This window comes from Garra rufa, chromosome 3 (assembly GCF_049309525.1).
Source record: "Garra rufa chromosome 3, GarRuf1.0, whole genome shotgun sequence".
In the NCBI taxonomy this organism is placed as follows: Eukaryota; Metazoa; Chordata; class Actinopteri; order Cypriniformes; family Cyprinidae; genus Garra; species Garra rufa.
The window spans coordinates 21,406,702-21,478,790 of record NC_133363.1 but is presented as its reverse complement, the minus strand read 5'-3'; the positions used below and the strand labels follow the sequence as shown (position 1 = coordinate 21,478,790).

Genomic DNA, 72,089 nt, shown 5'->3' with positions numbered 1-72,089 from the left:
TTTAATTGATATATAATTTACTTTGTTCATCTTCGGAACATAAATAACATTTTTTATGAAATCCAAGAGCTCTCTCGCCCTCTCTGAGAAAGGGTACTACCACATTCAAAGCCCAGAAAAGTACCAAGAACATAAACAAAATAGTCCATGTGACATCAGTGGTTCAACCGTAATTTTATGAAGCTACAAGAATTAAAAACAAAACTAATTAAAAACAAAACTAAAATAATGACTTTATTCAACAATTCTTCTGGCGATTTTGTAGAGTAGCCTATCACAGTGCATGCGCATGCTTTCCTCTAAACGTAAACAAAGTGTTGGGCACATGTGTTCAACGTCAGCAGCATGTATTGTTTACATCCGAGGAAAGTGCGCTCATGCATCATGATACTCTCCAAAATAGTATTAGGCTGACGAAGGCAATGTGAAATAAAGTTGTTATTTTAGTTATCTTTGTGCATAAAAAGTATTCCCGTGGCTTCATAAAATTGCTTCACCACTGATGTCACATGGGCTGTACATGACTGACAGTCCCCACTTTACAGAATTCCACAATTATGTGAAGTGGAGAATACTGTATGCCCCAATGATTAATATTGCTTTGTCACACGTTTATATTTTAGCCATAACAAAAAACATACCAGATATTGTGCAGTGGAGAGTTGTACTGTTGTGCGTAATGCTGTAATATGAACAGAAAAATAAAACATCAGGCATAACTTGTTCAAATCTGTTGACCCCATAATCTACAATTACTGTCAAGTTTCCCAATTACCTTTATTAAAATGTCACTCAGTTCTCTAATTACAATAAAAGATTTCACATTTTCTTGAACATGCATAGTGCACCTTTAAATGTAATACAACCAAATAATGCAACAAACCTCAAGAATTGCTCAGGAGATAAAGCTCAATGATCAATCTAAAGAAAGAAAGAAAGAAAGAAAGAAAGAAAGAAAGAAAGAAAGAAAAAATGAATAAATGAATGTTTGATAGCCCACAACAGGGACAGTGAATGACAACTACAACTTTAAGTATACCTCTTCAATATCTTAAAATAGACATGCTAAATATAAATATTCTGTCTTTTTCCAAATATATGTTTATGGCACATTATATATATATATATATACACTTTTAGGCAACTATGTAATTAATAAACATAAAAACATTTATCAGGACACACACACACACACAAAAAAAAAAAAAACATTAGATCAGAGATGTAACACCACATCTACACAACATAGTGGAAACCACAGCAATAATTACAAACATTCAAGGCAACTAAAACAAATTACACACTGGAGGCCAAAACTTTAAAATATTTAATTAAAAAAAAAATAACTCACTCACCAAAGCTGCATTTATTTGATAACAGTAAAAACAGTAATATTGTAAATTTAAATGTTATTATAATTTTAAACCTAATTTATTTCGGTGATGGCAAACTAATTTAGCATTTGCCACTGGCCATTATTAAATTTGTCAGTATATTGTTATTATCAATGTTGAAAACAGTTGTGCTGCTTCATATTTTTCATATTTAGGAAACTGCGAATCATATTTATTAACTTTGGGTTATTGAAGCCTTTATTCAGCAGACATGAATTGAATTTTGTATTCAAATAATACTGAAAAAATGCATCAGTTTATCACAAAAGTATAATTTTACACACAATATTAAGCAGTAGCCACAAGTATTTTCAACACTGATGATAATATTTGTTTCTTTGTAATAATTACATTAAATGATTTATTTCTGATTTAATTTATATATAAATTATGTTGAAAAAGAAAACAATATCGCTGTTTTGACTGTATTTCTCATCAAATAAATGCAGTGTATGAATAACAACATACAAAATACAAATTCAGCTTGCTCTTCCTATGCATTCGGTGTGCATGAACAGATCGAATTTAAGCTCTAAACTATTGACACACTGATTACTGCAAATAAATAAACTGTTAGCACAAATCGTCCAACGATTCACAAAACTTTCACACTTCATCTTGCTCATAACCACGAAAATGTAGCATTATAAAGTATCGTAATAATATTCCATTTATAATCTATGAAAATAAATATATATTTCGTGCTCATTCACGCTCTAAGCTTCAGCCGCCCGGACCCTTGACCGAGAGGAAATGGGTAAGCCTCACGGACTAACGTTACGTGTGTGAGTCTGAGACACGTGTGTTAACGTACGCGAGCGCCAAGGCAAAATACAGTGGAACCCATTATAATCACTGATGCTGTCTACACTGGATGCGGCGAGACAAGAAAAACCCCAGACAGTGAACTGCTATGTATTTAGTGCTCACACAAAGTTAAATGATTTGCATCGGTCGCTTTGCCGGGTCCAGTGTATAGACTTTAACTGTTGCGGTGCGGCTTGACAGCTCTCGCGTTCGGAGTAAACACGGTCAGACACGGCAATCAACGTGCAGTTTCAGATCTTTGTCTATTCTTGCCTGGTGGATGAGTGAAAAGCCACTATATAGACGTTTATGGAACAGCAGAAAATGTTTGCATTAATCGCGCCCAACACGCAGCATTAATCAGGCTTCACGGATTTCAACAGCCAACTCAAACCAAAGCATTTCTGAAAACGGTTAATATTATGAATTAATACTGCCCTGTAAGTACATTTAATGAGGACAAATATAAATAATATATATATATAATATAAATATACACTACCGATTTCCAGCGGCGTAATGGTTCATCTCTGCTAAAATATCTAAACACAGCACTCTTGCTCAGGCAATATTGCTCTAATACTCAGAATTAGCTAATATGCACATACACTTCAAACAACAATAGTCTACACCACTTGGGCAGCATGTTTGATTACTTAAAATGCGTTTTTCATGCAGAAGCTGGAAAAATAAACCATCGCTACTCACCTCTGGAGAATTCTGGAACATCAGCCGTTCATCTCGCTTCTATGGCTGTATTACTCAGCCAATCAGCACCGCGAAGTTCAGCTGAACAGCCAATAGACACGCAGCCTTACTTTTATGTCCATATATGGAAGAGAGAACCCATGGTGACAGTTGATTTTTTTTTTTAAATCATTAAATTATGTAAATTAAAGGTTCCAGTACTAAAACATTTAAACATAGTTAAATTAAAATATTTCTCTCTATGTTTTTAAGATCACCAAGTGTCATATAATGGCATTCTTTAACAATGAGATCTTTAAAAAGAATACTTTTATATTGTCATATCCATTAAAATATAGAGAGAAGATGTTATAAATTTATTATGGTATTTTTATTTTTTTATGTTTTATACTTTAAATAATAAATATTAAAATATTAAATTTCCACATCTAATGGACACAAAACCAAGGAACTTTAAAATGTGTTTGGATATACCTTTCTTATGCAGTAGTCAGCATTTGAAGTGGTTCAATTAAAGTTTATCAAAGTTGAACTAAAACAAAAACTAGGGTATCTTTGATGAAAGATTTTTATCCACTTCAGATGTTGACTACTATATACCTATGTAATGATACAGATATGTAAATTGCAGTGCCTTGCAAAAGTATTCATACCCCTTCATTTTTTTTCACATTTTGTTTTGTTGCAGCATTGTTAAACTTCTTAAAATGAATGCTTTCCACATCAATTTACATCTCATACACCATAATGACAGCACAAAACAGCATTATGCATTTCAGCTTAGCAAATTTATTAGAAATAAAAAAACTGAAAATATCCCTTTGCATAAGTATTCATACCCTTTTCTGGGACACTCAAAATTCAGCTCAGGAGCATTCATATTGCTTCTAGATGTTACTACACTTCGAGTGAAGTTTAACTGTGGCAAATTCATTTGAATGAGTCTGATTTAAAAAGGCACACACCTCTCCGAAAAAGTCTAACAGCTGCAAATGCATATCAGAGCAAAAACCTAGATAACTGCCTGTAGAGCTCAGTGACAGACTTGCGTTAAGGCAATGATCTAGGGAAGAGTTCAGAAACAAATCTGCTGCATTGAAGGTTCACAGAAGCATTATCCATAATGGAAGACGACTGGAACAACTAGGACAGGACTTTAGAAAATGTCTGCCAGCCCCCATCCAAGCTCACAGAGATGGAGAGTTGAAAAGGTGAGGCAAAGAATGGCAGATAATTGCCAAATGCAGATGTGCAAAGCTTGTCACATCATACCCACAAAGACTTGAGGCTGTAAAGTTGCTTCAACTATGGACTGAGTTAAGGGTATGAATACTTATGCAATCTACTTATTTCAGTGTTTTATTTTTAATAAATTTGTAAATGTTGCAAATCTGGTTTTTGCTTTGTTATTATTATGGTGTATGGAGTGTAAATTGATGTGGGGAAAAACTAATTTAAAGCAGTTTAACAATGCTGCAACAAAACAAAATGTACTTTTGCAAGGCACTGTATATATAACTATACACATCATTAAGAATGACAGTTTTGTAGATTTCTTTAACATATTACAGGTATGTGCCAAAAAATTAGAATATTATGGGAAAGTCCATTTATTTATATGTTTTCCTGTAGCTCAGTGGTTAGAGCACGGCAGTAACAATGCCAGAGTCATGAGTTTGATTCCATTTTTTTTTAAATAATGAAAATTGTATGTTACATTTCAAGCCTTTATTTGTTTCAATGTTGATGATTATGGATTAAAGACAGAAAAAACAAAAACAAATCCAGTATTTCACAATAATTATTGAACTAAATGGACTTTCCCTCGATATTCAAATTTTTTGTCACATACCTGTATACACTAACACACAAGGTTTTTTAAATATATAATTTCCCTTGTCCAATAAATGAACCCCATCATGTTTTTGCCACAATCAATACTGCTAAAGTTGAGGGTGGTTGCTTGAATGTTACAACCCAGGCTCGGTGTAATCTCGGTATTTGCTACATTGTTGCTAGGGTAATCTGGGTGGTTCTAAGGCAGTTGTTCGGGTGCTCTATACTGGAGCTAAAAGACTGTTACCAGGGAGTTGCTAGGCAGTTGTTAGGGTATTCTGGGTGGTTGCTAGGATTTTGTGAGTGGTTGCTATGGTGTTGCAAAGCTATTGCTAGGCAGTTTGCTAGAGTATTCCGAGTGGCTCTTAGATGGTTGCTAAGGTGTTCTGAGTGGTTACTATAGCCGCTTATCCACTATCGGGCCGAACCGTTCTTAGAACGGTCGGGTACAGTTCCAGTTGTGTTTCCACCTGAGCCTGGTACGGCACGGAACGATTACAAACCGTTCTCGGCCCGAAATTCTCGGCACGGTTAGACAACCGTGCTGAACCTGGCTGGTAAAATGCGTGTGCATGACGTCGCCATGCTGTTGCCTGGCTACCAGTTTCTCTATGGCTCTGTCTATGGCTAAGCAGATGCGCAATAAGCAGATACGGTAAATATAAATATAAATGGCTGAGACACTTTGGTCTGTGGATGAAACATTTGCTCTAATATTGATATTTGGACAGAAAGAAAAATTCAACAACAGCTGGAGGGTGCAAAGAGAAACAAAAAGTTTTTAAGATTATAGCGCAGTGTCTTGCAGAGAAGGGCATTAAGAAAAGTTCAAAACAGTGCCGGGAAAAAATAAAAAACTCAAACATACATATCGCGTCCAAAAGGACAATAACAGTAGAATCGGGGCTGTCTACTCTTGCGTTACCAAGGCAACGATTTGACGCATTTGTATTTACATTCCAAAGAGTTCCGTTATCTGCACCACAGTGGAAAATCAAACCGTATCTGTGCTGACTGGCCCGGATTGGCACGGAACAGAACGGTTAAGCATTGAGAAAGGTTCGGCCCGATAGTGGAAAAGTGGCTTATGTCTCTGTTAGGTGGTTCTAGGGTGTTTTAAGTGGTTGCTAAATGGTTGTTAGGGTGTTTTGAGTAGTTAGTATGGTGCTGCTAGGTGTTTGGTAGGCAGTTGCTAGGGTACCCAGGGTGGTTGTTAGGGTGTTGCTATGTAGTTTCTAGGGTATTAAGAGTGGTTGCTAGGCTACCCAGGGTGATTGCTATGTTGTTGCTAGGGTACTCGAAATGGTTGCTAGCGCCGTTGCTAGGGTACTTGGAGTGGTTGCTAGGGTAATCCTAGTGGTTGCAAGGATAAATGGGTGGTTGCTAGGGCCGTTGCTAGGGTACCCAGGGCGGTTGCTAGGGTAACCAGGGTGGTTGCTAGGGTGTTGCTATGTGGTTGCTATGGTAACCCGGGTGGTTGCTAGGGCGTTGCTATGTGGTTGCTAGGGTACTCGGGTTGGTTGCTACAGCCGTTGCTAGGGTACTTGGGGTGGTAGCTAGGGTGTTGCTATGCGGTTGCTAGGGTAATTGGAATGGTTGCTATGGTAACTGGGTGGTTGCTATGCGGTTGATAGGGAACCTGGGGTGGTTGCTAGGGCTGTTGCTAGGGTGCACAGGGTGGTTGCTAGGGTGTTGCTATGTGGTTGCTAGGGTACTCGGGGTTGTTGTTAGGGTGTTGCTATGTGGTTGCTAGGGTACACAGGCTGGTTGCTTGGGTGTTGTTATGTGGTTGCTAGGGTACCCGGGGTGGTTGCTAGGGTGTTGCTATGTGGTTGCTAGGGCACTCTGGGTGGTTGCTAGGGTACTTGGGGTGGTTGCTAGGGTGTTGTTATGCTGTTGCTATGGTAATAGGTGTGGTTGCTATGGTAACTGGGTGGTTGCTAGGGTGTTGCTAGGCACTTGCTAGTTGTCACAGATCGTTACTATGGAGTGTTATAGAGTTCTTAGCCTGATTTAGCCCTTAGCTAATCACTATTAGCATGTAGCTATTCACAGCTAGCATGAATAGTATGTTGGAAGTTGTATATGCTAGCATGAGCCAAAATAAGCAAGTCCCATGTCTCTACGATATTCTGATGCAAAGATATAGGCCTTGTTAAACGGTTGCTAGGGTACTCTATTTAGTTGCTAAGGAGTGGCCAATGATGATACTCCAATGTCACCTTTCCAGTATGAATGATATAAACAAACCCCCATGCCTCTATGACATTCAGATCTAAAGATACGCCTGTGTGGGTTTTGGTTGCTACGGTGCTTGATAATGGTTGCTAGGGCGTGGATAGGAAGTGTCATTGGTGATTCATGATTGGCCCGAATCAAACGAGCCCACCCTCAAGTCTCTATGACACTGTGGTCCAAAGATATCCATATGGGTCATTATAATAGCAGTCTATGGGATCAGTTGCTAGGGTGCTGTAAATGGTTGTTAGGGCGTGGCTTGACTGCTTCACAGTGATCCGGAGAGTCTGATTGGTTGTCTGAGTAAAATGAGCCCGCCCCCATGTCTCTATGACACTGTGATGCAGAGTTATGTTCAATGCAAAATCCCTATGTAAATTACCATAGAAGGGAAAACGCATGTGTTTCATGGGACGTTCCTCACTATTGAAAGTCAATGGGGCAAATTTCGAGGGCTCTAACACCCCTGGGGTACAACTTATACCCCATTGAGAGGTGTGTTCTCGCACAGCTTGATAGCCTCTCCAAATGTGGCGAATCGCGTGTTTCTGTGAAATTCTCGCTCTGCGCTACGTCCCGTCAAAGTTTGCCGCAATGCATTGTCAATACGATTTTTAGGGCCGCTTTTGCCCCCCGTGTGATGTCATCGTACCCCCGATCGCTTATAAAAGTCATAGCACACCGAGTCTATATAGGACGCACGATTTGACGCCCGTTTCGAGGGTCTGTGACAAAAACTGCGGGACGAGTTACGAGACAAAATTTGTACGGAATCTATAAAAAGAAGAAGAATAATAATAAGTATGTGAGATAGTAATAGTGATGCTTTGCCTATGGCAAGCACCACTAACTAGATATGTACATTTCCTGAAGAAAATGTGAGTGGTGCTTGCGGTGGCAAAACTCGGCCCTCGGTTGCTAGGGTGTTGATATGCAGTTGCTATGGCTCCCATGATGGTTGCTATGGCCGTTGCTAGGGTACCCGAGGTGGTTGCTAGGGTTTTGCTATGCGGTTGCTAGGGCACACGGGGTGGTTGCTAGGGTGTTGCTATGCGGTTTCTAAGGTACCTGGGGTGGTTGTTATGGCCGTTGCTAGGGTACTCGGGGTGGTTGCTAAGGTACCCGGGGTGGTTGCTAGGGTGTTGCTATGTGGTTGCTAGGGTACCTGGGGTGGTTGCTAGGGCCGTTGCTAGGGTACCCAGGGTGGTTGCTATGGTGTTGCTATGCGGTTGCTAGGGTATCCGGGGTGGTTGCTAGGGCCGTTGCTAGGGTACCCGGGGTGGTTGCTAGGGTGTTGCTATGCAGTTGCTATGGTGCCCGGGATGGTTGCTAGGGCCGTTGCTATGGTACCCGGGGTGGTTGCTAGGGTGTTGCTATGCGGTTTCTAGGGTACCCGGGGTGGTTGCTAGGGCCGTTGCTAGGGTACCCAGGGTGGTTGCTAAGGTGTTGGTATGCGGTTGCTATGGTACTCGGGTGGTTACTAGGGCAGTTGCTATGCGGTTGCTAGGGTACTTGGGTGGTTGCTAGGGCCGTTGCTAAGGTAACCGGGCTAGTTGCTATGGCGTTGGTATGCAGTTGCTACTTGTCAAAGATCATTACTATGGAGTGTTATAGAGGTCTTTGCCTGATTAACCCTTAGCTAATTGCTATTAGCATGAAGCTATTGAGTGCTAGCATGTGTAGCATGTTGAGAGTTTGCTAGCATGAGTCAAAAGTAGCAACTCCCATGTCTATGCGACATTTTGATACAAAAATATAGGTCTTGCTAATTGGTTGCTAGGGTACTCTGTTTGGTTGCTAGGGAGTGGCCAATGACGACACTGTAAAGTGTAGTTGCCAGCATGAGTGATATAAACCAACCCCCATGTCTCTATGACATTCAGGTCAGAAGATATGCCTGTGTGGCTTTAGGTTGCTAGGGTACTCTGTTTGGTTGCTAGGGAGTGGCCAATAACGACAATGTAAAGTGTAGTTGCCAATATGAGTGATTTAAACCAACCCCCATGTCTCTGTGACATTCAGGTGTGAAGATATGCCTGTGTGGCTTTGGGTTGCTAGGGTACTCTGTTTGGTTGCTAGGGAGTGGCCAATGATGACACTGTAAAGTGTAGTTGCCAGTATGAGTGATATAAACCAACCCCCATGTCTCTGTGACATTCAGGTCTGAAGATATGCCTGTGTGGCTTTGGGTTGCTAGGGTACTCTGTTTGGTTGCTAGGGAGTGGCCAGTAACAACAATGTAAAGTGTAGTTGCCAGTATGAGTGATTTAAACCAACCCCCATGTCTCTGTGACATTCAGGTGTGAAGATATGCCTGTGTGGCTTTGGGTTGCTAGGGTACTCTGTTTGGTTGCTAGGGAGTGGCCAATGACGACACTGTAAAGTGTAGTTGCCAGTATGAGTGATATAAACCAACCCCCATGTCTCTGTGACCTTCAGGTCTGAAGATATGCCTGTGTGGCTTTGGGTTGCTAGGGTACTCTGTTTGGTTGCTAGGGAGTGGCCAATGACGACACTGTAAAGTGTAGTTGCCAGTATGAGTGATATAAACCAACCCCCATGTCTCTGTGACATTCAGGTCTGAAGATATGCCTGTGTGGCTTTGGGTTGCTAGGGTACTCTGTTTGGTTGCTAGGGGGTGTCAATGTTGATTGGTGATTGGGCGTTTGCTGCCCCGACTCAAAGGAGTCCGCCCCCATGTCTCTATGACACTCTGATCCAGAGATATGCATCTGGGCCCTTATAATGGAAGTCTATGGGATCAGTTGCTAGGGTGCCCTAAATGGTTGCTAGGGCGTGGCTTGACACCTTCATGATGATCCGGAGAGTCTGATTGGCCATCTGAGTAAAATAAGGCCGCCTCCATGTCTCTAGGCCAATGTGATGCTGAGTTATACCCAATACAAAATCCCTATGTAAATTACCATGGGTTTTCATGGGACGTCCCTTACCATAGAAAGTCAATGGGGCAAATTTGTAGAGCTCTTGCACCCCAGGGGTACAACTTTTACCCCATTGCGAGAAGTCTTCTCGCACAGCTTGATAGCCTCTCCAGATGTGGCGAATCACGTGTTTCTACGAAATTCTTGCTTGGCGCTACGTCCCGTCAAAATTCGTCCCAATGCGTTGTCTATGGGATTTTGGGACCGAATTATTACCCCAGGTGACATCATCGTACCCCTGATCGCTTATAAAAGTCGGGGATTTACATTCCCGTATTGTCCACACAATTTGACGCCCATTTCGAGGGTCTACGAGAAAAATTGCGGGACGAGGGACGCGCCAAAATTTGAACGAAAGAGGGGCATTTGCGCCCCAGGGGTACAACTTACACCCCATTGCGAGATGTGTTCTCGCACAGCTTGACAGCCTCTCCAGTTGTGGTGAATCATGTGTTTCTACGAAATTCTGGGTCTGCGCTACGTCCCGTTAAAGTTGGCCGTAATGCATTGTCGTTGTAAATTTTGGGGTGGTTTTTTGCCCCGTGTGACATCATCGTACCCCCGATCCCTTATAAAAGTCATAGCACACCGAGTCTATATAGGACGCACGATTTGACGCCTGTTTCGAGGGTCTACGACAAAAACTGCGGGACTAGTTACGCGCCGAAATGTGTACGGAATCTAGTATAATAATAAAAATAATAATAATAAGTATGTGAGATAATAATAGTGATGCTTTGCCTATGGCAAGCACCACTAATAAGTATGTCGAATAGTAATAGTGATGCTTTGCCTATGGCAAGCACCACTAATAAGTTTAAATAGAATATCAGTAAGTTGGCTCTCTCAAGCCAACTTAATAATAATAAGTTTAAATAGAATATCAGTAAGTTGGCTCTCTCAAGCCAACTTAATAATAATAATAATAATAAGAATAAGTTTAAATAGAATATCAGTAAGTTGGCTCTCTCAAGCCAACTTAATAACTAGATAAAAAAGTTTGTCGAGACAAACTTTAAGTTGGCTTGAGAAAGCTTTGCCTTAAAGTTTAAAGAAGTTTTGAAAGCTTTAAGCAGTTTGATTAGTTTTTAAAGTTTAAAGATAGAAAAAGTTTGAAAAGATTTAAGTTTGAAGGTTTTCAGTCTGAAATAGTTTTAAGTTTAAAGTAGTTTTAAAGCTTAAACGGATAGACAGATTTATAGATAGATAGATTTATAGACAGATAGATTTATAGACAGATTAATAGACAGATTTATAGATAGATAGATTTATAGACAGATTTATAGATAGATTTATAGATAGATAGATTTATAGACAGATAGATTTATAGACAGATTAATAGACAGATTTATAGATAGATTAATAGATATATAGATTTATAGACAGATAGATTTATAGACAGATTTATAGACAGATTTATAGATAGATAGATTAATAGATATAGATTTATAGATAGACAGATTTATAGATAGATAGATTAATAGATATAGATTTATAGATAGACAGATTAATAGATAGATAGATTAATAGATATAGATTCATAGATAGACAGATTAATAGATAGACAGATTTATAGATAGATAGATTAATAGATAGATTTATAGATAGACAGATTAATAGATGGATAGATTTATAGATAGACAAGCATGACTAACAAGTTACTAGCATGATCCTAGCACGACTAGCAAGTCACTAGCATGATTTTAGCATGACTAGCAAGTCGCTAGCATGACTAGCAAGTCGCTAGCATGATTTTAGCATGACTAGCAAGTTGCTAGCATGATTTTAGCATGATTAGCAAGTCGGTAGCATGATTTTAGCATGACAAGCAAATCGCTAGCATGATTTTAGGATGATACTAGCATGACTAACAAGTTACTAGCATGATCCTAGCATGACTAGCAAGTCACTAGCATGATTTTAGCATTGACTAGCAAGTCGCTAGCATGATTTTAGCATGATTAGCAAGTCGGTAGCATGATTTTAGCATGACAAGCAAATCGCTAGCATGATTTTAACATGATTAGCAAGTCGCTAGCATGATTTTAGCATGACTAGCAAGTCACTAGCATGATTTTAACAAATCGCTAGCATGATTTTAGCATGACAAGCAAGTCGCTAGCATGATTTTAGCATGATTAGCAAGTCACTAGCATGATTTTAGCATTACTAGAAAGTCGCTAGCATGATTTTAGCATGACGCTATCATGATTTTAGCATGAAAAGCAAGTCGCTAGCATGATTTTAGCATGATTAGCAAAGTCACTAGCATGATTTTAGCATGACTAGCAAGTCGCTAGCATGATTTTAGCCTGACTAGCAAAGTCGCTAGCAGGATTTTATCATTACTAGCAAGTCACTAGCATGATTTTAGCATTACTAGCAAGTCGCTAACATGATTTTAGCAAGACTAGCAAGTCGCTAGCATGATTTTAACATGATTAGCAAGTCACTACCATGATTTTAGCATGACTAGCAAGTCACTAGCATGATTTTAGCATGACTAGCAAGACGCTAGCACGAATTAAGCATGATTAGCAAGTTGCTAGCATGATTTTAGCATGACTAGCAAGTCGCTAGCAAGATTTTAGCAAGTCGCTAGCATGATTTTAGCATGACTAGCAAGTCGCTAACATGAATTTAGCATGACTAGCAAGTCGCTAACATGAATTTAGCATGACTAGCAAGTCACTAGCATGATTTTAGCATGATTAGCATATTGTTAGCATGATTAAGATGGAGAGATAGAAAGATAGATAGATTAATAGATGGATAGATTTATAGATAGATAGATTTATAGATAGACAGATTTATAGATAGATTAATAGATAGACAGATTAATAGATAGACAGATTTATAGATGGATAGATTTATAGATAGATAGATTAATAGATAGATTTATAGATAGATAGATTAATGGATAGACAGATTAATAGATAGATAGATTAATAGATAGACAGATTTATAGATAGACAGATTTATAGATGGATAGATAGATAGATTTATAGATAGACAGATTGATAGATAGACAGATTAATAGATAGATAGATTTATAGATAGATTAATAGATAGACAGATTAATAGATAGATAGATAGATAGATAGATAGATAGATAGATAGATAGATAGATAGATAGATAGATAGATAGATAGATAGACAGATTAATAGATAGATAGATAGATAGATAGATAGATAGATAGATAGATAGATAGATAGATAGATAGATAGATAGATAGATAGATAGATAGATAGATAGATAGATGAGTTTAAATGAGTTTGATCGGATTAGAAATAGTAGATAGAAGGGAAGCCTGATTTGAGTCTCAAAGGATTCTGGCAGTTTAAATTTGAATTTTGACAGTTGGAGTTTGAACATTCCGTCAATGTAAGTCAATGAGATTTTATTCCCAGTTTTAATCGGGATTTTTAGGAAAACCGTAAATCCGATTAGTTAGAAAAGATATAGCAACTCGAGTTAGACCAGTATGAAGATCTGGGCTGAGTTTGGAGTTTGTAGAGTTAAAGCTCTAGGAGGAGTAGCAGTCAGAAAATTTTTGTCTCAGAAGAAGAATAATAATAATAATAATAACTAGATAAAAAAGTTCGTCGAGACAAACTTTAAGTTGGCTTGAGAAAGCTTTGCCTTAAAGTTTAAAGAAGTTTTGAAAGCTTTAAAAAGTAGTAAAAGTTTAAAAAGTTTAAAAAGTTTTAAGTTTGATGGGTTTCAGTCTGAAATAGTTTAAAGTTTTTAGCAGTTTTAAAGATTGAAGATAGATAGATAGATAGATAGATAGATAGATAGATAGATAGATAGATAGATAGATAGATAGATAGATAGATAGATAGATAGATAGATAGAAAAGTTTTAAGTTTGATGGTTTTCAGTCTGAAATAGTTTGAAGTTTAAAGTAATTTTAAAAGCTTCAAGTTAGATGCTAAGGTTCTTAGAGTGGTTGCTTAGGTGTTGCTAGGCGGTTGCAAGGGTGCTAAGGGTGGTTGCTAAGGTGTTGCTAGGGTACCTGGGGTGGTTGCTAAGGTGTTGCTATGCGGTTGCTAAGGTACCCATGGTGGTTGCTAAGGTGTTACTATGCGGTTGCTAAGGTACCCGAGGTGGTTGCTAAGGTGTTGCTATGTGGTTGCTATGGTACCCGGGGTGGTTGCTAAGGTGTTACTATGCGGTTGCTAAGGTACCCGAGGTGGTTGCTAGGGTGTTGCTATGTGGTTGCTAAGGTACCCGGGGTGGTTGCTAAGGTGTTGCTATGTGGTTGCTAAGGTACCCGGGGTGGTTGCTAAGGTGTTGCTAAGGTACCCGGGGTGGTTGCTAGGGTGTTGCTATGTGGTTGCTAAGGTACACTGGGTGGTTGCTATGTGGTTGCTATGGTACCCGGGGTGGTTGCTAAGGTGTTGCTATGAGGTTGCTATGGTGCCTGGGGTGGTTGCTAGGGTGTTGCTATGCGGTTGCTAAGGTACTCGGGGTGGTTGCTACGGTGTTGCTATGCGGTTGCTATGGTGCCTGTGGTGGTTGCTAGGGTGTTGCTATGTGGTTACTAGGATACCCAGGGTGTTTACTAGCATGTTTCTAGCATGTTGCTAGCATGATTTTAGCATGACTAGCAAGTCGTTAGCACAATTTTAGCATGACTAGCAAGTCGCTAGCACGATTTTAGCATGATTAGCAAGTCGCTAGCATGATTTTAGCATGACTAGCAAGTCGCTAGCATGATTTTAGCATGAATAGCAAAGACGCTAGCATGATTTTAACATGATTAGCAAGTCGCCAGCATGATTTTAGCATGACTAGCAAGTCACTAGCATGATTCTAGCATGACTAGCAAGTCACTAGCATGATTCTAGCATGACTACTAGCATGTCACTAGCATGATTTTAGCATGACTAGCAAGTCACTAGCACGATTCTAGCATGACTAGCAAGTCACTAGCATGATTTTAGCATGACTAGCATGTCACTAGCATGATTTTAGCATGACTAGCATGTCACTAGTAAGATTCTAGCATGACTAGCAAGTCACTAGCACGATTCTAGCATGACTAGCAAGTCACTAGCATGATTACTAGCATGACTAGCAGGTCACTAGCATGATTTTAACATATATAGCAAGTCGCTAGCATGATTTTAGCATGACTAGCAAGTCGTTAGCATGATTTTAGGATGATACTAGCATTACTAGCAAGTTACTAGCATGATCCTAACACGACTAGCAAGTCACCAGCATGATTCGAGCATGACTAGCAAGTTACTAGCATGATTTTAGCATGACTAGCAAGTCGCTAGCATGATTTTAGCATGACTAGCAAGTCGCTAGCATGATTTTAGCATGACTAGTAGGTCGCCAGCATGATGTTAGCATGACTAGCAAGTCGCTAGCATGATTTTAACATGACTACCAAGTCGCTAGCATGATTTTAACATTACTAGCAAGTCGCTAGCATTATTTTAGCAAGCCGCTAGCATGATTTTAACATGACTAGCAAGTCGCTAGCATGATTTTAACATGACTAGTAAGTCGCTAGCTTGATTTTAGCATGATTAACAAGTCGCTAGTATGATTTTAGCATTACTAGCAAGTCGCTAGCTTGATTTTAGCATGATTAACAAGTCGCTAGTATGATTTTAGCATTACTAGCAAGTCACTAGCACGATTCTAGCATGACTAGCAAGTCACTAGCATGATTTTAGCATGACTAGCATGTCACTAGCATGATTCTAGCATGACTAGCAAGTCACTAGCACGATTCTAGCATGACTAGCAAGTCACTAGCATGATTACTAGCATGACTAGCATGTCACTAGCATGATTTTAGCATGACTAGCATGTCACTAGCAAGATTCTAGCATGACTAGCAAGTCACTAGCACGATTCTAGCATGACTAGCAAGTCACTAGCATGATTACTAGCATGACTAGCAGGTCACTAGCATCATTTTAACATATATAGCAAGTCGCTAGCATGATTTTAGCATGACTAGCAAGTCGTTAGCATTATTTTAGGATGATACTAGCATTACTAGCAAGTTACTAGCATGATCCTAACACGACTAGCAAGTCACTAGCATGATTCGAGCATGACTAGCAAGTTACTAGCATGATTTTAGCATGACTAGCAAGTCGTTAGCATGATTTTAGCATGACTAGCAAGTCGCTAGCATGATTTTAGCATGACTAGCAAGTTGCTAGCATGATTTGAGCATGATTAGCATACTGTTAGCATGACTCAGATAGAAAGATAGATGAGTTTGAATGAGTTTGAATGGATTAGAAATATAGTTCATAGAAGGGAAGCTTGATTGAGTCTCAAAGGATTCTGGGAGTTTAAATTTGAATTTTGACAGTTGGAGTTTGAAAAGTCTTGGCTCATTTGAACATTCCGTCAATGTAAGTCAATGAGATTTTATCCCAGTTTTAATCTGGATTTTTAGGAAAACCGTAAGTCTGATTAGTTAGAAAAGATATAGCAACTCGAGTCTGACCAGTCTGAAGATCTGGGCTGAGTTTGGAGTTTGAAGAGTTAAAGCTCTAGGAGGAGATACAGTCAGAAATTTAGGATAGGAAGAAGAATAATAATAAGTTTAAATAGAATATCAATAAGTTGGCTCTCTCAAGCCAACTTAATAATAAGTTTAAATAGAATATCAGTAAGTTGGCTCTCTCAAGCCAACTTAATAAGTTTAAATAGAATATCAGTAAGTTGGCTCTCTCAAGCCAACTTAAATAGAATATCAGTAAGTTGGCTTTCTCAAGCCAACTTAATTAATTTCAAATATGAGGAAAAAAGTAAAAAAAAAAAAAAGAATAATTAAATAAAAACTTGACCTTTCATTTCAACACAAATAAATAAGTAAATAATATTTGAAACGCAAATAAGAAAATAAAACTGTATTCATTTAAAAATTGATAAATAGGTAATAAGTATTGAATGAATAAGTAAATAATAAAATAAATAAATATCGTTAAAAAAACTTTTCAAATGAATTTCAAACATGAAGAAATAAGTAAAAAAAAAGAAACAAATAAAAATGTATTACTCATTATTTCAACACAAGAAAATAAGTAAATAGTAATGAAAAATCGAATAAGAAAATAAAAATAAGGCTATTCATTTCAAACATAGATAAGTAATAATGAATGAATAATGAATGAATGAACTTGAATATTGATTTCAAACATGCAGAAATAAGTTAAAAAAAAATCATTTTGAAACAAGAAAATAAAAGGGAAAAAAACGAGATAAGCAAATAAGAAAATAAAAATATAACTGTTAATCGAATGAATGAATGAATTATTTAATTAATAAACATGACCATTAATTTCAAATACAAGGAAATAAAAACAACATAAAATAACTATAAATGCACACATAAGCAAGCAAGCAAATAAATAAATATATCGGTAACACATTAGATTATCATTAGTTATCATTAGTATCATTAGTTATGAACAATACTTCTACAGTCTTTATTAATCTTAGTTAATAATAATTTACTAATGCATTATTAAAATCAAAAGTTGTGTTTGTTAACATTAGCTAATGCACTGTGAACTAACATGCACTAACAATGGACAACTAATTTTATCAACTAATGTTAACAAATGACAACTTATTGTAAACCTATATCTTGTGTTTGTGTGTATTTAAAGGCGAACAGACCTAGTACAGAACATCTGTGAAAGTCCCGTCAGAAACAGATTTCTAAGCAGAGCTAATAAATATTCTCATACCACATTCCGTTACAAATGGAAAAAAGGAAGAATAAAAAAGTGCTTCTGGCAAATCTCTGCGTCATGATATATTTGTACTCTGGTAATCCCAGTAGCCCCCCCTTTGAGCGATTTCATCAACACTTACAGAAAAGCTGACTGTGAGGCAAAGCCATTGCAACATGGACAGAAAAACCTGCGCCTTCTACAAACGAGAAGCGAAGAGAGAGTGCATGTGAAAGCAAAAGAGACTGTGACTCATTCTGTATCTAACAGAGAGGGAGACATAACACTCTACACTCCATCTTACACACATAAATCAAGCGCCCATTTAAGCCAATTTACATTAGCAAGACAAACCCTTCCCACCCCAGGCTCCACTGGCCAGATTCTGTTAAACAAGCACGTCGAGAGCATTCAACAAGTCCAGGGAAGAGGGAATACAACACTGAGATTTCATCATACTCAAAAAAAACATGAAAATGCGGCTGTTATTTTCTTGCACAGACTTAAATTAAATCGGTATTACTTAAGAATGTATGCCTAAGACCTAGGTATTTTATTACACCTCAGGCTTTGAATTAATTCATGTAAAATGTACACTTTTCCAATTATTTCTGGTTTGCATAATGTATAGGTTTGGAGTTTCCTGCATTAATTCCCACAGCACATGTTCACGTATTTCAACAGCGAAGCAATACTGAAATGAACGCAGGCCACAAACACCAGCATTACCTAAAATATGTTAATAAGGTGATGGAATAAAATGTCTATGATATAGAAGCGTTCCCAAAGGCACTGTCAGACGCACGATGATTTATGACTATTAGGAAAACTTTTAATTTCACGAACCAAAAGCTGAGAGGAGCTATTTACCAGGATGAGCATTATGAAAGTATAAGTGTTTGCAGTCAAATTTAGAAAATAGCTCAGAATGGAAAAACAATTAGTATTCTCATGACTTGTGATATGATAAATGATGCAAAGCATTCGTCATATAGGCAGCCCAGGACCTTAAAAAGAGGTCGTTCCCGGGGACAATGTGCTCCCTGTGCCAGTCCCTGTGTGAGAGAAAGAGCTTTTCCTGTCTGCAGTTGTTCACTTTACACACCCTATCGCCTGGGGACATATATATACACACACTCAAAGGGTAAAGCTCTTACTTCTCTCTCTTCCATAAATCTCTCACTTCTCCTTCCTCCTCCCTAGAGCTGCATCTAATTTCATGATTCCGTCTTTTCCTTCTCCTCCTCCCATTGCCTCTTCCCCTCCTTCTCCCCATAGGCCTCTGATAGGATTACGTTCCTGAACCACACGGATGTATTCCAAGCTCAACACTACTGAAGCTAACTGTTGAGTGTATCAGTTGTGCTTTCACACCAGTGTTCCTGGTCGTGTCAAAACCACTAAGACTAGTTACAGGCATGATGGCCATAGGCTTATTACTGGGCCTTGGCTAGAAATGATTTTTTGTTATTAGAAAGAAAGAAAGAAAGAAAGAAAGAAAGAAAGAAAGAAAGAAAGAAAGAAAGAAAGAAAGAAAGAAAGAAAGAAAAGAAAAGAAAGAAAAGAAAGAAAGAAAGAATGAAAGAAAGAAAGAAAGAAAGAGAGGATATTTTCTTGTTGTCACCTAAACCTCTAAATTTGCATATTTGAACATAACAGGATTCAGCACTTCTTGTTCCAATTGGTATGCGTTATGCTGACTAAATCTGCATGTTAATTGTGTGAGCATTTTTTAGCTGTCAGTATTTGAGGAGAAAATTACTAATGTTGCAGCACAATACTACTTTATCAGTTTTTATGTTCAGATTAAAACATTATATAGTATAAGAGGCTATTTTATGTATCCATTAAAAAAATCTAAATGATTTCATATTAAAACATGATAGAGTATAAGAAGTGGTCAAATTCAGGGGGGATGGCTTATTTCGTGGGACATCCTGTAACTAATTTTACACAATGATTACACAATTTCTCTCATGTTTAAACAGATATATCCCTTAAACGCATACCTCGGGTCTTTAGCGACCTAGGACGTCATTTACTTCCCTCTCCCTACTTCATTTTTTATTCCTCAATCTATTCATTATGAACAATAAAACAAGAAAAAAGTAATCAATATGAAATAATGTCTGTTTTCAGATTTTTTTTGTTTTTTTTTTTTTTGTAAAAAAGTGTATAGGGACGCTAGAAACCCGAGGTGTGTAATAGTGTAAGTATATTTTTCGTGCACAAAAATATGTAAATATCTGATGACTAAATACATGCAATTCACCTTTAGTCCTTGAGGTGGCTGTTTGGTAGACAATAATTACGTGATGTTTCACTCATAATTATCGCAGGCATAAAACAAAAGAATATCAAGCGAAATTTGAATTGGTTTGAATTGCTTTGCTGCAGTAATTACTGTATGCAATAAAATATAAATAGCACCGTCATTTGATGGTGAATGTGGTGAATAGGCTGCCAGCGATCAAAATAATGATTTTGAAGCCATTGAAAATGATAGTTTTGCGAATATGGTTGAGATCGCAAATATAAGCCAGATGCTGAATGCACCGTGGAAGTGCGCTCTGAGGATGACTGCGATGGTAAAATCATCTGCTCAAATTGAACCCTTCTAAGTTCCAAAAGGTAACGAAATATGCTCTATTTTATTCTTCTGTAATTGTTCTTAAAATATCAAGAGAGTTTTTTGCTATTGTATCAGTTAGAGATCCATCCGTGCTGGATATATAGGGGTGAGCGGGGCACAACCTAATGCAGGGTTGATTGTAACACACGTGGTTTAAATATTTCCACATATGCTAGCATAACCAAATTTACGGTATTTACTAGTTGCCATAGCAACACTATGCAGAGAAAAAAGAACGCCAAAATTCAAAAGCCTTTTGAAGATATCGCCTAATATTTATTTTACCATAGTAAAAGTACATTTCTGGCTGAAGAAAACTTTTCATTTCAGTTTTTAGTATTCATTTAAAATTAGACAAATCTGTTATTATTTTAATCTCCAATTTGTTATTTATCAGTTTAGATAGTTTATTAATGCTTCGCAAACCAGCAGAAGACACAAACCAGTTTTAAACTCCAGTGGCGCAGATGGGGAACGTTGTAACACTGTGTTACAATATGCCCTGCTGTTATTAAACGATGCTATTCTATGACATTAGCGATTCAATTTACACTATTTACTTCTAAGGATTTTGATAAGAAACCACAAGAAACAGGTGAATAAAGGCTGACAATCAATGTTTAATGTTCAGATGTTATTATTTCAAGAAATGTAAAGCATTTTGGCTCGTTTATGTGTGTCGTGTTCTATGAGGGCTGTGTGTGGAGGGACGGGAGTGTTTTTCTGAATGGCTATATGTGTTTCATTTATTTGTCCACATTGTTTTGAACTACTGTACAGCTGTGTGTTGCAATCAGGGCCATTCAAAGCATTGTTGCGATGTGTCCATTGTCAAACTCCAAAATTAGATTTTTTTTTTTTTTTTTTAAACGTCATTACTTCATTTGAAAAAAGTTAACATGTATTTTACTGACAAAATATTTTAGTTTGTTGTGTATATTTTTTTCATTCGATCAGATAACATTTTAAGCTGTCATATGGTCGTGTTACAACGTGCCCCTCAGATGTTACAATGTACACCACCTACGGGGCATGTTGTCACGTTTCACTTCCTTTCTTTTGAGGTAAATAATGAAAAATGTATACAGTGTAAATATGAAACAAAGTGATATATTTGTACTAGACAAGTGTGAAAATAATGTGGATAAATATTGTACTCTGAACCGTTAGTGGATTTACATAAACCGCGAAATTCAAAAAGTGTTAGGTTGTGCCCCGCTCTCCCCTAGGCCCGGGTGGCTAAAGACCCGAATATGTAATATGATTGGTGAAAGGGTTAATGAAAAATTTGCTTAATTAAATGAACTATGATTTATAAGCTGTTATCCCTCTGGGGCTTGAAATGGAGGGATTTTGACCAGTATTGGTAATTAAACAATATTTAGCTGAATGTGTTTTTGTGCTGGCAACTTGGCTGGTTTAGGCCTGTCATAGATAAATAAACATAATCCCATTTTAATAAAATTATTTATGGAATTTATGGAATCATTTCGGGGGCTGTGTCCTCCGGAGATTGCATTTGTATTTTATTGTATTTTACACCTCACAAGAAATAACAGTCAATTTTATTATGGTTACTTTTCTTAAATAAGATATCTTTGATGATGTATGCAGCCTGCAAATGTGACCTCAGGAGGACCTCTGAAATGAGACACAACTTCTGAATGGACCGTTGAATCATTCGCTCAATTGATTAGCTCAAAAACAGATTAATTCAGGAACAAAACACTGCAGTGTTGCACAAAATTAACATGCAATGAAAAGCCTATAAAAAAACCCTCATACATAGGTATTTTTTTCTTTCAATGCTTGAGTTGAATTATAAGGGCATTCTAATTGGCGCCCTTTTGCTGACTAAATCTGCATGTATTTTTTTTATTAACTGTCAGTATTTGAGGAGAAAATGACTAGTGTTGCAGCACAATACTACTACAGTTTTTATGTAACCATTTAAAATAATCTAATTGATTTCAGATTAAAACATGATATAGTATAAGAGTCTATTTTATGTATCCATTAAAAAAATCTAAATAATTTAATAATAAAACATGATAGAGTATAAGCAGTGGTCAAATTGTATAAAACAATTCAGAGGGGATGGTGTGGTCAATTTATTTGGTGATTACAATGATTACAAAATTTCTCTCATGTTTAAACAGATTTTTATTTAATGAAAAATTAGCTTTATTAAATGAACTATGATTTATAAGCTGTTATCCCTCTGGGGCTTGAAATATTGGTAATTAAACAATATTTTGCTGAATGTGTTTTTGTGCTGGCAACTTGGCTGGTTTAGTTCCGTCACAGATAAATAAACATGACAATAAAACCAACAGTAGGTGACATCAATCCTGTTTTAATAAAATTATTTATGGAATCATTCTAAATCAAACGATTTCAAAACGGCTGATTCATTTAGAAACGACATGTGACTAGTGACTAACAAGCTGCGTCTCATTTTTGGAGGCTGTGTCCTCTGGAGATCGCATTTGAAGGCTGCATAGGTCATTGGGGCAGTCTCATTTAAGAAAAGTAACCATTACATTGCCAAGTAAAAAAGAAATGACAGTATTTTACACCACACATGGAATAACAGTCAATTTTGTTACAGTTACTGTTCTTAAATAAGACATCTTTGCAGCCTACAAATGTGACCTACGGAGGATGCAGCCTCTGAAATGAGACGAAACTTCTGAATGGACCGTTAAATCATTTACTCAATCGATTGGTTCAAAAACAGATTCATTGAGGAACAAAACACTGCAGTGTTGCTCTGCACAGTTGTATAAAATTAACATATGTGATGAATAGCCTATAAAAAACTCATACATAGGTATTTTTTCTTTCAATGCTTAAAATAATCTAATTTATTTCAGATTCAAATATAATAAAGTATGAGAGTCCATTTTATGTATCCATTAAAAAAATCTAAATGATTTTATATTAAAACATGATAGAGAATAAGCAGTGGTTAAATTGCATAAAAAATAAAAAATAAATACATTTGGGGGGATGATGTGGTCAATTTATTAAAGGCGGGTCCTGTAACTAATTTCACATAATGATTAAAACATTTCTCTTATGTTTAAACAGATTTTTATTTAACCCTTTCACACGTGAATTTAAAATATTCTATCTGACCCCAAAGAGTGATTTTTTTTAGGCGACCGTTATTTTAGAATGTTTCGCTTTACTGTTTCCATGGCGACGCGTCATGTGACACACCGCAGCCACAATAGCACTGTAAGACACATGGATCGCTTTTATTTCGTTTTTCCTTATTATTAAGGAATTAATAATCCTCACAATAATTCCTCACAAGGAATAACAGTCAATTTTGTTACAGTTACTGTTCTTAAATAAGACATCTTTGATGATGTATGCAGCCTACAAATAAGACCTCCGAAGGACGCAGCCTCTGAAACGAGATGGAACTTCTGAACAGGCCGTTGAATGATTCACTCAATCTATTGGTTCAAAAACAGATCAGGAACGAAACACTGAAGTATTGCTCTGCACTGTTGTATAAAATTAACATATGTGATAAACAGCCTATAAAAAAAAAACTCAAACATAGGTATGTTTTCTTTCATTGCTTGAGTTGAATTATCAGGGCATTCTAATCAGTGTCAACAGCCTCATTGGCAGCGAGCCGACATTTAGCGCTGTTTCTCTTTGGGCATCCCGAGCTCACTTCCTGTCTAAAGTACTGTCCTGTAAAAAAAAAAAAAAAAAAAAAAAAAAAAAAAATTATATATATATATATATATATATATATATATAAGGGCATTCTAACTGCATTCTAATAGGCATCATCATGCAGTCATAATTTTCATACTTAAATAATTTTAACATTTCATTTGCATGACAAGTTTTACATAATATGAATCTAAAGGGGGTGGTGGTTTTACAGGGGGGGATACTTTTTGTCATTTTTTTCAACCATGCATCCCCTGTTAATTCAAGCCCTGAGTAAAGACGTCCAATTAAGATAGATAGATACTTTCTTTCTGTATTTATTCATTCAGTTTTTCCCTGCTTCTTTGTTTTTTATTGCCTGTGCTTTTTTTTTTCTTGGTACTGAAAAACACTTGTTTCTCAAGGCCCTTGGGAACAGAAAGGATAACTTCCAAAATACAGAAAGCACTCACTTCCTCATCTCCTGCTCTCTCACCCCCTCAGTATGTCCATCTTCATTTCCGACTCTCAGTTCCCTCTGCTTTGCAGATAAATAAGTACTTTCAGTCCCGGCTGAAATGTATACCACCATTAATGTGGTTTGTAGGACTAAATTATTTAGTAGAAAGGCTAAGTGTAATGTGTTGGTTTAAAAATATCGCTTTTGAGAGGAACAGCATAGACAGAGCAGATAAAGCTGATACTGCTAATGCTGCCACTCTCTCTTCATTCAGGCTGCTACAGAAAAGAGACAGAGATTCTATCATCATAAGAAAGATCACTTACAAATCTCAGTGGAAAAAGAAAGACATATATATTTATTTAGAGTCAAACACCTTCAACATTTCTCACATTATCAGAGTCTATTTGCTATATATAGTTTAGAAAATGGTAATAAAATATGACAAGAATACGATAAGGAGAAGTTAAACCATATCAGAACAACTTCATAATATCATAATTGATCATTTCAGATGACTTTGATAGAAAGGTATGTAATGGATTACAATCAACCAAAAACTAAAACTGTTAGTATGGCAATATTCATCTACACTATCAATACTTTGTTGACCAATTACCAAGCAATGCTTAATTTTGTCTATGATGTAAAAAGGTCACATTAGCAATTAAAGAAAAAACACTTAAGCAAAACATAGTCAGGTCAAAGTGTCTGAATAATTATACTGGTAGGCCACTGTATGAAGAATTTTTGGTTATAGTGTGTCACAGTTTATTTTGCTATCCTTGCTTACGTAAATGAGCTGTAGTGTCCTGCACCCACTAGTAAAAAAAAAATATATAAAAAATAATATCTGGTGTCTGAATATTTTTAGTTTGACTATTTATTGAAATGTATACAAGATTTAGAATTAATAAAAAAATATACACACTACATAAATTACATATGTAAAGTATGTATAGCTCCACTAATTTACACCCTTTTACTTCTGCCAATTAGCAACGCACACATTCACCGTTACGGAGCAACAGGTGCTGCACTCTCAGGAAGTACAATAATAGATGTTCATTTCTAACTGTATCTCATCAGCAGCACTATGCTAAACAACTACCTTCCATTTGACCTTTGCTGACTTTTGGTTGCTGCATAACTTTTATTGGCATCCCTTCAAATGCTCAAACAATACTCTCAGGAGTAGTGGAATTTCTTTTACTTGCAGAAAGTAGACCAGATTCAGAGTAGCATGTACTATACGCTGCCACACATCAAATGGTTTAGAGCACTATCTTCAGTTCAAGGAACAGGGGTCAAATGCTTATCTCGTAGGCACAAAGGAGATGCAAGCATCATCTCTTGCAGGACTTGAACCTACAGCCTTTCGGCCCAAATCCAAATCATTTGCCATTTGACTACACCACCCCCAGTAAGAACAGGCACCAACAGGACACAGGAAGCTGAATATAATATATTGAATATTTAATATATATATTTTGTGCTGGCAACTTGGCTAGTTTTGGCCTGTCATAGATAAATAAACATGACAATAAAAACCAACAGTAGGTGACATCAATCCTGTTTTAATGAAATTATTTATGGAATCATTACAAATCAAAAGATATATAGGTAACACTTTATAATAACTATCCATTATAACTAGTTAATAGATCATTAATAAACTGTTAGTTAATGAGTTATAAATGACTTGTTAAATAACAGTTAATAGTTTGTTATATATTTATAACTGTGCCTTATAGATAGTCAATAGATAACTTACAAGCTGTTAGTTAACAAGTTATAAATGACTTGTTAACTGTATTTTAATGATTTATAACTATACCTAATAAATTAGTAATAGATCATGAACAAACTGTTAGTAAATTACTTACTAAAGACTTATTAAGTATCAGTTAATAGTTTATATATGTTATTGGGACGTTATTCTAAAGTTGCAACTATTCTTCATTTATTAACTGTTAGTAAATAAGGGATAGTTGCAACTTTAGAATAACGTCCCAATAACATACATAAGCTAATAACTAACACTTAATATATTAACTCACACTTTACAGATCAGTTGTTCATAGTTTGTTAACCATCTACTAATACCAGTGAAACTTTGTAGAACAGCAAATGGATGGAACAAGTTCAAGCTACAGAAATTCAAGACTGTTTGCTATATTTTCATTAAAGATGTTTGATCAGGATAAAGTGCCCAAACCTCATGGGTTTGTATTCTGTTGTATACTGCTGTTTTGCCATGTGATGGCTCAGTATGTGTGTTTCTATACATTAAACACAATGTTCAACATTTCATCTGTGGAGTTTCTTTGGTAAAATACAGTACACTGAAAAGCCTATGGGTGGAACAAGGTTGAGGTACAAACATTTTATATTTTAAATATCACATCAAATTTCTGTAGCTTGAATTTGTTCCATCCATTTGCTGTTCTACTAAGTTTCACTGGTATTAGTAGATAGTTAACAAACTATGAACAACTGATCTGTAAAGTGTGAGTTAATATATTAGTTAAGTGTTAGTTATTAGCTTATGTATGTTATTGGGACGTTATTCTAAAGTTGCAACTATTCCTCATTTACTAACAGTTAATAAATGAAGAATAGTTGCAACTTTAGAATAACGCCCCAATAACATATATAAACTATTAACTGATGCTTAACAAGTCTTTAGTAAGTAATTTACTAACAGCTTGTTTATGATCTATTACTAATTTATTAGGTATAGTTATAAATCATTAAAATACAGTTAACAAGTCATTTATAACTTGTTAACTAACAGCTTGTAAGTTATCTATTGACTATCTATAAGGCACAGTTATAAATAATTAGCAAACTATGAACTGTTATTTAACAAGTCATTTATAACCCATTAACTAACAGTTTATTAATGGTCTATTAACTAGTTATAACAGATAGTTATAAATTTAGTAACAAACTATGAACTGTTATTTAACAAGTCATTTATAACCCATTAACTAACAGTTTATTAATGGTCTATTAACTAGTTATAACGGATAGTTATTATAAAGTGTTACCAATATATATATAAGAAGTACCAGATTCTTTTGAAGTGCATCAAAGTTTAAATAGGAAATAACATCACAGCTGTGAGCAACGGGTTGTGAAGAATAGAATTAGATGTACTCTCAAAGAACACGGCTGACACGTCTACCTCTGATTGAGTTCATGAGGGTGGATTCAACTGCCAAAATGGTGTAGAGAATACATGCCACATTCATTCTCAGCTCAGCTGTTAATGCGTCTGTTCAGGCCACCAGGAATATTCGCATGCCATCAGTTTGACAGATTTCTTTTTTTTGTTTCCTTTTCCAAAACTAGTCAACCAATAAGATTAACACCTTTGGTCAGAGCTGCTGCTGTTACATAAAACAACGGCTTAGTGGCACACACAAACAGACTATTTTCCTAAATGACAGTAAATAGCAAAGAAAGAAGGCGGGCAAATATGCATACTTGCCTACTACATAGTAGGCCATATGTGAAAAAAAATATCTATCTTTCAAAAAAAAAACGTGTATTGTAAAAAAAACATAATGATATGCAATTAAAATAGTTGTGTATGTAGTAAAACAATACAAATGCAAATCGGAAAATGTCCCCCCTCCCTTGCCCTTTACCTCACCTACACAAACAGTTCTGATGGGAGAGAACAAAGTTATTTAGTAGTTGTGAAACTCCAGAAAGCAGGCTATTTAATTCACTTCACTTTAAACATCAGGTGAAGTGACTCTTTTCTCTTTAATATAGATGATGCTAAATGGCAAAAAAAATGATGATAACTGATGTATTTTATCATGAGTCTGCTATGTTAGCAATTATAACGTTATCTAGCTTGTTTGGTAGCTTGTTTAATTACATAACATGCTGATAAGCCTATGTGTGAACTGATATTAGGTTAATATTGTAGATCTTCCATTGTGTTGGGTTTTGCTCAATATAATGTTAAGTGGCAGATCAGTGGGCTTGCTGCAGTTGAATATCTAAGTAAGAGATGTCCTCTATCCCAGACAAAACCTAAAATACTATGTGGAGGATGCAAGATAATTTAATAATTAATATGACCACGTGGTGAACCTACTGTAAGAATCTTACCCATATTTAACAACTGTCGCTTTGTGTTGTTGGCCAGATAAAATGACAGAGAAAACAAAAATGGACAAAAGATCATTTTGTAAGAGCACCAAAATGGCAAGTAAGTACAAAAGCCCCAACATTAAGGCTATTTGACCTTAATTAAGGCAACACATCTTTGTGTCCCGTTCAGAAATTGCTCTTAAGAAATTTTGTTAGATAAAAGTTTCGCCCATGTAGTAAGTAAAAAAAGGTATGCGAAAAGAGTAGTATATCTGAATTAAAATTATTTAAAAACAGTAGATGAAAAGTTTTCTGTAAGATTCTACATCGACCACATCGAAAGGTCACTTCACTATCCCACAAGGCCACTGGCAAGGATTTGTGAATGGCAATGAAGCAACACAATTGATGCTGATAGGTTACATGACTTTGGCAACAGGACAAATGTCTTACATCCATTTTGAATTCATACTACACACATACATACTGCAACTGTTAAAATAGTATGATATTATATATCATTATAATGTCATACTATTTTAACAGTTGCAGTGTAATTACTTATTCAAAAGCAATACCTACTCAAAGAGTATATGCTTATGAAGGCAGTTTCCGAAGTTGTTTTATAAATAATAATAATAATAAAAAATTACAGCTAAAACAATACTATTCTGTGGCATGCAGGAATCACTAACAGATTATTAGGGGACGCGGTGAGAGTTCCCTCGGAAGGGAACTGTGTCCACGTCTTTTTAGCGTTAATTCTTCACTGCACGGCTTTAGTAAATACTGGCAGTACTATTTTAACGGCAAAAGACGGTTTGCGCTGGCGCAAGCTGTTAGTAAAAGTGGCTCTTAGTGTACAAAAGCAGAAAGGATCTGTTAATATTCAAGGATTTGAAATAAAACACAACTAAAACAAACAAGCAAACATGTGAATTCAGATGTTAAAATCTAAAACAGTGAGATCAGACTAATGGACAAAAAGAAATGATGAAAACAAGAGTTGCCCTACCTCTGCCTGGGTAAAAATGTTGAGCTAGGGGAAATAGGCGAGTAATTGGGCCGACTCTGAGGCAGGTGCACCTGAGGCTCCCCTCGGGCAACATTACCACCAGCCACGGAAAACAGTGCGGTAATTACCCTGCATAGGGCTCCACTCCTCTGTAATGCAGCCGCTGTTATAAAATGAAGAGTGACATCTCTCTCTCACTCTGACAAACCTGCACTCATTAAGCCTGTGTGTGCAGGTGTAGGTCAGCCTGGAAGAAAAGGATAGAGAAAAAACAAGCTATAATTAAACAATGACTTGATATAAAATCCTCCGTTTGATCTTTTTATTTCTTCTCTTGGCCAGCTCTGTAGCCTGAGCTGCATGCTTTACCCGTGTCTCCTCCGCCGATAGCTAGCTATCAGGCTGAAAGACAGTAACACACATTTAATGTGATTAAGTTTGACACAGAAAATGGAACAAAGAATTAGACGTAATCAGGCCTCGGTGCCCTGCCTCCCGGTATGGATCTGCTGGGGGTGAAGTAAGGTGGCAGGCAATTTTGTGTTTACACTGCCTGCTACGCTAATAGATTAGCCCATCACAGGATAACTCGTCCTAAACAAACACTAATACTCATGCCAAATTGATGCTCATAGCTATCAATAATGTGGGTGCTCAAGGCAATGGATGAGAAATTAACCTTAATTTAGAGATTCTGTACTATCGGTTACAGTCCTGATAACAGCAGTGCTTGATTAAGGAGAATGAATTGTGCTGCACATTAGCAAATTTAATTAGAGTTAAGGTTACTTTGTTACCATGCCAAACGTCATTACTCTGAAGTTATAACTCTGCTGACTAAGTCCTACCTTCTCTATTATTTTCTGAAGATCGCACAATGCCACAAATTTACGTACTGAAAAAATGGTTATGCTTGTACATGATACATTAAAAAAAAGTCATGTTCACGTTCTGGACTATGAATCAATGTCATGAGCAATTTTGTAAGCAAATGTGTATTAATTCCTTTGATTTCATTCCACTGCAAGAATTAATGTACAAAAATGATATAAATAATTACTATTTATGATGTATGTAATTTTATAAATAACCAAATAAATGTAATATTGTCATGTTAGGAAGGAGACCAGATGCACGAGATCACACAAACGAGAGTATTTAATAATCCATATGGTAAACATCAACAAACAGGAAGAACAGGGAATGACAATAGATGCCGGACAGAAAGTAAGGGGCAAACTGAACTATACATACACATCTAAACGAGGTAATGGGAGAAAACGCAGGTGAACACAGTAACTAATCAGACAAAACGAGAACAGGAATAATCCATAATCCTGACAAATTTATTAATTATTTATTTTAAATCTAATTTAATTCATTTTATTTCAATGTACAGGTACATCTCAATAAATTAGAATGCCGTGGAAAAGTTCATTTATTTCAGTAATTCAACTCAAATTGTGAAACTCATGTATTAAATAAATTCAGTGCACACAGACTGAAGTAGTTTAAGTCTTTGGTTATTTTAATTGTGATGATTTGGCTCACATTTAACAAAAACCCACCAATTCACTATTTCAACAAATGGTGACATGCCATTCAGCTAATCAACTCAAAAGACCTGCAAAGGTTTCCTGAGCTTTCAAAATGGTCTCTCAGTTTGGTTCACTAGGCTACACAATCATGGGGAAGACTGCTGATCTGACATTTGTCTAGAAGACAATCATTGACACAAACATTCATTGCCAAAGAAGCTGGCTGTTCACAGAGTGCTGTATCCAAGCATGTTAACAGAAAGTTGAGAAGAAAAAAAAGCACAACCAACCGAGAGTACCGCAGCCTTGAGAGGCTTGTCAAGCAAAATCGATTCAAGAATTTGGGTGAACTTCACAAGTAATGGACTGAGGCTGGGGTCAAGGCATCAAGAGCCACCACAAACAGACGTGTCAAGGAATTGGGCTACAGTTGTCGTATTCCTCTTGTTAAGCCACTCCTGAATCACAGACAACGCCGGAAGAAATTGATTGTTGCCCAGTGGTCCAAAGTCCACTTTTCAGATGAGAGCAAGTTTTGTATTTCATTTAGAAACCAAGGTCCTAGAGTCTGGAGAAAGGGTGGAGGAGCTCATAGCCCAAGTTGCTTGAAAACCAGTGTTAAGTTTCCACAGTCTGAGATGATTTGGGGTGCAATGTCATCTGCTGGTGTTGGTCCAGTGTTTTTTGAAAACCAAAGTCACTGCACCATTTTACCAATAAATTTCAGAGCACTTCATGTTTTCTTCTGCTGACCAGTTTTATAAAGATTGATTAAAGGCTGATTTTATTTTCCAGCAGGATTTGGCACCTGCCCACACTGCCAAAAGCACCAAAAGTTGGTTAAATGACCATGGTGTTGGTGTGCTTGACTGGCCAGCAAAGTCACCAGACCTGAACCCCATAGAGAATCTATGGGGTATTGTCAAGAGGAAAATTAGAAACAAAAGACCAAAAAATGCAGATGAGCTGAAGGCCACTGTCAAAAAACCTTCCATACCACCTCAGCAGTGCCACAGACTGATCACCTCCATGCCGTGCCGAATTGAAGCAGTAATTTAAGCAAAAAGAGCTTCTACCAAGTATTAAGTACTTATACAGTAAATGAACATACTTTCCAGAAGGCCAAAAATTCACTAAAAAATATATATTATTTTTTGGTCTTATGAAGTATTCTAATTTGTTGAGATTAATTGGTGGGTTTTGTTAAATGTGAGCCAAATCATCACAATTAAAAGAACCAATGACTTAAACTACTTCAGTCTGTGTGCATTAGATTTATTTAATATACAAATTTCACAATTTGAGTTGAATTACTGAAATAAATGAACTTTTCCACAACATTCTAATTTATTGAGATGCACCTATATATTTAAGATAAAATATATTCCTATTATGTCAAAACTGAATTTTCAGCAGCCATTACTACAGTCTTCAGTAACATGATCCCCCAGGATTCTTAGATAAATAGAATGTTCAAAAGAATACCATTCTTTTGAAATAATCTTTTGTAACATTGCATTTACTGTCGGCTTTGATTAATGTGTCCTTATTGAATAAAAAGTATTAATATCCTTCCCAAAAATAAATATAAAAATAGAATAAAATAAAATCTTACTGACTTCAAACTGTTCTACAACATTTTATATATAAAACTGTGTATCCAGTGTATAAATCGGATCACAAATTCCTTGAAGTGAAACCACAGGACAGGTAGCAATGCACTCTAATGTGTTCCAGCTGCACACTGGCAGTATTTTACACACAGTACAATTTTTTTCCTTGCCCACCATTCATCAGCTGTTCCCCGTTTGCTGAATGAATGATTGAGGGGTGTCGTGGAGTGATTGTCCTGCATCGTTGCAGCCAACGCCTCAACCGTACAGAGGTGGCAAACAAATGACGCCTGAAACAATAGAAACAAATCTCTGTCTCTCTACTGCTCTCTTTTATCTATCAGCACTTTTTGTTTACCTTCCAATGTAAATGGAGGTGCCAGCTGGGGTTCCTGTTTTATGATTTACTAATTTCTGATACATCATTAAGATCTGCTGTAGACACAGCCCTACCAATAGACTGATGGATGTTCCTCAGACCCAGTCAAGCATCAGCAGCCACGTCCTCTGTTTTGTTTTATGTAATATCAGCTGCTTGGTGGTGATTTATATGGAGACATAATAAAATGCAGACTTGTTTGTACAGTCCAGGACCTGGATGAGATGGGAAAGATGAGGGGCTGAGGAATCAAGGGATAAGCCTCCTTTCCAATATCTCATACAAATGCCAGACTGTAAGTCATTTTTTTTTTTTTTTTTTTTTTTTTACCATATGCATATGAAGAATGCATGTTTCAACTTTTGTATGTGACTAGACAAAATTAAAACTAACCAATATGTTTACACAGAAATGTTATTCTTTGCCATGGTTTGGGCAGCTGTCACACTTTATTTTAAGGACCAATTCTTGTGATTAATTAATTATTAGCTACAACCTTTGCCTCAATAAACTCCTAAATTGCTGCTTGTTAATAGTTAGTTAGTTATGTTTAGGTCTGAGATAGGATTAAAGCATTAGTCCACTTACCGAATACAAATTTCTTGATCATTTAGTCACCCATTGTCTTCCAAGATGTTCATGTCTTTCTTTCTTTTGTCGAAAAGAAATTACATTTTTGAGGAAAAACATTCCAGGATTTTTCTCTGTATAGTGGACTTCAATGAGGCCCAATGGGTTGAAGGTCCAAATTGCAGTTTCAATGCAGCTTCAAAGGACTCTTAATTTTTATTGTGGAAGTGAACTAATACTTTAAAGAATCTAAAATATGGTCATGCAGAATAAGGCATTAATACAGGGCATTCAGAAAGTATTCAGACCCCCTTCACTTTTTTCAATTTTGTTATGTTGCAGCCTGATGCCCATTGTCATGTTGAAAGGTAAACCTTCAGCCCATTCTGAGGTCCTGAGCACTGTGAAACAAGTTTTCCATTGAGGATATCTCTGTACTTTACTCCGTTCTTTCCCTTAACCCTGATCATTCTTCCAGTCCCTGCCGCTGAAAAACACCCCCACAGCATGAGGCTGCTACCAGCACACTTTCTTTTGGGATGGTACTAGGTGATAAACTGTGTTTCTCACAGTCTGAGGGTCCTTTAGATGTGTTTTCATGTATCTTCACTGAAGAGAGGATTGAGTTTGGCCACACAACTATACAGCCCAGATCAGTGAAATGTTGCAGTAGGTTTCTCCCATCTGCATATATGATCATGGAGCTCAACTAGAGTGACCATCTGGCTCTTGGTCACCAGTCTAGACAAGGCCTTTCTGCATCAATTGCTCAGTTTGGCTGGGCGACCAGCTCTTGGAAGAGTCCTGGTTGTGCCAAAACGTCTTCTGTTTGAGAATTATGGAAGCCACTATGTTATCGGAAACCTTCAGTGCAGCAGAATTTTTTTGTAGCCTTCCCCAGATCTGCGCTTCGATACAATCCTGTCTCAAATCTCTGCAGGCAGTTCCTTTGACCTTATGGCTTAGTTTTCGCTTTGATGTGCATTGTCAGCTTTTTATAGAGAGGTGTGTGCCTTTCCAAACCATGTCCAATCAATTTAATTTACCACAGGTGGACTCAAAAAAAGGTGTAGAAACATCTCAGCAGTGATCAAGTAAAATGGGAGCTACCCATTGTTGCAAAGGGCCTGGAAACTTATGTAAAAGTGATATTTCAGTTTTTTTTTTTTTTTTTTTTTTTTTAATAAATTTACAGACATTTCTAAACTTCTGTTTTCACTTTGCCATTATGAGGTACAGTGTAGATTAATGAGAAATTTAAAATTAATTTAAACAATTGCAGGCTGCAACATAACAAAATTAAAAAAAAAGTGAAGTGGTTCTGAATACATTCTAAATGCACTGTATTTGCTTTACTACTAATAAAGAGCTGATATGCTAGTAACATGCATGCTAATAAGAAACTAGTACTTAAGATAAAGTGTTAAAAGGCAGTTAAATCTAAATAATTATGTGTGAAATAATTATTTTTCAATAAGTACATAATTAATTACATTGACTGGCCCTATAAAACCAACTGTTATTTTCTTTCAAACATATTAGTCAACTGCTTTTATTTGCAGATATATTTGTGCATTCATTATTCATTTATTTAACCATGGTAAATCATGACAATCTGAAACCATGACCAGTTTGAAAGTTGTGAAATATAAAACTAGTCATGAATGTATGAGACAACTGAAATTTGGCTTAAAAAAAGACTATGATTTATAAACGTTTTAAAGCTATTGTAGCAAAGACTAACATGTTCCTGGGGGCAGCAGAGGTGAACTTAAGTAAAATTGCTCTATTATTCAAAATAATTAGAATTTAAAATCATTCCCTCAGAATATTAGCCTTTACAACAACACTACTAATTATGAGGTGACAGCACACAGTAACAGTAATCAAATGGCTATTTTAGCCTATTTATTCTGTACACTATTTAAAGTCATTTTATTATTCCTAGCCCACCACTTCTTAATGTCAAAGCTTTCACAATGAGCATAAACAACATCAGGGTTAAAGCTCTAGTCTCATTTTCATTTGAATGTCAGCAGCATCTTCACTTAAGTCGCTAAAGGAGTGACTGATATAAAAGTAATACAGTATAATGGATGTTTCTTTTAGACTAATTATTATTTTCAGTCACATTCATTTTAATTATAGCCATCCACACTGTTGTTAGTAACCTAAATTGTAAAGTTTAATATAAAATATCATATAATTTAAAGCTGCCATCACTTCTGTAACAATAATGGCAGTAACTGGATAATATGACTCATCTCTTCCCGAGTTATCTATTGTACCGATGTCCTTTTACAGAGGGCTGCTTGTGACCGTGCCTTGCGAGTCACTCTCCCATCCTCCGCTTCCTTCCTAACCTCTGAACAGCTCTAACAATCCACGGGAGGACTGATGTCAGGTCGCAACAATGGCATGTTCGCTCGATAGCCCTGCTGGCAAATTGCTTTTTAATGTTTTTGCACAATGGCCCGAAAGAAAGCTGATTGTTTTGCTTTAAATCTGCAGCAGGCCATTGAAGTTAGTGTGATACATGTTCCACGAAGGAGCACAGGTGTCAGACAGAGACTGTGCGTGTGTATGTGTGCCAGAGCTCAGCTGTTTTTGATGGATACAGGGACATGGGTGGTGAATATTCCCAGTGAAACAGGACACAGGCTGCTAGCAAGGTCCTCTGAGGCTGTGGCTCTTGCTATTTGACACAAGGCCACCAGACCAATCCATCAAAGTGCTGAGCAATTGAAGAGGAGATGGGGGGAAAAAAAGCAAAATACAGAGTGAGACCTAACAGGTATTCAGTTGAGCTCTGAATTTTTACTTTATTATATATTTAACTAAAAACATAAAAATAGCTGTATAACATTTTTATAAATAATATAAAATGAGCATGTTTGTAATGCATATATAACATTTTATTGTAATAATAATAATGTATTAACTGTCTATTAATATTAACTAAAGATAAATAAACAACTATCAAATAACATATTTAGTTAAAATTCAGATCATTACAGTTTAATATTCATTTAGAAAGTTGAAAATAACTTTTGTATATTATTAATGGAGGGATTTCCAATTCCAAGAACCCTCATAAAAATAATAAGCTAGATGGTTACATTGGAATAATTCTCATTAATAAATAAATAAATATACAACATGTATATATATACACACACACACACACACACACACACACACACATAAAGAATTATATATGTATTCAATAGCATGTGTTTATATCGATTATAGTTAATATTAATAAATAAATAAATATTATATAATTTAAAAAAACTATATACCTTTTCAAGATATTTAATAATAACCATTAATAACAACATTTCTACAATTATCCAAATAATATATACATTTAATGATTATTATAAAATAACATATTTAATTACATATCCTGATCAGTATAGTTTAGATAGAAATAGTTTAGAATAATTAACTATATATAGCATTATATATTTACTTAATAATATATGCTTATTAAATAATTTTAGTTAATATTAATAAATGAATACATATTATATAAATAAAATAAAAAACAATATACATTTAAGATATTTAATAATAACCATTAATAACAACATTTTTACAATTATTCAAAGAATATATACATGTAATGATTATTATAAAATAACATATTTAATTACATATTCATATATTATATAATTAAAAAAACAATATACATTTTGAAGATATTTAATAATAATCATTAATAACAAAATTTTTACAGTTATTCAAGTAATATATACATTTAATGATTATAATAAAATAACATTTTATTACATATTCAGATATTATATAATTAAAATAAATAAAAATATACATTTTGAAGATATTTAATAATAACCATTAATAACAACATTTTTACAATTATTCAAATGAGATATACATTTAATGATTATTATAAAATAACATTTAATTACATATTCAGATCAGTATAGTTAAGATTTAGATAGAAATAGTTCAGAATATATTAACTATATATTAATATTAACTACAGATCGTTTAGAATATATTAACTATATATTAATATTAACTAAAGATAAATAAACAACTATCAAATAACATATTTAGTTATTTGAAAAAAATCAGATCATCACAGTTTAATATTCATTTAGAAAGTTAGAAATAACTTTTGTATATTATAAATGTAGGGATTTTCAAATAATAAAAAGCTAGATGGTTAATGTTGGAATAATTTTCATATATATATATATATATATATATATATATATATATATATATATATATATATATACACACACACACACACACACACACACACACACACACACGTTGGAGAAACCAACATAAAAGTCCGTGGGTGTGACATTACCTCCCCCTCCCGGAAGGCATGTCCTCGTGCCGACAAACTGAAAAAACAAACAAACAAACAAACAAACAGTACAAAGTCTTAGGAGGGGGCTTTGGTGGAGGACGGACTCCCGGGAGGAGGGCACAAGATGGAGTCCAGGGTGGTGACAGAATAGTCCATGGAGGTGATGACGGAGGGAGGAGCCAAGGAGGAGGGGGCTGGAGCAGGAGGAGCCAGGTGGGACCCAGAACACAGCAATGATGGAATGCCAAGGTGGAGCCGATGGAGGGAGGAGCCATGGTGGAGGGAAGGCTGACGACTCCATGGGGCCGACCGACGGAGGCGGAGCAGGTGGTGGTGGAGCCCGAGGTGGAGACGGAAAGCCGATGATCTTGGGAGACACCGCGGATCGGAGGGCCAAGGCGGAACCCAAGGCTCTGGCGACCAAGGCGGAGATGGAGATCCGGAGGTCCGCGGTGGAGCCGGAGTGACAGAGGGCCGAGGCTGTGCCCGTGGGAGGGAGGAGGTCCACAGAGCCGGTGGGACGGAGCGACGAGGCACAGCCGGAGGAGTAGAGTCCATAGGCGAAGGTGGGGCAACGACTGACCAGGGCGGAGCCGGAGGGACAATGGAGCCCGGTGGAGCTGATGGACCAACGGCCGACGGCGGAGACGAGGGAGCAGAGAGCCAGGGTGGAGCCGCAGGGTCGGAGGGCCGAGGCGGAGTCCAGGACTCTGAGGCTGGAGGCGATGGTGAGGGATGCCATGACACCGATGGAAGCTGGCTGACCTGCGGCGAGCCCACTGCACAGCTGGTGGGCTGAGGGTGAGCAAGGGGACAGACAGAAGACAGCGGGGATTCTGGAAGGCTGGACGGAACAAGCGGAGATTCAGGACGACTGGACGGAACCAGCGGAGATTCAGGCATAGACAGAAGAGGGAGGGTGGGTGGGAAATCCAGGCAGACAGGTATTTCCGTGACAAAGTCTATTAAGTCACCAGAGTTGTGCTCATGCTCACCCCCAGTGGTGGTGCAGTGGGTAGGGCTCTCTACCACCCTCTCTTGCTCCACAAAGCACTCCACCGTCGCAGATGTAATGGCCGGCTCTCGCACCTGATCGGAAGTTATGACCCCATCGGCGCTCCATACTGCTGTCGCTCCGGGCTCGGGCTTCCCGTCTACGATGGGCTCAGGCTCGTAATCTGCGGGTCGGGGTGGCTGGCTGGGCTCTGGGTCTGGAGTGGCACTGACGAGGTTCTCCTGGGAACGGGTGGAAAACGAGGGTTTGTTTCTCGCCAGTGTCCACTCCACAAAAGCGGCGAAGTCCGCTCGAGGGCCGTCCTCAGATGACGGCGCTCTGCATGACGCATTGAGGCTAGCGTCATAGAACGCACAGAGCACGTCGTCCGGGTAGCTGGTGGTGTTTGCTACAAGCTGGAACATGAGCGTAAATGCCTCGAGCGGTAAATCCCCCTGCTTCAGCCGGAGGAGGATGAATTCTGGACGTAGGAAGGAATCCATGGGGGAAACACAATGGAAACAAAAAGACTGGGAAACGCAAACGAGAAATAAAAACGGGGTATGATGCAAAAAAAAAAAAAAAAAATGTTTTGGTCGGTCTTTCTGTCACGTCTTACACAGGAACACACGAACAACGACGTAGTAAAATACGTATATTTAATAAATCCAACGGAAAACAGGAGACACAGGAACACCAGGAGATAAAATTAAAGACCGACAGGACTGAGAGGAAAACACACACACACTAAATACACAGACTGATTAACACATCCAGGTGAAGGCAATAAGGGAGAAACCAAAACACTCAGATCTGCGGGGGGAATTGATGGGAGAAACCAACATAAAAGTCCGGGGGTGTGACAAATAATAACCATTAATAACATTTTTAAAATGATTTAAATAATATATTAATTGAATAATTATTAGAATAACATATTTAATTACATATTTAGATATATAGTTAAGAATTTATAGTTAAGATTTAGAAATAGATTGGAATAGAAATAGTTGGAAATAGAAATAGAAATATATTTTATATTCTACATGTCTATTTGTTCTGGGTGACCCTCTGCAGTACCATAACAGACCCCCAGGGGTCCCCTAGGAAAAAAGGAATAATAAGTTATATTTGCACAAGGACACTTTTGTCCATATTATTGCAATGTAGGCAAAAACAATCTACTAATCTAAATATACATGTTAAAGACAGCTATTTATTCATTAGCTAAAACAAGTATACAGTTGGTCATCCAAAGTTACATTAACAAGAGTCTCTCTCTATTTTCCCAGGCTAAGTTACATATGATTTGACTTGCGAGGCAGAATGACAGGCAAAAATAAGATGAGCTGTGAATGTGCCTTGAGGGCCTCGTTTGCCTATCATCCCATTTCTTCTCTTTGTGTGTAGCACATCTGCCTCCTCTGAGCGCTCCCCGTGAGCTCTTTTAACTTGCCAGAGGAGCATCACTTTGGAATCACATTAATTAAACCATGAACTAATTGTATGTTACTTTGCTGTCAACTGAGTCGGTATCACATTCTTTTAGAGGGTTAAAAAAAAAAGTAGAAAAAAAGAGATGATTCTCTTGTTTGCTGTAAGATTCCAGCTGTCATTGGATTTAAGTAAGCATGTATTTAATTAACAAAACAGTTCAGTGAAGCATGAATCAATATTTATTTATATAATGAAAACACAACAGTGTTCACTCAGTATTCTGAACATTGAAAATGCGTCTAATGATTTACAAGAATATAGAGAATTCACAGAGCGAGTGAGGAATAATTACTTGCTGACTGTGTTGTAATGTTTTTGTGCTGATGCTCCAGATTGGAACATTATTGGTTTTCTTAGTAATACCACCAAGGAATGAAATGAGAGCAATTTCATGAAATTGTCACGTGGGAACAGAGGAGGTCTGGGTCCAAATGCAGGTAAGTATTTTTAATGAACAATAAACAAAATAAACAAACAAAAGGCCAACACGGCACAACACGACACGATAAACAAGAGCGAGACTGGAGCAAGAGTTCAAGGGACACGAATACAAACCAACAGAAAACAGGAAACAGGAAACAATGCAGCCAGAATGAGTAGTGGGAAGTGGGCAACTTTATAGTCTGTATAATTGTGAACAGGTGTGGGTGAGACGAGTGTAATGATCACAAGACAGGTGTACACAATCAGGGGAGTGAAGTGTGGGAGGAAGGGAAAGAGCGACATCGCGTGGAGGAGGGAAAAGCTGCAGCCCAGAGTCATGACAGTACCCCCTCTCTACGGAACGGATACCAGACGTTCCATAATGTCTGGTGGGAGGTGGAACGGGGGACTGGCGAAAACAGGGGGAGGGATGGTGGGCCAGGCCCGTGCAACGGAGGAACGTGAGCGGACACAGCCGCCAGAGGAACGTGAGCGGACATCGCCGCCAGAGGAACGTCAGCGGGCACCGCCGCCAGAGGAACGTGAGCGGACTCCGCCGCCCGAGGAACATCAGCGGGCACCGCCGCCAGAGGAACGCGAGCTGGCATCGCCGCCAGAGGAACATCAGCGGGCACCGCTGCCAGAGGAACGTGAGCTGGCACCGCCGCCAGAGGAACATCAGCGGGCACCGCCGCCAGAGGAATGTCAGCGGGCATCGCCGCCAGAGGAACGTCAGCGGGCATCGCCGCCAGAGGAACGTCAGCGGGCACCGCCGCCTCGGGCACAGAGTGAGTGGTCATTGCCGCTTCGGAGATAGAGAGAGCGGACGCCGCCGCATCAGGAACAGAGAGAGCGGACGCCGCCGCCAAGCGAGCGTCCTCCGCTGCCAGAGGAACATCAGTGGGCATCCCCGCCAGAGGAACGTCAGCGGGCACCGCCGCCTCGGGCACAGAGTGAGTGGTCATTGCTGCTTCGGGGATAGAGAGAGCGGACGCCGCCGCATCAGGAACAGAGATAGCGGTCGCCGCCGCTTCGGGAACAGAGATAGTGGACGCCGCCGCCTCGAGCACAGAGTGAGCGGTCACTGCCGCGTCAGGAACGGAGATAGCGGTCGCCGCCGCTTTGGGATCGGAGATAGCGGACGCCGCCGCCGTGGGCACAGAGTGAGCGGACGCCGCCGCCAGACGAGCGTAGATGACTGCCATCCACTCTGGCACAGCGTGAGCGGACGCCGCTGCATCGGGAACAGAGTGAGCGGGCATCGCCGCTTTGAAAAAAAACTTCCCTGCTGGACCCATAGTTGCTGGCTGCATTCTGTCACGTGGGAACAGAGGAGGTCTGGGTCCAAATGCAGGTAAGTAGTTTTAATGAACAATAAACAAAATAAACAAACAAACAAAAGGCCAACATGGCACAACACGACACGATAAACAAGAGCGAGACTGGAGCAAGAGTTCAAGGGACACAAATACAAACCAACAGAAAACAGGAAACAGGAAACAATGCAGCCAGAATGAGTAGTGGGAAGTGGGCAACTTTATAGTCTGTATAATTGTGAACAGGTGTGGGTGAGACGAGTGTAATGATCACAAGACAGGTGTACACAATCAGGGGAGTGAAGTGCAGGAGGAAGGGAAACAGTGACATTGTGTGGAGGAGGGAAAAGCTGCAGCCCAGAGTCATGACAGAAATACAGTGAAATTGTGTTCAAGACTGTTCTAAAAAGATGATTTCATTATAGAAATGTACTTACAGTAGTAAAGTATGTATTTTTTTAATGTCAGAATACTTTTTTCTCATATAACTATAGGTAAGCAATCTAAACACTGTGATAAAAGCAACTTTTTTTTTTCCATCAGAACAGATGAACGTAAATGGTACATTTTATGTGACGTTGGTTTTGTTCATGTCGCCTCAGGTCTGACTTGAAATGTCTGTTGAGTGCCGCTATAAATCTAATGCTCTGTGACGTTTTAAAATAACGTATCTGCACTACAACTAAACCTACCTGATAATATGAACACAAGCGAATGTGACGTAAAAACGGAAATCGCAAACATGCCGTTTTAGCTTGTTTTTCGATCTTTCATCTTTTAGCTCTTTCATTATGAATCATGTTTTTCACAGGATTTGTACCCAAGGATTCCACATCCTAAGTCCAATTTTGTGCTGGCTGAGCTATTAAGCAAGCTTGTTACATCCGGAAAGTGAAACATATGGAGCTGTAATCATAACTGTGTATGAAAATGATTACTGTGATTAAGTGCTCACTGTTTTACCGCCCCTAGTGTTATTTTCTGTTGGAAACTGCAGTGATATGTATTTACTGGTATGTTTCACGTCTTCTTGTGAAAACGTTCCCACAGGTTCCTTTTTTGTCATAAGATCAGGTAGCAACAATGTTATGCATTTTATATCCTGCTGTTAATATATCGCAATGTCTATTTAGTGCATATAGCAGTATTTTTAGCGATGTGCTATTTACACTAAGTGAAAATAGCTATAGATTCTATTTAAACTGTTAAAATAGCAGGATTTTCTGCTATTTATACTACTTATTGCAAATAATGTGATGCTTTTTTTCAGGATTCTTTAGACAGGGTTTAGGTTAAGCCAGGATTAGGCCAGCCATAGATTAACTAGGATATTTAAGTAGATTTTACAAATATGCCTCAGATAAAACAATGCTGTTGTGGATCGTAAGACAAAACAATTAGTCTGACATATTTTAAGATCTGTCAGTGCAAGTTTCTTTCAGTTGAAACAGACCAGACATGCATTTTAGGAACTGGGCTTGGGACTAAGTTTAAGCTTTAAAAAAAAATAAATAAATAAATAAAAATAAATAAATAAAAAAATAAAATTAAATAAAATTAAATTAAATTAAATTAAATTAAATTAAATTAAATTAAATTAAATTAAATTAAATTAAATTAAATTAAATTAAATTAAATTAAATAAAAATTGGTTAAGATTAAATGAGATTAAACATATTTTAATGTGTGTGTTTAAGGCAGGACTAATGGTCTGAACCAGTGTTAAAAAAATAAATAAAATAATACAACCTCAACTAATCCTATTAAAAACCATTGTCATTTGTTAAAATAAAACTGAAACTAAATATAAATATTGGATGGAAAAATAACTAAACAGTACAAAAATACAAATGTGGAAATAAAAACTAAAAATCAATAAAACTGAAAATTAAAAAGGAAAAAAAGGAATATTAACAAATGCAAACACAATCTAAAATAGTAATAAATACAATATAATAGTATATTAATAATACTAGTAAAATAGCATGCTCTGACCAATAGAAGTCAGAACTTTTTGGGAAACCTGTTTGAAAATAATAATTTTTGCAAATCCTTTTGGGGCTTCAATTAGATAAAAAAAATGTCTTTAATTGTGCTGTTCCTTCAGGCAAAGAAAATGATTTCAGTTATGTAATCCACTGTTATGAAATATAAATGACTTTGTCTAGACAGAAGAATTGGTCCAATTTTTCTCTTTGTTAGTGTAATATCCTTGTCGTACATGTGTTCTTCTCGACTCAAAATAGAATCAATCATTCATCTGTATTTCTGCCCATAATGTTTAGAATAGACCACTCTGTTATACCTTAAAGGAAACAGAGAGAGAGAGAGAGGGCGATGACAGGACAAACAAAATACAAACAGTATCAGCTGTGGCAGGCCGGGCAAGACTTTCGCTGGTTCAGCAGAAAGCGAAGGCGCAAGAGGAAATAAGAGAGCTGGAGAGGGGGGTATATATGCTGCACTGGGGGACTGATTTATACATGATCTCAGGTGGGGGGTGAATCCGCCCGCAGTCTCCCTGCCTGCCGCTGTCGCCTCTAATGAAGCAGAGGTGCGTGTGAGGAGACAGACGCAGTCTCGCACAAACAAGGGCAACCAGGCCTCACAACACAGCCCCTAATGAGCCCCCCGGTCATATTTTAGCATAATGCCTCCGCACACCCCATAGACACGATAGATGCGGTCGTTGCGCTATTGTATGGGTGCATACTTAAGGACCATCTCGTTCTCTTGCGGGATCTCTCACCCACACATATATACGCTCATTTGTCACATACATTTGTCAGTAGCATGCATGTAGGAGCACAACACACATTCAAAGAGAAGGAATTAATGTCCAACACGTCTCAATGGCTTTCCTCCAATCCTTCCGAGGCTGTGAGAATGCAGACTCAGGTAATGTCACCGTCATATCCCCTTGTTACGGCTCCCCCACAGGGCCCCATCCATATGGCTCAGTCTCAATGGCAGGGCTGTGAGATAGAGGGTAACGAAGCCAGCGCTATTTTTAAAGAGCCTTTCTCCATTTCCAGCACAGCTTGTTAAGAGCTCATCGTTACCACACTTCCATACTTTCCCATCCTAGGTGCTAAGGGCAACTGAGCCTGGGCCTAGATAAAGTGCCAGAGTTGTCACATAGTCTTACAGAGATAGTGTTTCACCTCACTAATCATGCCACTATGAGGGAACGTGGTCAGGTGCTGTCAAGGCAACAGGGTAAGTGGCGAGCAGGTATTGCTTTAGCTTGAGAAGGATTCCGATGTTTATGTTGGGAGGAGGCAAGGTTTTTATATAGAATTTGAAGCTGTGTATGAGCTACGAGCCAGTCTGCGGTGCCGCTAGGGAGAACTAGAGAGCTCTCAGGGTAGAGCTGTAAAAATTAGATTTAGAGGGAAAGGGTTAACCGTTGATGACCTTGCTGCTTATTTTGGGATTCAAAGTGTACAGTGCCTTGCAAAAGTATTCATTCATTTTTCTCACATTTTGTTTTGTTGCAGCATTAAGTTAAACTGCTTTAAATTTGTTTTTCCCCACATCAATTTACACTCCATACACCATAATAATGACAAAGCAAAAACCAGATTTGCTAATTTTACAAATTTATTAAAAGTAAAACACTGAAATAAGTACATTGCATAAGTATTCATACCCTTAACTCATTACATAGTTGAAGCACCTTTACAGCCTCAAGTCTTTTTGGGTATGATGTGACAAGCTTTGCACATCTGCATTTGGCAATTATCTGCCATTCTTTGCCTCACCTTTTCACCTCTCAAGCTCTGTCAGCTTGGATGGGGGCTGGCAGTCATTTTCTAGAGTCCTAGTTGTTCTAATCGTCTTCCATTATGGATAATGCTTCTGTGAACCTTCAATGCAGCAGATCTATTTCTGAACTATTCCCTAGATCATTGCCTTAACGCAAGTCTGTCACTGAGCTCTACAGGCAGTTATCTTGAACTCAGGACTTGGTTTTTGCTCTGATATGCATTTTCAGCCGTTAGACCTTTTCTGAGAGGTGTGTGCCTTTCTAAATCATACTCATTCAAATGAATTTGCCACAGTTTAACTCCACTCGAAGTGTAGTAATATCTAGAAGCAATATGAATGCTCCTGAGCTAAACTTCGAGTGTCCCAGAAAAGGGTATGAATACTTATGCAATGGGATCCTTTCAGTTTTTTATTTTTAATAAATTTGCACAAATGTTAAAAAACTATTTTTTGCTTTACCATTATGGAGTAGGGAGTATAGATTGATGTGTGAAAAAAAGCAATTTAAAGTAGTTTAACATAAGGCAGCAACATAACAAAATGTGAAAAAATTAAGGGGTATGAATAATTTCGCAAGGCACTGTATATTTAGCTATTTATATTTTTTAATTTTAGAAGGCAAAAGTTTTATAAAGCAGGCAGCGAATTGAGAGCAGTCAAAAATAAGTTTGGGGTCATATGTGACCCTGGACCACAAAACCAGTCCTAAGTAGCATGGGTATATTTGTAGCAATAGCCAAAAATACATTGTACTCAAAAGTTAAAAGAGTCAAAAGTATTGATTTTTCTTGTATGCCAAAAATCATTCGGATATTAAGTAAAGATCATGTTCCATGAAGATTTTTAGTAAATTTCCTACTGTAAATATATTAAAGCTTAATTTTTGATTAGTAATATTCATTGCTAAGACCATTTTGGACAACTTTAAAGGTGATTTTTTGCACTCTCAGAATCCAGATTTTCACATTTGTATCTCGGCCAAATATTGTCCTATCCTAACAAACCATACATAAATCGAAAGCATATTTATTCAGCTTTCAGATAATGCATAAATCTCAATTTCAAAAAATGTACCCTGGTATTGTGGTCCAAGGTCATACACTGGTATTCAAAAGTTTGGGATCAGTAAGTTTTTAAATGTTTTTTTAAAAGAAGTTTCTTCTTGATGCTAATCAAGGCTGTATTTACTTGATCAAAAATCCAGAAGAAAAACAGTAATATTGTGAAATATTATTTCAGTGTAAATATTCTATCTGAATATATTTTAAAATGTAATTTATTTCTGTGATGCAAAGCTCCATTTTCAGCATCATTACTCCAGTCTTTAGAGTTACATGGTGCTTCAGAAATTATTCTAATATGCTGATTTATTATCAATGCTGAAAACATTGCTGCATAATATTTTTTGGAACCTGTGATACTTTTCAGGATTGTTTAATAAATAAAAAGTTAAAAAAGAACAACATTTATTTAAATTAAAAACCTTTAGTAACAATATACACTACCATTTGTAGGCAGTACATTTGTATTCTTTATTTTTTTAAGAAATTAATACTTTAATTCCTTAAGGATGTGTTAAATTGATAAAACAAAGTGATAGTAAAGACTTTTATTATTAGAAAAGATTTCTCTTTTGAATAAATGTTTTTTAACTTTTTATTTGTCAAAGAATCCTGAAAAAATAATCACACATTCCAAAACAATATTAAGCAGCACAGCTGTTTTCAAAATTGATAATTAAAGTAATAAATCAGCATATTAGAACAATTTCTGAAAGATCATGTGACACTGAAGACTGGAGTACTGGCTGATTTAAAAAATCAGCTTTGCATTACAGGAATAAATTATATTTTTAAATATATTAAACTAGAAAACCATCATTTAAACTGTAATAATATTTCATAATATTAATGTGTGTTTGTTTTTTTCTGTATTTTTGATCAAGTAAACGCACCCTTGATGAGCATAAGATAATTCAGAGTTCAGGAAAAAAAAAAAAAAAAATCTGAATTATGTGACTGGAGTAATGGCTGCTGAAAATTCAACTTTACCATTATATAAAATGTTTATATATGTATATTTATTTATTTTTTTCCATTAAATAACAAACTTCTCGTAATTGTAATGTAGAAAGGAAAATTCAGTGATTTTCTGTGAAGTTGCTTTACAATGATGTGTATCGTGAAATGCACTATACAAAAAAAAACGTGAACTGAATTGAATTAAGCTGAATTGGTGTTAAATTGGACTGAATCAAGTCAAAATGATCTGAAAATAAATGCGGCCACATTTCTGAATTGCATTTTATTGTTACATTTAACTAATTTAAACATGAATTAAACAAACTGTGTTAAATTGGTTATTTATTGATAAATTTAAAAATGTATATATTTGTTTACCTTTTATGAATAAATCAATAGGTTTAAAGTGACACTTAAATAATCTTTATTTCTTAAATAAGTCCTCTAAAATCTTCCCATCCTCTATATATTTAAATATATCTGACATGGTTCTGATCCTTTTTTCTTCTTTGCAGAAAATACTGTAACAGCTGCTAATAAATAACAATTTTCATGTGAAGTGAGAAAAATAATCGTCTTACTCGATAGCATGTACCTACCGGGAGCCGGAGTTATTAGTGTAGAATCGACTTAAGGACCTCGGGGCAAAAACAAAGGAAGGAAAACACACCAAACTCCATTTGTCAGAATGAAGCTTTATGTATTTGACAGTAAGAAGTGTGCGACTCAAAGTATACTTGTTTAGATGATGGGCTTAAAGAGGAATGTGTTCACTTCCCATTTATGTTCAGGTATATGGATTACTTCAACACTATTTCAAGCAAAGACAAAAACAGCACATACTGTGCATATCCATTATGAGAGGAGGGTTATAACACAGCTCAGTCATATTACTGCATCTCTGGAGCGGTTCAGCTTTAAGTACCTTGTCTAAGGCAACAATAATGTTTAAGCACCTTGCCAAAAGGCCTAAAGGTACAGAGAAAAGAAATTTCATTTTCGCAAAACACAGCACAAGTGTCGATGTGAAGTGACTCACCTCTCTAACTATGAGTCAATAGTCAGCCCTAAGCAAAAGTGCCTTTGTGCTGCTCTCTGCAGTAAAAGTTTCATATTGTCAGTTTAGTGTAGCTTCTTTCTTCAATTATATGCACAATGTATCTTCACATTCTTTACGGTGTATGAATACATTAAAACATATAATATTTTTATTCTCTCTGGTTACGGCTTTTATAAAACTAAACAGAATCAGCTTTGCAATTTCACAGTAATACATAGAAAACGCTGTCCATTGCTAAACACCTTTAATTTGGCTCATAAAGCAAATGCACATTGGTTTGAAGCTTCCTAAATGATTTCAGCATGTCGTCAAATAATAAAATGCCCCCAGGGCCTAAAGAAATAAGCACAGATATCTGTAAGAGACTGTAAGACACTTCCAAATGGATCTAAAGAGCTCATTTCAGAGCCTCATCCACGTCATATAACAGTAATGCGCAAAGAAATCTTTAACTGGGGTAATTACTCCAAGCATGTGATTAGAATGTCATTCGATGACATTGGCTAATTAGCTCTGTCTTGGTTCATCACAGTCGTTCAATGGGAAAGGCTGTCACGGCTAGTAGGGAGGTGCGACACTCTTAGCCGGACTATGGCATGTAAGGGCCTGGATAAGAAATTGTAGGACAGAGGGTCTTTTAATAATTTGTGACACATCTGTCATGGAGAAAGGTTTGAGAGACCCTAAATAGCATGAATTTAATTGAAGTATTATTCTCTTGACCTTCACATTTAAGCTGGTGCAGAACCCTCTCTCGTTGTTCATCTTTGAGCAGAGACAATGGGATCTTTACATTAGCTGTGTGTATACAGTATTTGTGCATGTTGCAGATTTGTGAGTTCACAACACTGTACATGTAGGCTTCGGTCTTCAGTGCCTTTTTTTTTTTTTTGATTCTTTGAGATAGAAAAAGAACAGAAAAATGACAATCAGTGTTGGGCACGTTACTTAAAAAAGTAATTAATTATAGTTACTAGTTAATTCTCAAATAGTAACTGAGTTAGTAAGTGAGTTACATCATTATAAAAGTAACTAATTACCAGGGAAAGTAACAACTGTATTACTTATTTATTTATTTATTTATTTAAAATATGTCAAACAACTTGGATGCCCCCAATTGTAAATATGGTAAGTGAATAAAACATTGTACACTAATCTACACTATATTAATATTGCAATGTGAAAGATGCCTTCCAGGGGCAAAATATCACGTTATTGGGGTTGCTTCAATCTGCGGACATGAAAAACATCCCACGGCAACACTGCTAAACCCTCTGGGGTCGAGTTTTTTCTTGATGACAAAAATTCCTCAGTCAATTAGAAACTTCAAAAGGTCTACTTTTATTTGTGTATAGCCATGATAACAAGAAAACAATGTGCTTTCGTAAAATAAACAGGGTGCACTCTCTGCCGTCTCGGTCTCAGTCAATCTTCACAGACACGTAAATAAAACAACCTGAATCTCAGCGAATACGTGCCTTATAGACACGAGAAATATATGTATAGAAAGCTTGAGATGTCTACTTATAAATGAAGTACGTTGAAACAAATATTCTCTGATAAAGTAATCCGTATGATACCAAGGCAAGCTCTAGTTTTTCCTGCCTAAACTTATCCCTAACGTAATCATGCCTACGAACAACGCCTTCGCTTTTCAAATTTTAAACATCCACGTGAGATGTGCAGACAAATCTAAATCTTGGCTACTTTTACTTTCTGGAAGAAGACACGCTGACAGTAAGCTAGAATTTACCTCAGAAGAAAAACGCAATGCCGTTAGTGACACCATTCATTTATAACGCCATTATTTTTTATAATTTATTTAGCATTTAGCATTTATTTTAAATATTGTAGGTTTGTTTTGTTTTGTGTGTGTGTGTGTGTGTGTTTGTGTGTTTGTGTGTGTGTGTGTGTGTGTACCTGGTATTCATCACGTTGTGGGGAACAAATGTCCCCACAAGGATAGGAATACCAGTAGATTTTGACCTTGTGGGGACATTTCTCAGGTCCCCATGAGGAAACAGGCTTATAAATAATGCACAATGAGTTTTTTTGATGAAGTAAAAGTGTGCACAATCTCCTGTGAGGGCTAGGTTTAGGTGTAGGGTAGGTGTAGGGCGATAGAAAGTACAGTTTGTACAGTATAAAAACCATTACGCCTATGGAATGTCCTCATAAAACATGTAAACCCAACATGTGTGTGTGTGTGTGTGTGTGTGTGTGTGTGTGTGTGTGTGTGTGTGTGTGTGTGTGTGTGTGTGTGTGTGTTTGTGTGTGTGAACAATGTAGAAGTCTGTCACCTTTATGTGCACAAAAAAAGAAGAAAAAAATCTTCCTGACCCCAAATGATCAAAATTAATAAAATACAATTTTTACATTTTTTATTTACTTATAACATTATTATTAGTAGTAGCAGCAGCAGTAGTAGTAGAAGTAGTAAACATATTGTCACGACCACACACAAAGGGAGAAGGTGAGTATCTTTCAAGGTATTTATTAACAAACGTGCACAGTACAACACACGTGCAATCGGGTGAAATAAGGTCTCTGTGGTCAAATCTTCAAACAAACACAACAGGTGAGTTCAAGTTCATAAGGATCATAGCGTTAGCAATAGTCACTTCCCTTTAACACGATTAACGTGTATCACAGGAGAACATCAGAGCAATCCACGAGGAGCACAGGAGAACATCGGAAGAATCCACGAGGAGCACAGGAGAGACAACAGGAGGGAGAGAAGATCCACAGAGAAGCATCCATGCAACTTCGATACCAGCCGATGAGTGAGTGGCAGAGGTAGGTATATAAAGGGTGTGGTGATTGCTGGTGCAGGTGACGGTGATTAGTATTCTGGTGATGGTTCACGGGTGTGCTGTGGTGGTGATTGGCTGGTTGGTGGAGGATCGTGGTGATTGGGGCTGAGGGAACGTGCAGAGGGTGTGACATCACCCCCTCCTCCACGGGTGACTCCTGGCACCCAAGAACGGCGACGGGGACGACCACGACCTCTGGGAGCTGGGCGTTCGGGATGTTGGCGGTGGAATTCCTCGAGGAGAGTCGGGTCCAGGATGTCGTCACGGGGTATCCACGATCTCTCCTCGGGTCCGAACCCCTCCCAGTCCACTAGGTACTGGAGCTGGCCGTTCCGCCGCCGGGAGTCTAGGATTTCTTGGACTTGGTAGATGTTATCTCCAAGGATCTCTGGCGGGTCGGGAGGAGGAGGTGACTCCGACTCTGTGGAGGAAGGGAACAGGGGTTCAGTGTGGCGCTTGAGTAGGGAAACGTGAAACGAGGGGGCGATTCTGTAATGTGGTGGTAGGTTTAGACGGTAGGTGACAGGGTTGATCTGTGAGTGCACGGTGAAGGGCCCTATGTAGCGGGGACTCAGCTTCCTACTGGGCAGCCGGAGGCGTATGTCTCGAGTGGACAACCATACCTGGTCCCCGGGGAGGTAAACTGGGTTGGGTAACCTACGGCGGTTGGCATGTTCCGTATGCCTCCGTACTGCCCGCTGGAGATGGACGTGCGCTGAGTCCCACACCCTCTCGCTCTCTCGGAACCAGTGATCTACCGCGGGCACCTCGGAGGACTCTCCAGTCCATGGAAACAGAGCTGGTTGATAACCTAGAATGCATTGGAATGGGGTTAGACCAGTAGAGGTTTGACGGAGGGAATTTTGCGCATACTCAGCCCACGGTAGATACTGGCTCCAGGTGTTTTGATGTTGGGAACAGTACGTCCGAAGGTAGCGGGAGATTTCCTGTATTTTCCGTTCGGTCTGCCCGTTCGTTTGAGGGTGATATCCGGATGACAGGCTGACTGTGGTACCCAGAAGTTGGAAGAAGGCCCGCCAGACCCTGGAAATGAATTGGGGTCCCCGATCGGACACGATGTCTTCTGGGAGTCCGAAGTTCCGGAATACATTGTGGAATAGTGCCTCTGCGGTTTCTAGTGCTGTGGGGAGACCTTTGAGAGGTATTAATTTGCAAGCTTTCGAGAATCGATCGACTACCACTAAAATTGTGGTGTAACCCTGAGAGGGGGGCAGGTCTGTGGCGAAGTCAATGCCCAAGTGTGTCCAGGGTCGGCGGGGAATAGGTAACGGTTGTAATTTACCTTCGGGTAAGCGGCGTGGGGTTGTGTTGACGGCGCAGACCGAACATCCTTGGACGTACCGTTCCACTTCCCTGCTCATGTTGGGCCACCAATATTTCTGCTGGAGGAGCGAGAGGGTTCGCCTGCTGCCAGGATGTCCTGAGCCGGGGGACGTGTGCGTACTATCCAGCAGAAGGGGTCTGAGACGGCTTGGGACATAGACACGACCCGGGGGAAGCTCCGGTGGTGCAGGTTCCTCGAAGGTGGCGGCCCGTATATCTTCATCCAGCTGCCATAGTATGGGTGCGAGAAAGACAGATGGGGGTAGAATTGGATCAGGATCGTCAGAGGTAGGTTCAGGTGAGTGCATACGTGATAGGGCGTCTGCTTTGGTGTTTTTGTGGCCGGGTTGGTAAGTAATGTGGAAATTGAATCGGGCAAAGAATAATGACCAGCGAGCTTGGCGGGCATTTAGTCTCTTGGCGTTCTGAATGTACTGGAGGTTCTTGTGGTCGGTTATTACGGTGAAGGGGAACTGGGCTCCTTCCAACCAGTGCCGCCACTCTTCGAGGGCGAGCTTTATGGCCAGCAGTTCGCGGTCTCCAATTCCATAATTCTGCTCAGCTGGGGTGAGTTTTTTGGAATAGTACGCACACGGATGGAGGGATCGGGGTTCATCAGACCACTGGGACAGCACGGCTCCTACGCCCACGTCCGCCGCATCTACCTCCACCACGAAGGGCCTTGAAGGGTCGGGGTGCTTGAGGATGGGAGCGGTGGTGAACATTAGCTTTAGACGGTCGAAGGCTTGCTGAGCCTCTGGAGTCCACTGTAGTACCCGGCGACCTCCCTTTAAGAGGGAAGTGAGTGGAGCCGATAGGAGGCTATAGTTCTTTATAAAGCGTCGGTAGAAGTTAGCGAAGCCTAAGAAACGCTGAAGCTCCTTCACCGTCCTGGGCTCCGCCCACTTGGCCACTGCGTCCACCTTGCCGGCTTCCATGTGAACTCCCTCCGCAGTGATCACGTATCCGAGAAAGGAGATGGTGGGCTGATGGAATTCACATTTTTCTAATTTTAGATAGAGTTGGTACTCACGGAGGCGTTGGAGAACCTGACGGACGTGGTCTTGATGTTCTTTTAGGTTACGTGAGTAAATGAGGATATCGTCAATGTAGATGATTACGAATCGATGGAGGTAGTCGCGGAAGATTTCGTTCATGAAATTCTGAAATACGGAAGGACTGTTAGCCAGGCCATAGGGCATCACCTGATATTCATAGTGACCGGTGGGGGTGATGAAGGCGGTCTTCCACTCATCTCCTTCTCGGATACGGATCAGGTTGTATGCACTGCGGAGGTCGAGTTTGGTGAAGACACGGGCTTCCCGTAGTTCCTCCAAGGCAGCTGGCACTAGAGGAAGTGGATAGGCGAATTTCACCGTGGCGTCGTTGAGCACCCGGTAGTCAATGCAAGGTCTGAGCCCACCATCCTTCTTGGGGACGAAGAAGAAACTGGATGCTGCTGGGGACGTGGAAGGTCTGATGAACCCCTGTTGGAGAGCCTCCTGGATGTAATTCTCCATGGCTTCCTGCTCAGGACGTGAGAGGGGGTAGATTTTCCCGTGGGGTAGTTTGGCGCCTGGCAGCAGGTCGATACTACAGTCCCAGGGCCGGTGCGGTGGTAGTTGTGTGGCCCGTTCCTTGCTGAAGACATCGGTGAAAGACTGATAGACGGGGGGAATGGCGGTGGCGGATTGAGTGGCAGGGCTCTCTATGGTGGTGGCGTGCAGAGGGATAGGACGGTATGGAGACTCTGTATCTGACGAGGAAGGATGGTAGCCGTGGTCCTCACACGTTGCGCCCCACTCCAGGACCTCTCCTGTGCTCCAATCTATGCGGGGTTGGTGCTTAATGAGCCATGGTCTGCCCAGGATGACATCCACGTTGGCTCGCGGGAGTACTAGGAGGGTCAGATGTTCCCGGTGGTTGTGTTGGGAGACGAGGGTCACTTTTCTGGTCCGGCGAGATATCTTACCATCGCCCAATGGTGAGTTTTGGATTGTGGTAATTTGGTAGGTGACCTCATTTTGAACGGTGGGAATTCGATGTTTAGCAATGAAGTGTGATGAAACAAAATTGCCAGCCGCTCCGGAATCCACGAGCACATAGATGGGGAGAGTGCGAGAGTTTACTATTAGTTCAGCGGTAATATGGGGTAAGAGAGACATGGCCGGAGTAATAGATACGGTACTCACCATTGGACGAGGCGGGCGGACTGGACAGGCACTGATGAAGTGAGAGGCTTCTCCACAATATAGGCATAGACGATTATTAATTCGTCGTTTCCTCTCCGCGGGATCCAGGCGATAGGAGTCAGTAATCATAGGCTCTTCCGCATCTCGTTGGGGTGACGATGTTCGGAGTGGAGGGAAGCTGGGTACAGACTTTGTAGAAGGACACGCTGAGAGATGTTGAGAAATGCCTACTGCCTTCTTAATAAAGGTTTCCAGCGGTACGTCGTCATCGTAAATGACCATATGCTTGCGGATCTGGGGTTTAAGCCCCTTACGGTAGGCTGCTAGGAGAGCGACTTGGTTCCAACCACTGGTGGCCGCTAGAGAGCGGAAGCGCAGGGTGTAATCATGAATATTGGACGTACCTTGATTCAGAGTAATCAGTTCGTCGTGCACGGAAAGGGGAGTGAGAGCAGCTCCAAACACGTCCTTGAAGTGGGCAACGAAAGCATTATAGGAGATTAATGCATCGCTCCGTGAATTCCAGAGTGCATCCGCCCATTGAAGTGCCTGCCCAGTGAGGAGGGAAATCATAAAATATATTTTAGAACTTTCGTTTGGAAACTGGTGTGCGTTGGCTTCGATATAGAGGGAACATTGCAGGAGGAAACCATTGCAACCACCCGGGTCTCCGGAATAGTTCATGGGGCGAGAGAGGGGCGTGTTGGAAATCGTCGTTGGAGCAACCGGTAGAGATTGACGAAGGACGTTTACCATATCCGAAAAGGAGTCGGGGGTATCTTCTGTGATAGCGGCGCTCGCCTCCATGAGTGACGTGGTGTGTTATTACTTTTGGGCTGGTATCCTGTCACGACCACACACAAAGGGAGAAGGTGAGTATCTTTCAAGGTATTTATTAACAAACGTGCACAGTACAACACACGTGCAATCGGGTGAAATAAGGTCTCTGTGGTCAAATCTTCAAACAAACACAACAGGTGAGTTCAAGTTCATAAGGATCATAGCGTTAGCAATAGTCACTTCCCTTTAACACGATTAACGTGTATCACAGGAGAACATCAGAGCAATCCACGAGGAGCACAGGAGAACATCGGAAGAATCCACGAGGAGCACAGGAGAGACAACAGGAGGGAGAGAAGATCCACAGAGAAGCATCCATGCAACTTCGATACCAGCCGATGAGTGAGTGGCAGAGGTAGGTATATAAAGGGTGTGGTGATTGCTGGTGCAGGTGACGGTGATTAGTATTCTGGTGATGGTTCACGGGTGTGCTGTGGTGGTGATTGGCTGGTTGGTGGAGGATCGTGGTGATTGGGGCTGAGGGAACGTGCAGAGGGTGTGACACATATAAGTTTAAAGGGGTCATATGATGTTGCTAAAAAGAGTATTATTTTGTGTATTTGTTGTAATGCAATGTTTTTATGCAGTTTGAGGTTCAAAAAGCATATTATTTTCCATATACTGTACATTATTGTTGCTCCTCTTTGCCCTGCTTTTCCGAAATGCTAAGATTTTTACAAAACTCAACGTTGATGGAAACCTCTGATTGGCCAGCTATCCGGTGCGTTGTGATTGGCCCGAATACCTCAAGTGTGTGAAGGAAATGTTACGCCCCTTACATGCAGTTTCTAAGCACGATGAGACAGAAACAATAAAACCCATTATAAACGAGGCATTTGTTGCATCCAGTGGGGACATAACTACTGATTATAATAACTCATACTGTCTTTTTACGTGTTGCGTTGTGTTGCGTCGCGTTCCATCACACCGCGCTGCGTAAACATAATACCATGTTTGCATTTGCAATTGTAGAACGAGAAACAAGCAGCACTACTCTACACTGCTCAAAACTCACCTTTGAATGGTCAGTACTGAATTCTTTAAATTTGAAAACGTACTTACAGGCCATCAGTCAGAAGCGCAGACTGTCCTTAACCCTTTGTGTACAGCTGGAATTGTAAGCTGCACTCTCAGGTTCACGAAACAGTCCTTCATGAAATGCACATCACCCACTTGAAAATTTGCATTGTACTGTTCTGGAACAGTGTTGTAAATATAACTTAACCACTGATTTCTAGCTGTGTCCTCATTTGGAACGACAAATAAAGTAATTTGGTGTTTGCAATGTCTCCACAACATGGCAGCTACAGCTGGTAAAAGTTACGCCTTCTTTCTTTCCATATACATATGGGCGGTGTTACGCTAATCTACTTACCCCGTGACGTGTTCAAGTGGAGGCGTGTTTGAACGAGCCGTTTTAGGGAGGTGTGGCTGTCTTAAATTTTATAATAAATATATCTTTGGTTTTGATACTTTGAGCTTTGCAACTTTACAGATCTTATCTATGCACAAAAAGCTTGTAACACTCCAAAGACAAAGGAAAACAAGGAACCGCATCATATGACCCCTTTAATTTATGCTTTCTAAAGACTGGTCAGAAAGCACGAGATTAAATGTATTTAATTTTACTGACAGCCATAGTTTTTAATAAAAAGAAACAGATTTGCATACAGTTCTATCATAGGTGTTAAAAGGATAGTTCACCCAAAAATGAAAATTCTGCCATTTACTCACCCTAAAGTGGTTCCAAACTTGTATAACCTTTGTTCATCTTCGAAACACAACTTAAGATATGTTTTATTTATTATCTTTAAATCAAGATTCCTACCACAGCCAAGGCACAGGAACATAGTAAGGACATTGTTAAAAAGGTCTGTGTGATAACAATGATTCAACTATAACTTTACGAAGCTGCGAGAGTACTTTTTGTGTGCAAAGAAAACAAATCTAATGACTTTATTCAGCAATTATCCCCCTCCACGTCACTGTATGCACCATTAATAAGAGTACCACGATGCATCAGCAGCACCACACGCACGTGTCTTGGTACTCTTGTTAATGGTGGCAGCCAGTCCTAAAGGTAAGAAATCATTGAATAAAGTTGCTATTTCGTTTTCTTTGTGCACAAAAAAAATATTCTAATAGCTTCATAAAATTAAAGTTGAACCACTGAAGTCACATGGACTATTTTAACAATGTCCTTACTACTTTTCTGTGCCTTGACCGTGGCAGGACTCTTGCTGTCTATGGAGGGTCAGAAAGCTCTTGGATTTCATCAAAAATATCTTTATTTTGTGTTCCAAAGATGAATGAAGGTCGTACGAGTTTGGAACCACATGAGGGTGAGTAATAGATGACAAAATCTTTATTTTTGGAATAGATGGGTCATCTATACATGAAAATATATAGCTGTCATGTGGTAAATACAATACAGAATTTGTCATAATAGGTAATGTCAAGTTTCACAGACAAGGTCATGTGGGAAGTCTAATAACTAACTGTGGACATTCCCTCAATCATTTAATATACTCCAGAGTCATCAACATTAGGACAATGGTAAGAAAAAAAAATGAAATAAAATTGAAGTGTGTGTAAGCTGCAAACCTTTTCTGCACACAACACCTTACATACAATTATTAGTAAAAAAAAAAAAAAAGACCCATTTTGAGAACACAGGTGTTTGATTACCTAACACTGTATTGTGTGGAGGTAAATATTCCAGTTGTGGTAATCTCAATTAACAGTGTAAAAAAAGTCACTCAGAGGGAGTATAATCCTAGCGTAACATTACCCAGCTCACCTTGCAAGTACTTTTCTAAGTGGAGGTTTAGTATACTGTGACATGCCATTCTTTCATTGGAGGCAGCCAAGTATATTTCATCAAACAGCGACGTAATTAATTTCAGCTACTGCAGTGCGACAGTCAAATGAAATAAATTTCTCCCCCTATTATCAAGGGGCACATCCAGCCACGGAGCTGCAGACATGGGCGCTCTGCATCGATGATGAGCAAGACTAAGTGTTTTTGCTTTTACTAATTACATCTAGCATATGTTGTACAGAAGCAGGGAGGAGACCGACTGAGGACTGAACATCACGTAATTGTATGAGTCACAGGGTTTCTTATTTGTTAAATAAATATATACTTAATTTCTAGAAAGTCCCAGGTTGCTTTTCATTTGGCAAACTATAATGAGAATTTCAGCGATTAACATTTAATATTTAGTTTCCTGCATATGAAATGAATTCATAAAACCCATTCACTCCTGGGAATGCAAACAAATTTAATTACACCTCTTTGCGATGACACATTTTCTCTTCCTTTTCAAAAGTCTCCTGCTCAGATTGCAGGGAGAATAATGATGCACTGAAGTAACGCTCATCTTAAACAGCCGTGAACACTTTGATCATCCATATAAAAGACAGAAAAAAGAACAGTGTAAAAGTACCACCATCTTGACCTCCACCACAGAATAAGAACAGAGTCAAAACACAGCACTATTCTCAGCTTTAATGGATGCTGTGCCCTGGGAAATGGTAACTTGAAAGTCAGAAATCATTCAGGATTCTGCTTTTGAAGCAACTGTAGACTTATTGTCTGCTTCATAATCTTGCTTCCTTTGCTTTGTATTAACGTTTAAGTTGGTGAAGATTCCTTTCATTCTGTCCACTTTTCACCTGAGGCTTTATCAGATGTCAATATATGGAAAGTATTGTCGATATCAGCACTGCTCAGTTTCAATGCCTTAACAGTAAAGGATCATTCTACACAATAAGAATGTAATCTGTATTGGAGGCTTCATTCCTGTCATTTTTAGTGACTCACTGTCATAGACTGAATACAAGTATAAAATGTATTTAAAGGAGGGAAGAAATCAAGTGCCTCATTCATAAAATGTTGCATAGAAACTGTTGTACAGTTTATCTAAGATCATTTCTCAAATGTGCATACTTGTACAGGTGCATCTCAATAAATTAGAATGTCATGGAAAAGTTCCTTTATTTCAGTAATTCAACTCAAATTGTGAAACTTGTGTATTAAATAAATTCAATACACACAGACTGAAGTAGTTTAAGTCTTTATTTATTTTAAAAAGACTTGATGATTTAGCTCACATAACAAAAACCCACCAATTCACAACAAATCTCAACAAATTAGAATATGGTGACATGCCAATCAGCTAATCAACTCAAAACACCTGCAAAGGTTTCCTGAGCCTTCAAAATGGTCTGGGAGGACTGCTGATCTGACAGTTGTCCAGAAGACAATCAAGGAGGGTAAGCCACAAACATTCATTACCAAAGAAGCTGGCTGTTCACAGAGTGCTGTATCCAAGCATGTTAACAGAAAGTTGAGTGGAAGGAAAGAGTGTGGAAGAAAAAGATGCTCAACCAATCGAGAGAACCTCAGCCTTGAGAGGCTTGTCAAGCAAAATCGATTCAAGAATTTGGGTGAACTTCACAAGGAATGGACTGAGGCTGGGGTCAAGGCATCAAGAGCCACCACACACAGACGTGTCAAGGAATTTGGCTACAGTTGGCGTATTCCTTTTGTTAAGCCACTCCTGAACCACAGACAATGTCAGAGGCATCTTACCTGGGCTAAGGAGAAGTAGAAGTGGACTGTTGAAGTGGAGTCTGAAGGAAGGGTGGAGAAGCTCAAAGCCCAAGTTGCTTAAAGTCCAATGTTAAGTTTCCACAGTCTGTAATAATTTGGGGTGCAATGTCATCTGCTGGTGTTGTTCCACTGTGTTTTTTGAAAACCAAAGTCACTGCATCCGTTTACCAAGACGTTTTAAAGCACTTCATGCTTCCTTCTGCTGACCAGCTTTTATAAGGTGCTGATTTCATTTTGCAGCAGGATTTGGCACCTGTCCACACTGCCAAAAGCATGATTTTGCAAAATAAAGAAAACAAATAGGGTCTGCTGTCTGCCGCGTTGGTCTCTGTGATATTTATTTAGAAACACGTCATTAAAATACACTATAACTCAGCCAATATATGACACTACTTCAGTCTGTGTGCATTGGATTTATTTAATACATGAGTTTCACAATTTGAGTTGAATTACTGAAATAAATTAACTTGTCCATGACATTCTAGTTTATTAAGATGCACCTGTAATTAGATAAATGCCCCCAGGCACACACTCCACGCTGCTCTGCACACTTTGCACAACTGTCTGAGGTACTATCTTGTTGCTGTTGTGTGCACACTACACAATGGTTCGGTGACGTGGTGTCACTCATTACACAACTTCTTAATAGGAAGAACCACTGACAACTCTGTCTAGTCTAAAACTACATTTTACAACCAAACACACACAAGAATACAGGTAAGATCACACAAGAGACAGACTTTCCCATGGGAGAATGAATTTATTCCTGTCAAAAGTGGTAGCCAAAAAGTTTGCAATTCAAATTGTCTGTGCACTGATTTTCAGTAGAAGAAAAAAAAAGAATATGAAGCAGAAATGGTAGCTTGCAGGACCCATGTGTGCTGACGTTTTGTTGCAGATGTATAACTTCATATATTAAATTAAATATATATTAAATATATTAAATCTATCATAAAATCTAAGAAAGTTGCTGACTTCCCCTCTATCTTGACCAGCACTCCACTCTTACAAGGAGAAGGGCAATCTTGGCCTAATGGTTAGAGAGTCTGACTTGTAGCCCAGAGGTGTAAAGAGTACCTGAAAACCATACTTGACTAAGAGTACAGATACAATACAGTGAAAATCACTTGATTACACATAACAAGACACCAATTCTAAAACAACTTGAGTAAAGGTCTTAGAATATCTGATTTTAACAGTTAAAGGGATCATCGGATGCAAAGTTCACCTTTACATGTTGTTTAAACATAAATGTGTGTTGGCAGTGTCTATACACATCTACCCTATAATGATAAAAATCCACCCAGTGGTTTTTATTTAATCTGTAAAAATAATTTTCCTTTTTCAAATCAAACCAATCTCACCTTCTTGTCTGTGTGACATCACCCCGACAGAGGCCGCTACCATGATAGATTGATTGACACTGGCATCTTACCTTAGACCCGCCCTGAATGAGCTGTAACAGTCTGATTTTAGCATTATTAGCAGGTTACTAGCATGATTAGCATATTGTTAGCATGATTTAGATAGATAGATCAAGATCACGTATCAAGTTTCCAAAGTCATGTGATTTCAGTAAACGAGTCTTCATTACATCATAACCAGCCCAATCTCACAGCAATTCGTACATATTTTACGAGGTTTTAGCTAAAAGGTACGTATTTTACGAGTTGCACAATTCGTATGAATTTCTATGGATGACCTACACCTAACCCCGCCCCTAAACCTACCCGTCACTGGGGTCTACACAAATCTTATAAAATCATAGGAGTGAGGCCGTACGAGTTTGTACAAGATCGTACGAATTAGCCATCTTGTAAAATACTCATGACAATGCTATCTCACAACCAATTCATAACTGTTTCGAAACGTTTCAGAATTTCAGTGGTTTGCTGTTGGGGGGTGAACCATTGAACCAGTGTCTACCTGATCTCGTATCAGTTTCATCGATTTGTAGACATTTTAAACAAGGATGGGAAGTAGTTTATAGTCTTATCAGATTTTCTGATTTTTTTTGTCTTACTGGCCTCTATATACAAGCTCTCCATAAAACAAACAAAACAAGCCCTGCAAATTAATATAAAATATTTTATAACCACATATTATACAGACACTTCTTATTTAATGGTATTTTATTATTTTTATTGCATTTAACATATACTTTAAATAAAACATTTGGAATGGGTTTTTAAAAGCCGTTTTTATGCATGTTTTAGTAGGGAAATAGAACTTCCGGTCATTGCTAGTTTCTAGCAATTCTACATTTCTCAGTAGCGTGGTGGTAGCTTCGCTGTTTTCTGAATCAAATAGCTTTTCAGTAGCTAAGCTCTTTTTTTGATCAAGTAGCGCGGTAGCGTCAACAAAAGCTAAAAGCTATATATTTTTCTATACTTTAAGCTCAAATCGGAAATATAACTGCCACGGTTCACTGATCCTGGGTCAGTAAGCGACGCCACCGCCACTAAACCTCATGACGCCATTGGCTCGTTAAACTGTCAGTCAAACCGCATTATTCCTTCCGCCTCTCTCGTGAATGAAGTGCGGCGCACAGTTTGAAGCATTTCAGCTTGTTTGCAGACTTAAGGTAAATAAAGAACTGTTGATTGAAAAAGTACGTTTTCTGTATTTATAATACAGCACTTTATTTATAATGGCTAATGTTTTTTTTGCAGTCGAGGAGATGAGAAGAGTGTCTTAGTCTAGCATTTTTTTGTTGAGACAACCAAATTGCTTATGTGAAGCGCTGAATGTTTATATTTTGGTTAAATGTCAAAAATGAAAAATAAAAAAAAGTGAGCGCCCACGTAGCAACAGAAAACTGCATAATTTGCAATGCAAATTAGTATTTCAGAATATAATAAATGTGACTTACAGGCCTAGCCGCTGTGACCTGTCAGTTTAATTTTCTTCTCAAAGACTTACAATTTATGTTAGCGTGTTTTTTTTTAAACCTTCGGCAAACTATTCCTAAGTTTGGACGTTTTTACTTGAGAGTGTTCATTTACAATCCGAACCACGTCGTCGTAGGTGACTTCAGGCAAGTTACGGAGAGACTTGGTTCAGCGGTATTTATCGGCCTCCGCCATTGTAAAAAGCTAAACGGAACTGTCGTCTCCCCACTCAGAGACGTTCTTCGATATTCAATTGTTGCGTGACTTAGGCCTATTTAAGGAACTAAAGAAACACTAGGGCTATATATACACAGGGGGCTAACAAGCTTAACAAGATAAGACACACCTGGGGAGACTAATCAAAGGGAACCAATGAACAAACAGACTACAAACTGACTACAAACACCACGGGAGAAAGGAAGTGAAATAAAAGTCCAAGACCGTGCACAGAGTACATGTCACAAAAACAAAAAGATTGATTTGTGAAGAGAGCAATCATATTTATTTTCTAAAACCAAAATAAAACTGAGCATCTCTAAAATGCAAAAACAACAACAACAACACCAACAACAAAAAACCTTCAAAAAGGTCTCTTCAGTAAACGGATATATAAAATAATGGTAAGTAAAATTAAAAAGTAAAAGCCTTCTTGCACTTGGAGGTGCTGGTTTTGGCCTCACTGCTGGCTGCTGTCATGTCCTCATCTCATATATAAAACACCTGTCATTCACAAGTACTTGCTAAAGAAGTAGCCTTTTTGACAATTTTGGGTGAGTAATGGCAAAACATATAAGATATAGTACTTTTGCTGCCCTGTATAGGCAGTGCCATGTCTTTTGTAGCAGAAATAAACTGCTGCAGAAAAAGCTAGGTGCCATGCAAAATGCAATGTGTAACTGGAGCACTCATTTCAAATGTAGTGGAGTAAAGACAAATACTCATTCAAAAATGTAGTGAAGTAGAGAGTAGAAGTTGCTGATATATTTGACACTCAGTAAAAGTATGAAGTATCCAAAAAGATACTAAAGGAAAGTAATTACTAACATTGACTCAAATGAGTCTCAATTATTTGAGTCTTGGTACCGGCAAGGATTGTACGTGGGTGGAGTGAATGTACAGTACTCTCTTCCACCCTCAATGCCACAACTGAGGTGAGACCCTTAAGCAAGGCACCAAACCATGAACTGGCTGCTGCAGCAAAAATGGCTGCCCACTGCTCCGGGTTTGTGTTTGTTCATTACTCACTGCTATGTGGGTGGATGAAATGCAATGCACAAATTCTGAATATGGGACAATTTTCCTTTTCGTTCGCTTTGCTTTTCATTTGCATGAAGTTAAACATCTCAACTTTGTTGCATTGCTGGTCATGCCTACATCCTACACCAATGGTCACCATCACTCGTGCTGCCAGAAACCGGAAGCTCTCTTTTGAAATAAATGGAACTGTGAGGCTGTGAATGGGAAGTTGCTGCATTTTGCTGGAATTGTGAATATAGCATTAATATCATTAAAATATAGCAAATTAGCATGAATCATTAGCAAAAGCGCACCCGTCTACATCCAGATCTTTTAATTGAGAATGGCAAGTGGCAAGAATTGCTTAGATTTCCAAATACCTGCAAAACTCCAACTCAGCCACAAAGAAAAGTGCCTCAACTTTATACTGCTTTAAAAGCCAATACTGGAGTAAAACAAAAAGGGAGCACATGGATTTTCTATTCACCAGAAGCATTTGGATTGCATACACGCTGTATATGGAATTGGCAAATAGAGCTTATTATCAAACAACAGAAGTATTGACAAAAACAAGACAAAACCACTCACTACTCTTCACTAGACAACTTTAGTAGCTTTAGGCCATCTAAAACTGAACATTATTACAGAGTTAGGCTAGAAAAGAAAATTCAGAAACTGTTCAACTCATTTTAATTACAGACCACAGTCTGTTTCACAGCCAAACAATCAGTAATAACACAGCATATCTAATAATCATTCAGTGGAGACTTGGAAACATAATGTTCAATTTTATTGTGAGCATTTTTCCTTGTATCTGTTCATGTTGTCATTATTGCCATGAGCAACTTGCAGAAACTGTGGGAAAATGCCCTCGGTTGCCCTGAGTCAACACAACAAATGAAAGTCCTGCTGTAGCTGAAATCAGAATACTATGGATGCATCAAAGCAATGCTATAAATGAAAATGAAGATTTACTATAAAATATGTACACACACAAACACATTGGGTTTGCATGTTTTATGGGGACATTCCATAGTCTTAGGTTTAGGTTTTTATACTGCACAAACTGTACTTTTATCCCCTTACTCTAAACCTAAACCTAAACCTACCCCTCAACTTTCTGCATTTTTAGATTTCCCTCAAAGGAACCAAAAAAAATACCCCCACAAGGTCATATTTACTGGTATTAATATCCTTATGGGACATTTAGTCCCTGTAGGGAATACCAGGACTTCACACACACACACACACACACACACACACACACACATTTTAATTCCTTTAACAGTCCACTGAAGTTCTTTTAATCAAGCAGCATTATTCTATGCGTTAGCGTAATTTAAACTAAAACAGGACAGACAGTGCAGGACATATTAAGCATTCCCGACCCCTTTTTAAATAGAGTTTCATTTATATCACAAGTTGTCAAATGTCATACGCATTTGACAGCATATGACAGCCACAATCTTATCCATATTGCTATAAAATATAGCATTCAGTGTAGTATTCAAATGGGTCCGATACATTGTGTTGTCTGCGCCGAACCATACATATGATTCAATCCATGCTATCGGATCTCTGGACCAGAGCAGACTGTGTGTGTGTGTGTGTGTGTGTGTGCATGCTGCGGTGGTTTGCGTGACACAGCGCAAAACGTCTCGGGTTACGTATGTAACCTTAGTTCCCTGAGGGAACGAGACGCCGCGTCAGGAACGCTATGGGGAACGCCATTGGCGGGCCGCACTCTGAACTGTGTATAACAACCAATGAAATGACGGGGGTGACGTCACAGGCGCGGTGACGTCACCGACCAGGAAGTATAAAGCACGTGCGTTTGAAGCCGGCGGCAGCTCTTTAGGAATGAAGCGAGCGCCGCAGGGTGCGGGAATTATGGTCCGAGACGCGGCGTCTCGTTCCCTCAGGGAACTAAGGTTACATACGTAACCCGAGACGTTCCCTTCCGGGAACTCGAGCCGCGTCAGGAACGCTATGGGGAACGAGACTACCAACGCCCCCATAATTACCGAGCCCTGCGAGTGTCTGCTCAACCAGGGTGGAAAAAGAGAGAGCCCTTGTCTAGCATTACGCGGACAAGAAGGCCCTGTAGTCCTCGGCCCTCGGGCACACGAGGAATGGTAGTCTTCCTCTGTCTGGTCGCCAGCCAGAACGAGAGGTACTCCACGGCCCTCAGGCACACGCAGAGTCTTAGTCCTTTGTCTGGGAGTTAGCCAGAACAAGAGGGACCGAATGACCACTGTCTAGCACTCGGCGGACAGATGGTGTGGGAAGTCCTCGGTCCGCAGACCCACGAGGACGGTGAGCTCGACCTCAAGGCTCCTCGGCCCTCGGGCACACGAGGAGAGGGTGATCCTTTGTCTGGGGGTTCAGCCAGAACAAGAGGGATCCAAGGCTCGGCCTGGAGCTCCGCCAGGACGCGAGGGAATAAGCCATTGTCTAGCATTACGCGGACAAGAGGGCACTGCAATCCCCGGCCCTCGGGCTCACGGGGAAGACAGTAGGTGCCTCTGCCTGGTAGCCAGCCAGTGCATGAGGCACTCCTCGGCCTTCTGTGAAGGCAGACGAGGAGTCTTAGTCCTTGGTCTGGGGAAAGCCAGAAACCAGAGGGACCGGAGTACACTCGGTCTGATAGCATCCTGCGTCAGAACACGAGGAGAATTAAGCCATTGTCTAGCATTCCGCGGACAAGAGGGCTGTACAGTTCTCGGCCCTCGGGCACACGAGAACCGTGACCTCTGCCTGGTTCGCCAGCCAGTGCGAGAGGCACCCCTCGGCCCTCGGGCTCACGAGGGGTCTTAGTCCTTTGTCTGGGGGTTCTGCCAGGACAAGAGGGACTGAAAGGGCTTTTGTCTAGCTTTCACGGACAAAAGGGGTAAAGTTTTGCAGATCTCTTATGAGTGGCGAAACGACTTCTCTTCTTTCCGCAGAAAGAATGCGCCTTGAGAAGTCTCCTCCTGGCTAGGGAGGTGGCTGCCCCTCTAGGCCTAGCGCACTAGGCCGAGAGTACAGCCGAGCCTGGAGCGGCTCTGAGGTCGAGCTCGTAATACCTAACGAATGTTAGGGGCGTGGACCAACCCGCAGCATTGCAGATGTCTTGTATTGGGACACCTGCCGTCAGAGCTCTCGAGGCACTCATGCCCCGAGTAGAGTGAGCCTTGAGTCCCAACGGTGAGGGGAGATCAGAGGACTCGTAAGCAGTAGTTATGGCATCGATGATCCATCTACTAATAGTGGGTTTTGAAGCTGGGCTCCCCCTCTTAGGGGGGCCGTAACAGACAAACAGTTGCTCTGTTTTACGCCACGTGGCAGCTCTGTGGACGTATGCGTCTAAAGCTCTGACTGGGCACATGCAGTTTAACTTCCTGTGACCTGGCTCCACGTATGGAGGAGGATAGAACGCCTGCAGCGTTACTGGCTGCGGTGCTAGGGAGGGGACCTTCGGGACGTACCCGACCCTGGGATATAGAAAGGCCTTGGCCATCCCTGGGGCAAACTCTAAATGAGATGGGGCCACTGAAAGGGCCTGCAGATCGCCTACTCTCTTGAGGGAGGTGAGTGCTAACAGGAGCGCCGTCTTAACTGTGAGGGCGCGATCCGTAGACTCCTCTAAGGGCTCGAATGGAGGCTTGCAGAGAGCTTCTAGCACCACAGCGAGGTCCCACGTGGGGACCCTGGGTGTCACTCGAGGCCTCAGCCTGAGCGCACCGCGGAGGAACCGTATGACCAAGGGCTCTCTACCTACTGAGAGGCCACCTAAAGGGGCGTGGTAGGCACTTATGGCCGCCACGTATACCTTTAGAGTGGAGTGAGCTAGCCCTGCGGATAGGCGAGACTGTAGGAACTCCAGAACTGTACCGACCGGGCAGTTGACTGGGTCCAGGTGGCGCTCGCGGCACCATCTCGCGAATAAGTTCCACTTAAGGCCATACAGTTTCCTCGTAGAGGGAGCTCTGGATTGGAGAAGGGTCTCAACAACCTCGGTTGAGAGACCCGCTCCTATGAGTTGTGCCCCCTCAGGGGCCACACCCATAACCTCCACCTCTCTGGGTGGGGGTGGCATATTGCGCCCCCAGCCTGAGACAGGAGGTCCCTCCTGACGGGAATCTCCCACGGAGAGCCGTCTAGGAGAGATACCAGGTCCGAGAACCATACTCGTGCCGGCCAGTACGGGGCTACTAGTAGCAGCCGCACTTGAAACCGACGGACCCGTTCCAGAACTCCCGGGAGCAGAGCGATCGGGGGAAAGGCGTACAGACGCAGCCTCGGCCACGTCTGTGCCATGGCATCCAGCCCCAGTGGAGCTGGATGAACTAGAGAGTACCAGAGGGGACAGTGCGATGTCTCCTGAGTCGCAAACAGGTCCACCTGAGCCTGGCCAAACACTCTCCAGATCTGCTTCACCACCTCTGGGTGAAGCATCCATTCCCCGGGCCTCGGCCCCTGCCTTGACAGGACGTCTGCTCCCACATTCAGATGTCCAGGAATATGGACTGCTCTCAGGGAGAGGAATTTCTCTTGAGACCAAAGGAGTATCCGGTACGCCAGCTTGTACAAGGGGCGTGAGCGGAGTCCTCCTTGGTGGTTTATGTAGTAAACCACCGCAGTGCTGTCTGTACGGACCAGCACGTGTTTGTTTCTTAGGTCTGTGAGAAACCTCTTTAGGGTCAGGGATACTGCCAGCATCTCTAAGCGGTTTATGTGCCACGAGAGATGGTGGGCGCTCCATAGGCCTTGGGCTGAGCGGCCACGCATGACCGCCCCCCAACCGGTAAGGGAAGCGTCGGTCGCTAGCGTGATGCGGCGACCAGGCACTCCCAGAACCGGTCCCTGAGAGAGGAACCAGGGTTTCCTCCACATGGCCAAGGCACGTAGGCAACGCCGCGTGACCTTGATCTTGCGGAGTGGGTTTCCCCTCGGGGAGAACCCCCTGGTCCTGAGCCACCACTGCAGTGGTCTCATGTGCAGCAGTCCAAAAGGTATCACGTTGGAAGCGGCTGCCATAAGACCTAACAGTACTTGAAACTGTTTGACAGTGAGTGACTGGCCTAGCTTTACTGCATTCACTGCGGTCAGTATGGAATCGACTCGTGCAGGAGACATGCGTGCCTGCATGGAGATCGAATCCCACACTACGCCTAAGTAAGTGGTCCTCTGTAGTGGAGAAAGCACACTCTTCTTGGCGTTGAGTCTCAACCCTAACTCTTTCATGTGAGCGAGAACAGCACCTCGATGCTGAACCGCTAACTGTTAGTTGAGTATGCGGATGCCCTGGAGTCACAGTGGAGCCAGCGCAGCATCCACACACTTCGTGAAAGTGCGAGGTGAGAGAGCTAGGCCGAAAGGAAGCACTCTGTCTTGGTAAGCCTTGCCCCTGAAAGCGAACCTGAGATACTTCCTGTGCTAAAGAACCAGAAAGTTCACTAAGGGTACCAGCCTCTCGAGACTGGTGTCTGGATTTACTTGAGGAACTAACTCGGAGTCCTGAAACAGCGAACTGGCAGGAAGCGCCGGAATTAGCTCCTCGGAAAACCCCCGCGGGGGTTGCGAACTCTCCAGGGCCGCTACGTTTCCGGGCGGACCAGCTAGAGGATGCTCGCGGGAGATAGCCGCGCCCTGTAACACTGGCAGGGTTAGCTGACTCATCTCCTGAGGGCCACGAAGGGGTCTGAAACCCGCACCTGGAGGTACGGTGCAAACCCCCTCGAGAGGGGCTGCCCTCAACGGCCCTGAACCACAACCGTCAGGGCCGCTTAGCCGAGGACTTCCTTGACTGGAGGACGACCCTCAGGTCAGGCCTCTTCGTCTTGGAAGCCCCCGACTTAGAGCGTTGCTTTCCGGGTCCCCTAGGCTGGGCCGGGGGAGCACGGGCGGCAACGCTCTGTTTTTGTGCCTCTCTATGGGAGCTCGTACACGGCTGAGGCTGCTTCTTAGATGGTGCAGCAGCCTCAGAGGAGAACACGCGGCGAGGAAGGAAAGTTCTGAACGCCGCCGCCTGCTTGCGGGCCTCCTGGTGCCTGGCCACAACGGTATCAACCGAAGCACCAAAGAGGCCAGATGGTTGCAGGGGGGCGTCCAGAAGCGTGACCCTGTCCTTCTCTTTTACGTCGGACAGGGTCAGCCAGAGATGCCTCTCCGCGGCCACCAGGGCTTTTTTTATGGTGTGAAGGCAAGACCCTGCTTGACCTGCTGCCGTGTATGCCTTACCCATCAGGCCAGATGTGACTTTAAGGGGCCTGGTGGGTAAGGACGGAGCCTTCAAGGATGATGCCGAGCCGGGTGACAGATAGCCCGCAAGCGTCTGTTCAACCCGTGGCATCGTCCTATAGCCACTCTCCTCTGCCCCCCCCACATTTCCATAATTTTCAGCGGGGGAGAAAAGACGGGAGGAGTATGGCTTTTCCCACGATCTCGCTAGCTCTTGGTGGAGATCGGGGAAGAAGGGAAGGCTCCGTTTTGGAGGTGCTGACTTTGTCCGCAGGAAGCGATCATCTAATCGGCTTCGCTGCGGCTCATGTGATTGCTGTTGTTCTGCGGGCCATGTGATGTGTAATTTGGCTACCGCATTAGTCAGCACCTCTACGAGCTCCTCATAGTGAGGCGAGCGTGATGGCGGTTGTGGTTCCTCTGTAACACTTTCAATGTCAACCTCCTCGGAGGAAGACAAGAGGAACTCGGGGACCTCCTCCCGGGGGGAAGAAACCGCAGCGCGGGCTTCCACATCCAGGAGGAGATCGCTCGATCCGCTGAGTGAGGGCGGAGATAGGGGATCACCCGTCTCCATACCCTCCAGCAGATCGAGCTGCGAGCCCCACGAGTGCAGCCGCCGCTCCGCCTCGGCGGAAGCGGGGCCAGACCCACGGGGCACGCTAGTGAAAGCCCCCTCCTCGAAGAGGGCTTTCCGGGAGCGAAGCAGACGCACCGGCAGGCGTTCACAGTGCTCACAGCCAGCCTTTTCGAGGGCTGACTGTGCATGCTCCGCTCCCAAGCAGACCACGCATAGACTGTGTGTATCCCCACCAACAATGAAGCGTTGGCAGGGAGGGACACACTGTCTATGCG

General features: G+C 39.9%; 1 long non-coding RNA gene across 1 annotated transcript in view; it reads right to left on the bottom strand.

Annotated features, from left to right (window-relative positions):
* Window positions 1–684, bottom strand: part of LOC141332523 (uncharacterized) — an 11,160-nt gene extending 10,476 nt beyond the window's left edge. The window contains exon 1 of the long non-coding RNA XR_012355318.1: window positions 642–684. This is a non-coding gene — a long non-coding RNA (uncharacterized lncRNA). The remainder of the gene's footprint in view (window positions 1–641) is intronic.
* Window positions 685–72,089: the final 71,405 nt, after the last annotated feature.